Source organism: Pipra filicauda, unplaced genomic scaffold, assembly GCF_003945595.2.
Source record: "Pipra filicauda isolate LSUMZ 115617 unplaced genomic scaffold, ASM394559v2 scaffold2_size9829703_pilon, whole genome shotgun sequence".
NCBI classification, from domain to species: Eukaryota; Metazoa; Chordata; class Aves; order Passeriformes; family Pipridae; genus Pipra; species Pipra filicauda.
In genome coordinates this window covers 6054173-6126261 of record NW_024104421.1, presented here as the reverse complement: position 1 = coordinate 6126261, position 72089 = coordinate 6054173, and the positions used below count along the sequence as shown (strand labels likewise).

General features: G+C 38.5%; 1 protein-coding gene across 1 annotated transcript; it reads left to right on the top strand.

Annotated features, from left to right (window-relative positions):
- Positions 1–17051: 17051 nt before the first annotated feature.
- MTPN (myotrophin) lies at positions 17052–53500 on the top strand. Its single transcript, XM_027711587.2, has 4 exons — positions 17052–17191; positions 41225–41338; positions 42473–42556; positions 50237–53500. Exons 1-4 carry the CDS (start codon positions 17120–17122, stop codon positions 50321–50323), a joined length of 357 nt encoding a protein of 118 aa, XP_027567388.1. The 5' UTR covers positions 17052–17119; the 3' UTR covers positions 50324–53500.
- Positions 53501–72089: the final 18589 nt, after the last annotated feature.

The following is a 72089-nucleotide window of genomic DNA, read 5'->3' as shown; positions in this document are numbered from 1 at the left end:
GGTCATGCAGTTGGGAAAAACCACAGCTCTGGGCTTTGGGTGCAGATTGTGCCACTCAGCAGGACAATGTTACATGTCAGGTCTGACTAGTAACCAGCTCCTTTGCAGCAACACGGTGCCTCTATTTCTTCTCCATTTTATGATCTCAGCCCATGACCTCACAGGTGGTCTCCTTCACAGCTGCCCTTGATAAGGAGATCAGGAGAAAATGTCAAAGACAAGTCCTGTCAATATGGGAGGCAAGCCCTTGCTGCGGGGAGCAGTGAAGGAAAGTCAGATGGACGAGGATCATGCTGAGTGGCCAAGACTTGACAGATGTGTAGATGTAGCCAACACTGCTGCTCTTGGGACAAAATAAATGCTGCTGGTGATAACCCTTCACATTCAGCCTGTGTGTCAATCCTTTGCAATTCACAAGAAGCGACAGTGACAAGCAAGGTTGTTATTTTCATCTTCCCCAGCTAGTTTTAGCCAATCTCTCCCTTCATGCACTACAGTTTTCTCTTTGAACCTGACAGAAAATATGGATTTTCTAGAGAGTTGAAGCCTGCCTTTTAACAAAAATTTGCTCATTATTGCAGATTTCATAATGGACCTTGTCACTGCTGGCTATTTGATCCCTTCCATTCCTACAGTACAAATTGAAATATCACCTTGAAACTGTGGAAACTGAAGGAGGAATGCTGCATCCCCTAATACCTTGGGGATGTTAGACTGTCAAATTTGCACACAGTTTATTTGCTAACCTATCATTATTTTAATAGACTTTAAAATGTCAAATGTCACCTGTTCACTTAATTTTTCAGAATAATTCACTTCTTGAACATGAGTATATTACAGAGAAAATTCAAAAGCTTATGCCTGAAGTTTTGTTAGTTTGTTTTTAATGCACGGAGTGAAAACCTAGCTTCTGTTCTGGAAACAACAAATATGAAAACTGCATGGAAATTCTATAGCTTGTCAGATCTAAATGCAAATGCATCATTTCTACAGATCCTGGCACTTTCTCCTGCATTTGAAAGTTCAATAAGGAAAATATGTTTTAGACACAGTTCACATAGAAAATAGTAATAAAACAAAGCAAGGAAACAGGAGAAAATATGCATGTATTTGTGAAGCAAATGACACTTTACTTCCTGGAATGCCATGAGGAAAACAGAGAAAGAAATCATAATCCTTTGGGGTTAGTGACTCAGTTCTTGTGCTAGCAAAACACTGCATAAAGTCATGCTGATTTGTCTGTGATCTCTGCAGAGATTTGCAAGTTTGAAGAGAAGGTATGGCACTGAGAGATTAAACCTTCTTTTATTCCCCTCTTCTGTATCATTCCTGAACAAGAAACCACTGCATGTTTGGGAGTCAGTGATCCACACGATAGCTAACCTGCATAGGAACAAGTCTGTGCTGTGCTGTCCTTCACATCCAGAATGGCCTCTGGCCTGTGTGGTACTGTACAGCATCCTTGGCCACAGGATAATCACCAGATCATAGAATCAAACAATGGTTTGGAAAGGACCTTATAGATCATTTAATTGCCCTCCTGCCATGGGCAGGGACACCTTCCACTAGCTCAGGCTGCTAAGAGTCCCATCTAGCCTGGCCTTGAATACTTCCAGGGATGGGGTATCCATGAGCTCTCTGGGCAACCTGTGCCAGTGCCTCAGCACTCTCCTGGTGATGAATTTCTAGCTAATATCTAATCTAAACCAGTTTAAAGTCAGTGCATGCCCTTATAAAAGTCCCTCTCCAGCTCTCTTGCAGCCCTCTTTAGGTACTGGAAGGTGCTCTAAGGTCTCCCTGGAGCCTTCTCTTCTCCAGGCTGAACAACCCCAACTCTCTCAGCCTGTCTTCATGGGAGAGGAGCTCCAGCCCCCTGACCATCTCTGTTGCCCTACTTTCATTGCAACTGAGGAGGCTGCAGACAGATCCCACACGGTGCCAGCACTGGCACCACCTGCCTTCCTGGCCTTGCCTTTATCTAAAAGTGCAGCAAGAAGCTCTCATGAGATCATCCTGTAGGAACAGAGGGTTTTGTTCTTATAAGGAAATTATATATTAGTTTAAATGACCAAAAGGGAGAGCTCTCTCTTCTGTTCTGCCCTGTGGCAGTGCTGTGGGAAAATCTATCCAGGCTCCATCAGATGAACTTCCTGTGTCCAGAATCTGAGGGGACATAAGATTTACTGGCCATCTATGTTCTTTTTATTATTTTATCTTATTAAAGCAGTTCTCTTATTAAGCAATTTGTTTTTCTTATTGAGGTTCAGACAGGATCCTGCACCATCCCTCTCTTCTTTCACCTCCCTACCCCCATGCAGAACAGCTTCCAGATGAATTCAGTTTAATACCATCTCATTTAAAAAGGTAAAAAATCACTATGCCACTCCCCAAAAATATCTCCAAGCATTTCTCCCGGTGATGACTCCTCCAAAATTAACACCCTAACATTGCATTAAGGACAGGAGCATGAGCTAACTGCCTCCTCCATCCACTCTGACAGGAAGGTAATGCTGAATCTGTCTACTTGAAGAAGGCACAGGCAGTTTACTGACAGGATAACAGAGCAAAGCTTCCATTTGCATCCCATTACAGGTGCTGTGCTGACATCTATAAATGAACTCTTTCTGTTTCCTCCAATTGGAATCGCTCCGTTAAGGACAGCAGTAAAAAATATATGACTCTGAAATAAAGTGCCCCAAATTATTTTAGATACATAATGAATCAGGGAACAATATGTTTTATATGATGTTCACTAGTAAAATAAGCAAACATTTCAAAACACCAGTGCAGATCAAATCCAGTTCTTAGCGTCTTAGAAAGTGGATCTCAGTAACACCAAACCCAACTGCTGGGATACCTATGACAGATAGCAAGGCTAAAGCTGAGTTTAACCTTTACCTGTATCTAATTCTTTTTCTCAGAGTAGGTGGGAATGGTGATTTTAATTAAGGCTGCCTGTTCATTATCCCAATTCTTCTTAATTTTGCTAAATTTTAGTTCCTGGCTAATAATTGCGAAGAGGACAATAATTATTCTGGTACATCCTGATTTAGAAACGCTTGACCTTGCATTTTTAATTTACTTTCATTAACAATGGTCTTGAGCAGGTAAAGCCTACTTATGATGGTCAAAACTCCACACAGACACTGTATACTTCAATTACATAATTGCCTGATTCAGAAAGCCTTGACAGAATATGTTTGATATTATTAGCCCAAGGTTAAAAAAGTAGATAATATCAAAATTGCCAACAGATTATAGAAGTTTCTTGCCTCCTATCTCATGATTCATCTACTAGTATTTTTTACTAAATACAGTTTTAATTCAGATTCTATTATTTTGATATTCTATAGTATTGAATTGAAACACTAGTTACTATTTTGATGTCAGGTGATTACAGAGTAAAATTCCCCTAACTCTAAGCAAATGGACCAGTTACTTGCTGATGATAGTGTAGAATATTACACAGAACTTTCAGTTCAACTCTAAAACTGCAGTTTACTGAGGTAATACTTCAAATACTATGGCTGATTCATCAATCACATAAGGTGCAACAACAGAAAATTAAATTTAAAATTTAATATTTTAAAGCAGTACTTAGGTACGACAGTGACAGGCTCCAGAGAAAAGGAAAAAAAAATTGTTTACTGTTATTCAGAGTACATTCCCACACTTTCTCCTATTTTCTCTCGCTGTTTGCACAGAAAACCTTATTTCCTTCTCAGATGTTCAGACTATGATGCACTGAGATTTTATATCATTACCCAGTCTGGTGGATCTATTTACCAGAAATCCCTTCCAAATACAGGAAGGCTTCTCCTACCAATTTTAGCATCTGCAATACAGACAGGAAAGCATCCTGCTAACATCCTGCTAACATCAAGCTAAAAAAAAATCAGTAATGTCAATGTGTTGAAGCAGAACTGCTTACATTAAAATCATTACAAAGAGAAAATGGTGTATGCACTGACATTAAACATTCTAATGCCACATCCGTTCTTCTAGGAGAAAAAGCTACATATAGTGATCATTTTTCAGAAGTAGGTGCACACTTTACAGCAAGACTGTTTTTCTATTAGCGCAGTAAATGTAGCTAAAAAGATTCTAAATGGAAAGGTGCAGCAGCGTCTGGGAATTTGGTGGAGCTGCTCTGTTGAGATACAAGTCATGCCCATTCATTTCTCAGGTAATGTGGTTATTTACATGTCTGTTCTGGTGATTATGAATTATTTATGCTTCATCCATAGTTTCATATAGCAATTGTTAAGTAAGCAGACAGTCATGAAATGTTCAAATACACAGAATAGGAACATGACTAACGCTGAAAGGAAAAACAGGTTTGAGGACATCAGATTGATTTTGTACCCACTGAAATAGGATTACACCATATAGAAATCTGTATGCAGATTCAACATGCAGAAATATGTACAAACACATATCAGCATAATCTACATGTACATGCATGCGGGCATGCTTCATAATTACCTGCAAGGAGATAAGACAGGCATCCTTCATAATTACCTACAAAGGGATAAGACATATAATTACTGTGATGTCTTAATTTGATCTTAAAAGCAACAGAGATAACCTTTGAGTATGCAGGCACTGGTGTATGATGAATACATACACAAAAATGAGAATACACACATGCTTACATGGATCTAAAAGATCATTCCTCCTTTATAACATTAGGTCAGGATAGCTTCTGTTTTGTGACCAGCACTCGTAGATCAAGATGACCTAAATTCATGAAAAACTTATCCATAGATCTCAAAGCACCATATAAAGATGGCTAGGTATTTTATTTCAGCTCGAAGGTGTGTACAGGATATGCCTAAACTCATGCAGGGATCTTCAGGTCTTTAACCACACACAACTAATCATGCAATCCTTCATGCAACAACCCTAACTGAGAAAACAATCATAGAATCATAAAATTATTTATGTTGAAAAAGACATCTAAGATCATCAAGTCCAACCATTAACCTAACACTGCAAAGTCCTACTAATTACCCATTTTTTTTAAGTGCCATATCTACAAGTCTTTTACACACCTCCAGGGATGGTGATTCCACCACTTCCCTGGGCAGCCTGTTTCAGTGCTTGTCAACCCTTTCAGTGAAGAAATTTTTCCTAAAATCCAATCTAATCCCCTCCTGGCACAACTTGAGCCCATTTCCTCTTCTCCTATTGATTGTTTACTTAGGAGAAGAGACTGACATCCACCTGGCTGCAACCTCCTTTTGGGCAGTTGTAGGGAGTGATAAGGTCTCCCTGAGCCTCCTTTTCTCCAAGCTAAATGACCTCAGGTCCCTCAGCTGCTCCTCATCAGACTTGTGCTCCAGACCCTTCATCATCTTTGTTGCCCTCCTCTGGACATGCTCCAGCATCTCAATGTCTTTCTTGTAGTGAGGCCCCAAAACTGGACACAGAATTTGAGGTGTGGCCTCACTAGAGCTGAGTATAGGGAGATAATCACTGCCCTGGTCCTGCTGGACACACTGTTCCTGATACAGGTCGGGATGCTGTTGGCATGGTCCCGGGATCCGATTTAGTTTCTCTTTGTGCTGCACTCTCTTAAACCGGAGGTAGTCTTAAATCTGTGCTCATCTCTTTCCCGACTGCCAAACCTAAGTGAACTCTGTACGCAGGAGACTCAGTTCATGAAGAAACCACTAGAGGTCAGGCGGGATATAATCATGGCCACAAAGAGAAGGCAGATTTTTCTGAGCATGCCATTAGCAAGAGAAATGAGTAGCCAGAGTGACACTTAAATTAAAAGATTTAAATATTGGCTACTTTTCCTGTCAGAAAGCAAAAATGCGCTCTTGAAAACTGATATATTCAAGACAGATCACATGTACTAGTATGAAGGCATCAGTGAGTAAATAGCTTTATAGTTGTATAGAAAAGAGGTGTGCAGCTAAATATAGGCATTCTATATAAGTAGAAGTTGGTCACAGTAAACACAGTTGATCATTAAATACCCACCAAATCTTCAAATCTACCTGAAGTTTACTTTTTTGCTGGATCTTCAAATTACCACCTGAAACAGGTTTTCCACATTGCTTTCTTTACACAAAGGTATGCCTGGGAAAGATAAGATGCAGAAAAATACTATAATGCTTTCTTCTTCTTTTTCTTCTCTGACTGAGAAATGCAGTTCCAATCTTAGAATACATGCAGAATATCATACTGAAATGTGCAAAATCGCTCAGCAACTACTTCCTTGAATCTCCCACTCAGTTGTCATTGTTCTGGTGAGCTCCTCAGGGATATCTATTCCTTCAGTGGAACATCACAAGTTAAGCTCAGTAGGTGCACTGTTGACCACCTCTTGTCACAAAACCAGTAGCACCATTCAGTGGGAGAGCCAACCCACACTGCCAGGGCCTGCTTTGCCTCACAGGTTTTCCTGGCCACAAAAGTGGTACTTCTGATCAAAATACCCCTCCAATACACATGCTCATATTCCCCTTCATCCCATATTGGGTTGTAAGCTCAAAGGCTGGGTAGTATTTTGTACTTCAGAGTATGTCTCAGAGAACTTCCTCAAACAATTATGTCTCTTTTTCCCATGTGCCACTTCACCACCTGGTGCACTCATCATCCTGCCTGATGTGCAGCTGAGTGCTACGACAGCAGTTCTGTATCTCTTGGAAGCATTTAAAATAATTCCACCAACACTGAAACTGAAGTAGCCTCGATTATCCAAAAGAAGGCTGCAGTGGCTTTGGTTTGCTTACTCAGTTGCAAATAGCTATATTTTATCAGATACCATACCCAGAGCGAATAGAAGAAATAACTGAAAATTCAGTAACATGTACTGAACTTCACATCTAGCTGTATCTCCTACATTCCTAATTCAGTATAGACCTGTAAATCTATATTTAGAGATACTTGTCTCTGATACCTCTTTCAAAATCTGCACATCCAGCAGAAATATCACTTTATTCAAGTTAGCCAAAATCTGTATAGGTACTTGCCATCTACTGGACTGTGAGACAGTTGTGTTAAGTATGTAAGTCCTTAGTGGTATTAGGTAAAAAAGAAACACAAAAAAATTTACACCTACTTGCCACAATATGATAGGAAATTAAAAAAAAGGAAACCATGCATAACATATATTACTCATTAAAAGAGAATCTGCTAATGTTTTAATAATTGTTGATTTCTGATAAACCTTTTCCTCCTACAATAGCTCATGTCATCTTTTACAGATATTAAGAAATAAGTCCTTCATCTTCTATGCAGCTGCTTCAATGTCAGAACTGGCATGACACAAAGTGGGAAAAACTGGGAACCCTTCTGTTCTAAATTGGGTGGTATCTATCTGAATAGGTACACAAAAATGAATGTCTGATTGCTACCTGTAATGGTGTAGACTTGTTTCTGCAACTGTGGCTCATACTCACTTGCTTATTTTTCATAGGAGTGATCTACCTCTTATCACTATGAACAGGGACTACAGAGGAAAATTGAAAAGTGTTAATAAAGTCTTCTGTGGTTTGTATGTCCCTGTACATTTTATATATGTGACACCGTTGTTTTAGTAAGTCTAAACCATGTGCACAGACAAATACCCATGTATCCTTCAGTTTCCCTTGATTAAAAAAAAAATCCCCCACAAAACAAACAAACAAACAATGAAAACCCCCAAAAAACCCACAAGAGAGGTCTAAGTGCTCATCAGTTTCCATGGAGAGGAAAAAGGAATTATACAGACATAAGAAAATTCAGTTTATCTCTTGTTTGTATTTCCACCTCCACTGCTAGGCCCTGAATTTCACATTGCACACAGCACCCGGAAATTGGAGAGTAATACCTGGTGGATGGATAGAGAAATAAATGTCACATCTCTGAGCATAGCACAGTACAGGCTTTATTATTACCACGTACACAATATAATCTGCAATTGCCTTTAAAGAGGAATTGTGAGAAAACACTCCAAATACTCGGTAGGGTACTGTTAGTGATTTTTCAAGGTAACAAAGATCATACCAGAAACAGAGAAGAGATATGGGATAAGGCATACACATTGCATGTTGATTTATCCACACAGGCTGTGTCGACACACTGCTCCTATATTCCATCCCCTTCGGCAGAAACCAAGAAACCTCATAGTGACAGAGCTCCTGAGCATACTGACTGCATGGAGCAAAGCATGGGTAATAAGTCGCTCTGCCAAATCATGGTGGATGAGCACAAAGCTTCAGGAACAGCTATAGCTGCAGAAATATTCTGGGCATAGGACTTTCCCTCTCTTTTTCTGTGTTGAGACTTTATAATCTCATGAATCTGATAAGGAATTAATCAGAAGTGTCCCTTAGCACATACGTGGTTGATTAAAAGTACCAATAAACTCTAAGTGGCAGAATCAGGAGGGACTACGGTGCACAGTCTTTTCCATTATCAAGGGTAGTGCAGACACGCTGGGAGGCACCGGATAGCACAGCACAGAGGCACCTGAGCTGGTCCCACTGCTCCAGCAAAGCATCTCCAGGGATGAGAAAGAGCAATGCAGATGTTTATGTGTAAAGGGCACATACCTGACGGAGAGTTACAGCCTGTTAACAATACTGATGGCTGGGTACTATGTCACTGTACCTATCACCACAAACATTAGCAGCCGTGTTTCTGGTGTGACACACACAGAACATAAGCAGTCTGACAGAATATACTGAGCATGACCTAGCTATTGTCTTGAGATTACTAAGGCTCCTGCAGTATTCCCGCAGACGGTGTTGAAACAATGAATGTTACAAGTTTGCCAGGGCCCTCGGTAACTGCACTGTTAAGGTCAAAGACAAACTTTAGGCCATTTAAATTTAGCGTGTCATTTAGTCCTTCCAATGCCTGCTAAGACCGTGGAAAATGCAGCAAAACATACCTTGGGAGGATGGAATGGGCAGCATTGCAACACAACACTGCTCCAGACTGCACTATACTGGAGATCTGCACCAGATTGAGAGCAAAATGTTTCATAATCCATGCAGCCAATGTAGCAAGGAGAAATATATATTCGCTCAAGGAAGCTATTCCCCTTTGCTAAAAAGGAGAACGTAGCCCAAACTGTTACATAAATAGATTATGGTAAGAGCATTACCACAGTTCTGGCTCTGTTAACATGAAGGGATAGTCCATGTATTAAACAGGAAATGGACAAGAGAAAGAGAAAATATGGAAAAAGAAAGAAAGAAAGAAGGAAAGAAAGAGAGAAAGAAAGAAAGAGAAAGAAAGAAAGAAAGAAAAGATCAAGAATTAAAAGGACAAAGCTAAAAAAAACCCAGTTGTTGCTTCACATAAGGAAAGGTTGCTGATTAAAACTGGACATCAAGTCAGCAGGGTATCTGAAAAACACTGAAGAGATCTCAAGGACAGCATTTTTAGTTGATGTAACCTGTCTGTATTTTCACAAGAAAGACACAGTTGGAGACACGATTGAAATATAAATGATGTAAGAAGAACATTTTTATTAATGTAAAAACCCAAATTTTTTCAGTGCTGTACCAGGAACGAGAATTTGTAGAGAGGTTAAGGCCTTTCTTGCAACTGTTTCCAAACATATTCATTTTTTGACACAAAGAGTCTGAAAAAACCAGTATGTGTTCCATTCTTGTGAAGAAATCTACTTTTCAACAAAGTATCCTAGCTTGTGGCTTTTTTTAAAAATTCTTCTCCAAACACAAGCAATAACAATTGTAATTGATTCCTTATGCTTATCTATCCTTCATCATAGCATATGATTGTCAGGAATAACCCCATTAACCATACGTTTGTAATATTTTTCACTGATATAGAATCCTTCATCTGAGATTCTCAAGGCTCTTAACAATTTTAGAAAAGTATTGCATTACAGATGGGAAAATGAAGGAACAGGAAATAATGGTTTGGACAATAGTGTCTCCCTGTGGCACCATGACTGATGCTGTTATTCCTTGTTGCTTGTTTAACTGAACTAGTGAATAATGCAAACCCCAAGAAAATAAGGAAGCTATTGTCCTTGCCCTTATATTTGTAAGCAGACACTTGGTTTATCATTAGTATATTCAAAATATTTCTCAAAGTATTAGACTATTAGACTATTTACATCAGCACAACTATTTACATCAGAACAAACATAATTGAATGAGTTTTGCTATATAATTTTTTTTTTAGCCTCTGATGCTCACAGGACAACCATTATACCTGTGACCAGCTACACAAAGCCAGGATCATACTGGACTGAAATGGTACATCTCAGGGTGGAAACAGTGGTCCCTATTTTATTACAGTAGTGAATGGAATATGAGCATGCATTTTTCATCAGTGTTTTTAAATGCTCAAACATTACATTCCCTATATACAATCTGTATGATTAACTTGGACATTCTAAACTTGAAAACTGTGGGTTTGATTAAAGAAAATTTACTGCATACCTCTTAATCAAAACCTCTTTACTTTCTAGAACAATGATAGTTTACAGTAAAGACACAGACTATATACCCTGTAAAATCTGTGTCCAACACTCAGGCAGCTGCATTTTCTTCTACTGCTTACAGCTAGACCCATAAATACTGATCCATAAAACATTCAAAGACCAGAAATACAGCATATTTCAGGGGGTTTTTTATGTGGGTTATATAAATGCTTGTCTCTCATTTTGTAGCTTGGGATGCTGTACTAAGATTGTTCATTTCGTGATTTGGGTTGAAAATGTAGGGTTTCAGACAGTGCTTAAAGCACTAAAAAAATTATGAGACTGTTTCAAAAATTACAAGATTTCGAAGCCAGCAGTCAATGCCTCTCCTGATTGCAAAATCTTGCCACCATGAAAAAAGGGGCTCTCAGGAAATTCTCAGCTTAGGAGGGTAAGAAAACCGTAACACATCCTGAAGTACATAGTCCATGACTGGAAAATTGCAGATCTAACAAGCAGAAGATTCAGAGGCAGCTTTCTTGAACCTTTTAGACATTTGTTGTTTGTTTGTTCTACTTCTAGTATTATGCAACCTCTCCAATCCTTCGTTAATCCAACATATAAATTACACCAATTTACACTCACTTTCCAAACGCAATTTTCGCACAGAAACATTTTCTGAATCAGGGTAAAAATGCATCCATAGATGTTTTGGGGTTTTTTTCCTCAATGACTCTCATTTCTACAAAAGGCAGAATTTTGCTATCTGCAATTCTTCCCTAAAGAGTCAGGCAATTTCACATTTCTAACTCTTCGTAAAATCCTAGAAATTCGCCTGTGGTATTATAATTCAGAATTACCTCTATGCAGCTGAGAAAGTGCAATAACAATTTATTTTCATTTAGCTAAAAAATCACATTGGTATCATTTTTAGTAGTCAGTTGTTTATTGCCTTAACAATGAGTACTGTGAGGGAAATGATGTTGCTTATGCTTCCTCTTTGTCAGTATCAGTCCCTAATGCACCCAACTGTCGTTTGCTTACTAGCAAAAGATTTCACCTTTGTCAGCAGTGCAAAGCCCATACAGTTGTGAAAAAAACCCAAACTGCCACCTATTCAGCCTCTGCACCATCAGCAAAACTTTGGGCTAAGTTCTCCTGCTTGTGATGCTCAACTACACAGAACAGCCCCTTGCTTTGGAAATGAGACAGTTGACACTCACTGGCAGCATGACATGGTTAAATGCTCTGATGTTTAACCCTTCATTGCAAAGTTTTCTTCAATGCAATTTCAGCCTTCAAAGGAAAATCAGTAACAAGGGATTGATCTGTTTTAGTCATCCCTTGTGAGGCTGCAGATGAAATACTGCTTCCAGTTTTTCGCTTCCCAGGGTAAAAAAGACACTGGCATACTGGATTTAGTGCATTGGAAGATGACCAAAATACACGTGATAAGATGCCCTAAACATATGACGTATGACAAAATGCTCAAAGAAATTGGCTTGTTCAGACCTGAGATGACAAGGTTAAGGTAGGGAGATCTTAAGATCTTACTGCTGTCTTCAACTATCTCCTGAGAATCCAGAGAGAAGATAGAGCCAGATTCTTCTTGAAGAGGTAGGTATAGGATAATAGGTAACAAATATAAAGTTACAGCAGTGAAATTTTGATTAGGTAGAAGGATTTTTTTGTTTGTTTTGTTTAACTATCAGAACAAGTTGCCAGAAGAAGTTGTGGTTTCATCACACTTTGAGATATTCAGAACTTGACTGGTTGCTCTAAGCAACTTCATTTAAATTAGCCCTGATTGAGCAGGGAATTAGATCAAGTGATCTGCAGAGGTTCCTTCCAACCTAAATTATTCTGTGTTTCTAGAACTTTATGATTTTGATTAAGAGAAATACCTGAGATTATCAAAAGATAATTTCTTGAACTTACATTTCCTATGAACTGCTCCTGAAAAGAGAAATAAGGTTATAAAAATAAAAGGTATCTTCTCTTGTGCGAAGGCACAATGATATTAATTTAGTTTAGTCATGGAGAATGTATGAATGACTTATACCCACACGCTTGTAAATAAAAGAAGGTGAAGTACTTAAACATAAAATAAACAAAGAAAGCTATAAGAACCTCCAGGCATCCACAAATAATACTGAAAGAAAGACAGCCTACAGCCAAAAGGAGATTTGTACTCTGTGTTAATAAATAAGCCCAGCCTGATTATTTATTATGGGTCAAATTTCCAAACTATTATTCACCTTCTGATTCTGCTGCAAGTATTTGTCAGCACTGAACCACTCCTTGCTTCACTTTTCAGAGCCAGCCCCTTGTTTAGCAATTGCTAATTGTGTTTACTGAACAGTGTCCAAGGAAAAGGCATTTCCAGTCCATGGGAAGACGCATTTCCACAGTATGACATCCTTCCTCACTACCAAAGGCTGGCCCCCAAGTTACTGCATTACTTTCCAAGGTCCAGGCTCATTGGGATTCATGAACAAGGACCAAAGAACTGGAGCTGTATGTCCAACATCAAATGAAGTCAATAACTGTTGAGTTTCCCTGCCTGCAAGCCTTGCTTGACTTTGGGAGAGAAAAAATAACTCTTATTTCCTTTTCCTTTACACTCCCTTTTCCTTCAGTATAAACACAACCAACTAATAAAAAGAAAGAAAATCAATTGTCCAATTTTCACCTGTCATTCCTAGATCTCTCGTGTGAGTTCCATAACTTTATCTAGGCTGCTATCTATTTATTATTTTCTCCTCAATAGACTGAGTTCTATATGATGATATTTTATATTATTGCTTGGTTATTGTTGCTGAACTAACAGCTGTAGTATATGGATTGTTCAGCATCACACAAAGGGAATATAATGAGATCAAACATGTTTTTAAATAAAAATAGCAATGGTACCAGTACATATTCAAGTCTCTTTTTCATTTTTTTATGTTTTGTTTGCACTTCAGTTTTCAGTTTTGTTTTTTATTTTTTTATTTGGATAGCTAAATTAATTAGGTTGTCGTGTATTCTAGACTGTTTGTGTACTGCATTCATGATTTATACAAGCATATGCATTATAGAATAATAACACTCTATAACCAAATGTAACAACGAATTAAAATTTATTTATTGAAACAGACTGGGACACTTTAGCAATTACATAGAACTTCAAAGCAGGGCTTAACCAGCAAGCAGAGAGTTGAATTTTATCTCAAAGGGAATAACTGGGCTAGAAAAGACACAGTTCATTGGTCTAGCAATCTTCCTACACTTTAACTCATTATCATAGATTCACAGTTTGTGTTAGAAGGGACTAGTTCCAAGCTCCGTGCCATGGACATGGATACCTTTCACTACACCAGGTCGGTCAGAGCCCCATTCAATGTGTCCTTGACACTTGCAGTGATGGGGGATCCATAACTTCTCTGGGCAACCTCTGCCAGTGCCTCACCATGCTCACAGTAAAGAATTTTTTCCTAATATCTAATCTAAACCCACCCGCTTTCAGTTTAAAATCATTCCCCCTTGTCCTGTCACTACAAGCTCCTGTAAATAGTCTCTCTCCATTTTTCTTGTAGGCTCCTTTCCAGTACTGGAAGGCCACAATTAGGTCACCCCCAAGCCTTCTCTTTTCTAGGCTGAACAATCCCGACTCTCTCAGCCTTTCCTCACAGGGGAGATGCTCCATCCATCTGATAATCTTGGTGGCCCTTCTCTGCACTTGCTCCAATAGTTCCACGTCCTTCCTGTGCTGGGGTGCTCATTATCTCTCCCTGTCTCCTTCAGCCATTTGAATGATGGGGCAATGCACCTCCTGTCCCTTCACAAATTTTCTAGAATATACAGAATAGTAAGAACCGCTTTTTAATCAGAAAATGAAGGTTCATAGAGAACATGAGAAATTATGCTATGCTGACCAGCATAATGTTTCTTCTTGCCAGCCTCTACTCAAATACAAACAGCACTTTGTTCAAGGGTCTCCTTCACACCGTAACTCTCGTGGAGCACGACTTACATATTGTGCTGAGACTTTTGTTGATAGACTAAAATAGTCCTTTGAAACAGGGAATGTCATCAGGTGTGTATATCCAAGAAGCCAGTGTACTCCATGGCTAACAATTAGGATTCCCCCTCAACAATGAATTAACTCTCCAGTCAATGAAACTGCAGCTGGCCCAGTGCTTTGGTTAGTGTGGTTAAAGACAGCACAAAGAGGAGACCCTCTGCACAAACGGAAAGTGGTTCTACTGCTGTTTACAAGGCACAAGGCAAGCAGAGGGATGGGTGAAAGAAGTTCCTAGTTTAAAAATTATAATCAAACCCAGCTCCCACAGACTTCGTATATTTATTACTGCATTTCTTTTTCAAATATCTGTAACTTGATAGTGCTTTGAGAAAAAAAAATCTATTTAAGAAACTACTTTGCTAACTGTTTATTCACTGAATCTCTTTCACATTTTTTTCTGATTAATATGCCAAAGAACCACAGTCCTTACATGTAAACAGACTTCCAGGAGAGAGACCTAAGCTCAAAAAAGAGTACAAGAGGGCTAAGGTGGTGCATGAAGATTTTATGGCATGTGTGACAGCATCCCACAGTTAAAAAATGGTATCAGGCATGGGTTTTTATTTCTGGATGCCTGCCTGAGAGACCCGGTGTTGGTCACCAAGCTGACAAAAGCCATTTAGAATTTGGGCTTGAATCTAAGTGATGAGGTACTTCTAGAAAAGGCAGGTATCAGGTAGAAAGGGAGAAATGTCCAGCTAAACCAAGTACTTTGGGCAACAGAACTTGTAAGGAAAGTGGAAAGCATGAAGTGCTTCAGTGATGAGATAGGAGTAAGGATAACATAGGCAGGTTGCTGGCAAAATTGAAAGACTGGATTCACAGGCTGGTGAGTGCAAATAGGCCAACAGAAGTGTCCAGCAACGTTTTGAAATATATGGTCACAACTTGACTCCCTGGTGTATATACAGTATATAAGTCAGTATGTTAGTCAGTATACAGAACTTACAGTATGTAAGTCAGTATACAGAACTTTAAATATGTTTTCACCAGACTTATTAACTCAGGATTATTTAGTCTTCCCAAAAAAAAAAAAAAAAAAAAAAAAGGCAGAAGTTGGATTTCAGTTATTAAAAAAATTCAAACTTGTATATTCTTTCTGCAGACTGAAAAGTAAACAGCGAAAAATTCATACTATGTGTGAACTGGGAGCATTTACAAAACCATGGAAGGGCATTTGACAGTTTGTCTTTCTCACTTTTTTGGTCTTCTTTTTCAGTAGTGACATTAAGAAATGGAACAAGAATGAAAGCGTGTGTTTCAAAACTTCTCTGTTTATAAGTGCAATCAGTAATCAATCCTATTTGAACCTTTATAGATTTTTATTTCTTTGCAAGTAACATTCCAGCTATTTCAATTAAACACCTTTCCAGCCCTGACAAAAACAAACCTGCAAAGCCCTACACATTTAACATTTCTGCAGTTTAGAAAGACAAAGAAAGCATGGAAAAATCACAAGCTGTGTGGCACCACCACTCCACCTAACAAATTTTTTTTCTGGCTGTATGACGGTGTGCCATCTCCATCGCATTAAGAAGAGATGTGTGAAAATGTACAGTGTCTGTACAGTGCCTGAACATTTTCATAATGTCTCCAGTCACCGCCCCTGGAGGTGTTTAAGGAAAGCCTGGACGTGGCACTCGGTGCCATGGTCTAGTTGACATGGTGGTGTTCAAAGGTTGGTCTTGCTGATCTCAGAGATGTTTTCCAACCAAACTGATTGCGTGGTTGTGTGGTTCAGACGGGGTGCAGTCCCCCCAGAGCAGCTCCAGCTCCAGGGATGCTGGGGATGCTCTTTGCCGGGGGGGGTGGTCAGAGTTGTGCAGACAAGCACAACTCACACAACAGGCCGCCTGTTCCATACGCAAAACATGCGGCTTCAGGTGCAACCGCCGAGCCCCAACATATTAATTAACGACCGCATCTCAACTTTCATGTCTCCCCAGCTCATGTTTTGGCAGCATTACGGTAATTACCCACGGCGCGCTCAGCGCCTCGGGGCTTGCAGAACAGCTATTTAGCTGTTCGCTCAGCGGGCACAGATACTTAAACACGGGGCTCCTCAGCCGGTTTGGCGGCACGAGCCAGCGGCCCCTGAGGGCCCGGCCGAGCCCCGCAGGACCGAGATAGCGGCGGTGCCCGGCCAGGCCGCGTCTCCATGGCAACTCCGCACCGGGGCGCGACTGCCGGGGCGGGGCGGCGGGAGCTAAGAGCGCATGCGCATCCCTCTCACACACACCACCCCCCCCGCGGTATCTCGGGGAACGAGGGGACGCTCACGCTGCGCATGCGCCCTGCGCCGCGCGCGCCGCGCTCCCGCGTGGGTGTCGGGGCCGGAGCGGAGCGGCCGGGACGAGAACCGGAAGCGGAAGCGCCGTGCGCGCGAGCGAGCGAAGCAGCTGTTCGCCCCGGCGGCACCTTTTCCCGCGCTATCCTCGCGCGCGCCCGGCCCAGCCCCGCCCCGTCCCGCGCGCCCTTTTTCCCGCGCGCCTCTCCTGCGCGCCTCTCCCGCGCCGCCCGCGCGCCCCGGCCCCGCCCCGCCCCGCCCCGCCCGGCCGCCGGGGAGGGGCTCGCGCCGCCGCCCGCGCGCCGTCCCCGCGAGCTGCCGCCGGCCCCGCGCGCGCCCCGCCCGCCCCAGAGCCCGCACGGCCGCGATGTCCGACAAGGAGTTCATGTGGGCCCTCAAGAACGGCGACCTGGACGAGGTGAAGGACTACGTGGCCAAGGTAGACGGAGGCGGCGGGTCCGGGGTGGGCGAGGCGGCGCTGCCTCGGGGGATGCGGGGGGAGGGATGTGCGCGCAGCCCCCCCGGCGGTGGGGGCCGGGGCGGCGGAGCCTTGGCCCGCCCGGGCTCGGTGAGCTCTGTGCGGGGACGGGGGTCCCCTCCCCCTCCCTGGGGCCTCTCGCTTCCTGGGCTTCCTCCTTCCTGGGTTTCTCCCGCTGCCCCCGGCCGGCCCTCCCGCGTCCTGCTGGAGTTGTTCTGTGTCACTACGTGGAACTTAAATGGATTGACAGGCAATATCCTGGTCCTGTCCCGCTGATCTCGTGTGTATTTGTGGCCTCGGTTTGGTTATCCTTCCTCCCTGTGCCTCAGGGCTCATCCTTAATAGGGTGATGTTAAGCTACCGGGTGTGTTGGGGCTTAATTCATTAACCTTCTGCGAATTGTTTTGATATCTAGTTAGGGTGAGTGCTGCGGGAGCAGTGGACACCTGGGCGATGGGTGAAAAGCCTTCAGGTACACAGCAGTGTTTGGAGGCTGGCTTCTGTCCTCGTTTGCCTCATGGTTGTCCATGAGGTTTGTAGGAAAAGTATGTGTGTGTAAGGGCAAGATTCTGCTTCGGTGGATCCTTACTGTTCAGGAATATTGTCTGGGAACTGTTACATCAGAGCAGAGGTTCACATGTAATTTAACTGTAATTACTTAGATCTCTGAACAAGTTAATGATTGTCTTTGGGAGCTTGACACATGCTGACACAACTTGCTGGGATGATTTAAGTTCTTTCTACTCCAGTTGTCAACTTTAAAACTTGAAGGGCTCCTGGCAAAGAGAAATGTGTGCAAGTACTTCCAGCTGCTTTGGTACAAAGTCCAGCAGCTTAGCTTGAATAGTCTTCTCTGACAGTTTCAGCTAAGCTACTGGACTTTGCATCAAAGTGGCTGTGCACTCACATGCTGTCTATAAAGGGCTGGAGGTAATAACTGGGAGTAATGAAATTATCCCACTTCAGCTGCTTGTTAAAAGTTGTGTACAATGTCTTCTCTACTAACGTTGGATAACACATTGATGTGTCTAATTTCTTCTCAGATTTGGGGACTTGGAGAGTCTGTCAGCAGCAGATTTGAATTCTTCCTACAGCTTTTAGAGGAATTCTTTGCGTATCTAGAAAATTCACTGCACACTAGTAATTACTGGATCCTTTTGTATCTGTTGCTGAGGCAAAAGGTTTGGCAGTAACCATCTTGATTCAGTTTATATCTACAATATCACTGCAGTACTAATTAGAAAGCTTTTTTTTTTATATATTCCCACTCTTCCTGAGTGGCACTGCAACTCTTAGCAAATGGATTTATGTGATCACTCTTCATCTGCTTCAGTGCAAAGTCAAATACTTGGTTCCATCTGCTACTGAAAGAGGCTTGAGCCAGCCTGGATGGTGCTGTAGTAAAGAGGCTGAAGGGCATCATCTAACTGCACTAATGAGGCAGAAAGAGAGATACTGATGGTGGTTAGATTTTTAGAGTAAAGGAAACCTGCGATTCTTGAACAATCTTACATTTTGGATCTGCTTCTAATGTAGAAGGTGAATAAACTATGGGAACTTTTTTTGTTTGTGATCTATCTTATTCACACTTTTCTCCCACATGCAAATGTGTTTTCTGTTGTCAGTTGTTAAACATCCTACTTGACAATAACACAAGAAGTCAAATGTTCTCAGTCCTTTCTGTTTTCTTGACAGATTGTGGGCTAGTAAACTCTGAGGCTGGTTTCCTGTGGAAACAAAGCTTATTTGAGCAAGTTTTGACTCTTCCGTCCTAATGGTTTGTTAATTTTTTTGGCTAATTTTTTGTAAAAGGGGTGCAGGTAGGTGGGTTTTGTGAAACTAAATGAGATAAAGAGAGGTACCATCAGGGAAGAGAAGAACACAAGAATGAGCTTAGGTTTTTACTGCACAAGAGGAAATGTACGTTATGGAGAGGCAAGAGCACTCTATAAATCCTCCAAATGTAGGAGAAACCTCAGTTGGAACTTCACATTCTTGGTTCCAAAATTAATGAAGTATGTGAGGGCAAATCATGCTTTGGTAGTTACAGTTCTCAGAAAAGTATCTGTTCTGTGCTGCATGTTCTTCTTTGACTTTATTCCTTATCAGTTACATGGCTTCTGCTCCCTGCTGCTTTCCTGTTCTAAGTATGATTTAGTGTTCAGGAATTTTACTTATATAAACTTTGCAGTAGCAGAAATTTCCTCTCCCTGTAATGGGGGAGGCAGTCATATATCTTACAGTCTGCATCTTCATAAAAATTTTTCTTGTCTATCTTCCTGAAACTTTTGTTTCCCATCTTCTTGTTTGTTTTGTTTCTTGTTCTAGCCTTGTTTCCTCATTATGTGATTAGAAACAATACAGCTTTTAACTATAATCTTGCAGCTTTGCTGCCAATTACCACATGAAAGGTTTGACCTCTGAATTTGTTTCATATCTGAATGGCAAGGCTTGAAATACTAAGCTGAACCTGAGCACTTTAAAAATAATAGTATAAATGGGACTGTAAGAGTTGAACTCTGTTAATCAGTCATGACTTTTCTTCACTTGTGCATAATAAGCTGTGGAGGTTCTGTCTTTGGAGTCATTAGTATCTCTTTTTTTTTTTTCATATGATGTTTGGTTCCTAGGTACCAAGAGGAAAGTATCTTACTGGTTCTCAGACTTTAATTCAAACAGCAGGTGAAACTTAAAGTATAATATGAAAACCTTTCTTTTCAATGACATGGCTTATCCTCTTCAAGTAAAGAATGTTTCTGCCACTTCAACAGTTCCTGGACAAAGAAAGGATGCAGTAACAGAAGCAAGAGTCTCTGTTTGCTTTTTATATATTTCTATGTAAAGAGATCTTACATTCTCCTGAAGATACTTCAGAAAAAAATGTTTCACAGAAACAGTAGTTCTGAGGGGTGGCAGTGAACAGACAAGTGCCAAATGATACTGCTTTGTTGCTTAGCAAAAGAGATATTAGTGCTGCCAGTCTGTGCATTCGGAAGACATTTTTGGCTTCTACTTGATAAAAATATGAAAGATTATTTTTATAGTTTGAATAATCTTCTTTTGAATAATCTTCTAAGATAATCTTCTTTTTTGTAAGAAACATCTCATTAGCATCTACATTTCTCAACTTGTAGCAGTGTCAACTTTTTCTTTATGGTAAATGTTAATTTCTCCAGAAGTATTGTTGCTAGTGTGTTCTGCCAGCAAAGTACGGTGTCAGCTATTTTTATGATGACTAGATGAAAAAGTAGTTTTTACTGTTTGCTCTCTTTGGTGTCCTCCTGAATATAGCCAGCATATGTTGGCTTCAGAGGTGTCTTCGCAGGAATCTAAGGGATTGAAGGAATTCCGCACCCTTCCCACGTACATCCACTCAAATTTTTAAAATTCCTCAAGAAAGCAGAAGCTTTCATCGGAACAGGTTAATCAAATATGCAGTTTCATAGGCGAGGAAGACCCACGCAGAATAGAGAGATTTCTTTCTCTCAAGGTAGGGAAGGGGTTAAAAAGTATTAGTTAAAAGAAGAGCAGGTTATGTTAAACCTATGGAATTTCTTAACATGAATGGTGTTTGCTCTTTCCTTTTCTTTAGCCTTTTCCCCACTGGAATTAGGTAAACTGTACAGTTGCTCAAAAAGACTTCTCTATGAGCATGTGCATGTAGCATTTCCAGTCAGCAGCAGATTGTTCGGGCTGAGTACAATTTCTGTTCATTCACCAGGCACAAAGTTTTTGGCAAGATAAACTTAGATTTGTAGCAAAGAGTCTTCGATAAATGTTTGTTCTAAAGTAATTTCATCTCCCGTAGCTTAACTGAGAACTCCTTCACTTCATGAGCTGCTTAATCCCCTACCACTGCTTACAGTTATGTTTGGTAAATCAACTAACCTAATACCATAAGAAGATAGGACAGCCAACCAAACTGGAAGCACCAGGCTTTTACTGCTGAGGGGACTGGGATGTTGAAGTGGTGGTAGCCTGTGAAATGGATGTTTTTAATAAGGATGTATATGCTGTACTACTGGTCTAGTAGGCATTTCTGTTGTAGAGTCTTGTTTTTTAAATAACAAAACAAACCAACCCAAATGCCTAGAGGACCTCCAAGAACTCCACTTGAAAACAGCAACCACCTATGCATTCATGACAAAACTGTGCTACTGCAAACAGTCTTGCAGTTCTTTGGGATGTAATGAAGTTTGAATACATCTTGAGAAGTGCAGAAACCTTTACTGCAAAACTAACTAGAGAGACTAAAGTAGAAACATTGTTTAGAAATACCTTTTTGAAACAGAAGTAGAAGTCAGGGGTATACTTAAGCTGTAACTGTTGTGAAAAAGAGAAGAGACTTAAATTTGTCTGAGAGAAGAGAGATTAACATGGAGAAATAAATATCTTTTAACTTTTGTGGGGCAACCTCTGTTCTTTTGAGTGTCCATTCAAACGACTTTTCCACCTTCAGTTACAAACTAAATGAAAACAAACACTTCCATGGTTAGTATGTATGGGTGGGTTACTTGAGTTACAGAGTAAGCATGCCATGGATACACTGAAATTCACCTTGTCTCATGTTGAATGCTGAAGTGCACTTTATTATTATTGCTACATTGATACCTGAGTTGCTTCTGGTTGGGCAACAGATTTCTTGCTCTTAAGTGACAGCCTGAAAGCCTGTCTGGATTACAGTGCAGGGTATCTATGCCTCAGTAGTTTGTCCAGGGGCATATCAGGGACCTGACCTGGGAACTGCTGACTGAGTTTATTCCCTGTGGAGCCTCTTGGATGTCTGTGTTGTAACTCCGCAGTGTTATGCCAATACTTGTACTGTGTGGGTTTGTCTTTATCTGGAGATTCTAGGCCTTCTGTTATTTTCTGCTTTCCAGACTCTTGCTGTTGAATCTGCTGGAGTGTGATTGCTAAAGATACAGGTTTTTTTACTGCTTAGTTCTAATTAAACTTGGTGTTCAATTTACATTTTGTAAATTTGAACATGATGACCTAAATCTTTCTTTTATGGGACAAGACACTTGTTTGCTACTGTAACCTGCTGTTAGCAGGTTCTATATTCATGGTAGATTAATTCGTAACTAGAACCCCACAAATGTACTAGAAAAACACAGCACAGCCACTGCTTTTTAGTGGCTTTTTAGTGCTTTTTAGTACAATAAATTTAATGAGGTTGTTAAAAAACACCTTTTCAGGATGGCTTATTAATTTCCCCAGTCTGATCTGAAAGAGTCTGAGGACATGGCAAAGAATTGCTCACAAATATTAACAGTTTGTGCATCAGTTCTTCAAGTAGTTAATAGGAACAGCATGGAGTAACAAACTTGCCTGCAAACCTGGCATTGTGGCGGAATGTGTGACTCACTGGCTGAATGAACAACCCAGGATTCTCAAATCTGTCCATTTTGTGAAGGTAAAGATATAACTAATTCTTAAGCCATTTTAGTCTGCAGTGTATGTGGAGCTCACCTCAGCTGTGATCACTGAATTGATGATGAATCTGTAACTGCTAAATGTAGTATTTTCTTTCTGAGATGTTGTTGTCAGGGCTATGATGATTTTGTTCATCGAGTTGGTTTCTATGCTCTGAAACTCTTGGTGGCTTTAACATGTTGTCTAAGTGACTCACGTGTGACTTTTTTATGTTTAAAAATACCAAGTCAAGTACTTCCTTATTTGTTTCTGTTTGGGCTGTTCTTATTATGCTGACTTGTCCTGTGTCTAGTTGGTGTTTGCTGCAAAAATTAGAGAGAGTTATTAAAATCAGATTTTAATAAAACATGGAGTTTCAATTTTATTTTTTTTGGTTGATGTGCTAATATATTTCGTTCCCTAAATTGAAAGCAAATTTTATCTCTATAGCGAATATGTTTTGTCTAGTTTGTAATATGCAGCATATGCATTTGTAAGTATGACAGTCAAAGTTAGGAATAGGTTCTGAGTAATAAGCAGAGAATGCAAGAGTGCGAGGAAAATATTTACTTCTAATACTGCTTTTCTTCCTGCCCTCCCTTATTCTAACCACAGTTTTCCTTCTTGCATCAGTTTTATCTTTAATAAATTCTTGCTTTTCAAGCCTAACTCTTTTCTTCCAATTCAGTTAGTTAATTTTGACTTCAACAGGAGGGCCTCCAGATGATGAGCTAGGCTTTCTAAAAGTCCAAGAGAACAGTTCTGCAGTGGTTTGTATCTGTATTCACTTGGAATACGAAAAGTTGTGTTGGTTGTGAAGATTGTGCATTGAATGTTGACTTGGGTACTGTGGGATTGGTGAGTCATGCAGGACACGTAAGTGAATTCATAGTGAATGAATGAATCTTGAAGCAATGTCAAAATGCATAAATAAGGATTCCTTTGGATAGTTAAAATAGACCAAACAACTTCCATATGCTTACTCTGAAGGACTGTATGGTTAGTTGTTAAGATATCAGGACTTGAAAGTCAAATATTGTACTCAAGTTCAGCGAGAACATAGTGGACTCAGAATTGAGGGTTCTCATGTTCAAGACTTTCTAAGGCCAGTCAAAGGTCAGAAGAGAAAATTTAGGAAAGATACAGAAAACCAGGGATGTATACAGTTGTATTGCTTAAGTCACATACACATTTTTATGTGCATCCTCGGCTGAGTTTAGCAGATTTTTTTATGGCTTTGGGTTTATGCTTGTTTGGACTTCCGAATATGCATCCAGACAAAAATGTGAGCAAAATTACTTCTTTGTACCTAATTTGCACACTTCCCAAGTTAAAGGTTTGTGTTAATTTTTTATCCCCCATAGCAAAATGAATGTTGAATTTACCAGCCAGTACAATTCTGTGGAAAGAGGCAGTTATCATATGTGTAGACAGATCTTACTAGGACAAAAGCATTAGCTGGAATTAATGAGTGCCAATAACTGACCAGTTGGTTATACAACAACTGTTTTTCTTAAAAGTTGCACTTTCAGCAGTTTTAAACAATTAGATGTTTCTCTGCTTTAGCTCGTTATAAGGAGGGGTAGGTACAAATCAGCACAGCTGATATTAAAATGAATTTGAAACCTTATTTGGATGCTGGATATGATACTGGATTCTTTTTACAGCAGACTGATGTTAAATCCTATGTTGATTGTGACCAGTGATGGCAAATTCAACAATCTCAGGCCAGAGATGGGGAGGGAAATAATAGTTTCCTTTAAATGTTTAAGGGACTAGTATCTATAGTGTTGCTCTCTTGACTTGGAAGGCAATCAGTATTTAATAAGTCCTGCTGAACAAGCTACATTTCTTGTCTTAATTCCCTCTTTGACTGGAGAGTACTTGTGTGTGTTTTGTGGCGGGGTTTTTTTCTCTCTTTTTAATAAAGACAAGAAGAGCAAATAACTTGATGTTATCCTGAAAGCAGTTGAAATCCTGATGAGGGAGAGCAGGAAGGGAAAATAAAATATGGTCTTGAAAACTCGTAATGCACACAACTGTGGCTTTGAAGTAGCCTGGGGGACTTGGGTTTTGGTGCTTTTAGCACTTTGCCCGTTTTTACAGTCTTTATTACTATTTTGTATGCAGTGTAAATCTGTAGCTCAGTACAGATACATAATGTACCAAGGGTTATTGCCTTTCTCCAAAGAAAGAATTTTTGTGTCTTTCTTGCTGCACCAAGAATTGAAGGATGGTCTGCAGTTTTGTCTTTTCTTCTATATATTACTGCCTTCCTCCCTGGTTTCAGCCCAGAAGGGAAATAGTGAAATCATTTGAGTTAGCCTTCAGCTACACTTTGAAAATCAAATGGAGTAATTGCATGCAGTGGCTAATAAGCTGAACAGACCAAAACACCACTAGAAAGGTATTCTGGAGATTTCCCTGTCATACTTCCAGCCAAAGTTCAGAGAATGTTCTAAAGCATATCTAATTATGGAGTCAGTTTTTAAAACAAAATTGTGTGCTCCAAGTTTCTTATGAGCCAAGATCAAGTCTTGCTAATTATTATTGAAAGACTGACACTTTCACTTCCCAAACTCCAGTAATTTATGAACTTGTTTTTGAACACACTTGTGACCTATAAATTAGTGATAAACTTCAAGCAGGAAAGATGAGCTGGAAGGCCATTTGAGACAATAGAGAGAGCTGTCCATAGAGCAATTACCATCAGCATCTCTCTTTTAAACTGATTTGTTAATTATGCTATGAATGCAAATGCCTTAGGCAATAAATGTTTAAAAAGTATTTTTATGCTTGTTCAAAAATACTTCCAGTACTTGATTCATGTAATGCAATCGGAAGGAGAAGGTTTAGAGTCCTTAAACAAAAAAGACAGGTCAGGAAAGTTCCTGTGAGGTGAGCTCTGCATTTCTCTGTATACCCTGTATAAAAAAAAAAACCAAATAATAACAAAAAAATCACAGAATCCTTTGTATTCAAGTGAGGCATTTTGGATAATTTTTATGTTTTGGATTGCTGACTTCTTAATAACTTCAATAATACTATTGAGTCTTCCTTGGCTAAAATGGTGAATATTTAGCATCATTTAAAAAACTCGATTTTGGCTTGTGACAAAGCAGGAATTGTCTGTTATTTAAATTTATCTTGGACATAGCGACAGTAAATATATTTAATTTCAGAGTATGTTCCTCTAATTAGATTGTAACATAAAAGTCTGTAGTTCAATTCCTATGATAAGTTAGTAGACTGTATTTACCAAAATCATTTTCAGCAGTGATTCCTGGTGAAATCTGGAGACCATCGCTTAACTTCTGTAGGTGGATTATTTAAAATTTAAAAGTGCAATATGAATATTTGTAAGTTTTAATGAAAATATTACAGTGAAGCTGAATATTTCAAGTGTATATAATTGGTTTAGGGAGCCATTCTGTCAATGCTAATGCATCCTTTTAAAATATGTATTGCTTAGAAAGCAGCATTTATTTTATGGATATAAAAATAGCTTTTCTGATCAAAGTTTTTGCTTCTTTGTCTTGTTTTTGCATGATTCCAGTCATCAACTACTTCAGCATGTCAACAAAACTTAAGGCACAAATCTTCTAGAACTCATTAGTGCTACTTTTCATATTTCATATCTTTTTATGCATTGCTGCATGAAGAAAATGTAAACAATGTGCACAGGAAAATAATGCCTGTTATAGGAAAACGTATTTAGAAGCGAAGCTTCATTGCTTTGGATTTGACAGAACACTTGATTTTGCCTTGGACATATCCTTTGTTCAGATTCTAGAGAAATAATTTCTGCCTATGATTCTAAGCCCCAATTAAAGCATTTAAATTCAGTATTTTTGTAACTAAAGCAGTAATCTTTGGGAGATACACTCATCTTCCTGTTTATTCTCTCATATCTCCCTGAGAGAGTACAACCTTAACTTTGAGAACTCATATTTATTATTGTTGTGGGGGGTTTTTTAATTACTATGTCTTTAGATCGTGCTGAGAATTCAAAATATCAACCTGGCATCTATTGAAACTGAAACCCAGTAGCTGGCTCCGACTGTTTGCCTTGAAGGAAAACACCCACTTCCTCTGCATTCTTTGGACAAACCTGTGCTGAGGAGTTTAATACTGATGTTGATGCGGAGCTCTTAGAGAAAGTGTTTGAATTTAGCAGCTCGGTGCAGATTTCATGGTAAGGGCTGTTGTTCTTTGCTCAGCTGGTTAAATTTTGGGGCAATGTCTGACATGTTAAACTTGACTTTATGTGAAACTGTAGGAACAGGTGTTTTGCAGATTTTTCGATAGTGTCATCTGTTGTCAGTCTGCTGATGGTATAGTACTGGATTGCTGAGACCTCCTCTGATTTCTGGTTTAAGTATGGTTGATGTCTCCTCTTTAGCCATCATCCGGCGCCCATGTGAGCTGGAATATTTTCTGCTCAGTATACCCTTAGAGCAGGTATTATCCAAATCAGGTCACCCAAAATGCAGCAGTGGTAAAACATGGTGTCTGGCCAATTACTTCTGGAGAAAAAAGACAAAACTGTTTTAGGCCAGCTCAGTGTTGCTTGTGAAAATGGACACTGCACTACGTTCAATAGTTACAGTACTTCCACATCTCTTCAGAGTGAACATTACATTAGATTGATCTGCAATTCCTTCAGAATTAATGGTTAAAGGCTTTCATTTATGTTTGTGCCCCTGGATCATGTCAAGCTATATCTAAAGCATTTTAACTTTAATTCCAAATTCTAACAGTCTTTCTAAGTGGAGATAGCTTGGAAACTGTCTGACCATTGGGTGCTTCAGTTCGTGATCTAGAATATCTAGTGCAGTAACATTTATCAATTAAAGTGGTAATTGGGACAGAGAGTCTCTTGTTAGAAGTAATAATACCTTTGCCTGCATCAGCTTATTCTGTCAGAACTAGATGCTTACATTACTCTGAGCTGTTGCCAAACTGAGAGACAAGTGCTTTTGGACCAGATTTTTAAATGAGAATTCATAGGAGCTGACCACGTACAACTGATCCCTTCATTTCTGTTTCATCACTTGCTAATGCATATAGTGACACTATTTGTCACTCAAGTCTTGCACTGATTAAGTATTTGGGGAGGGGAGAACAACTGTATTCAATAACTCATGGATTTGGCACATCTTTGAAGCTGTGATTGTAGGACAAGTTTCTAGAAGCTGTAGCTAGGAAGCAGTTGGTTCATTACTCTTCTACAGAACAACTCATGTATCAGGTTTGTTTGTCTCCCAAAATGCTGATACAACAACTGAAGCACAGATGGCTCAGTAGTTCAATTTATTTAGCAGTTGTTTCTGGAATTGTATTCTTTTGACTGAGACAAAGGACTTCAGATTGCATTTGATTATGGTGGATAAGCTAGATACTTGTTTACCACTAACAAAACCTGAAAAGTATGCTTGTTAAGCACCTTTTTGTTGGCTTAAGCCAGAATAAGTGTAGCAGTGCCTCTAAAAGCTTTTCAGAGTACTTTAAATACCATATCAAACCAGGTAAAATTCATCAACAGGTTCATAAATCATTTTCTTAACTTGTGTAGACCAAGTGTCAGTGTTGTTATTAGCAGTTAAGGCTTCTAGTAAAGTTGAAAATTGCCAAGTAGGTATCCATTTTAAGCATACAAAGGAGGGCAATGAACATGGTGAAGGGCCTTGAGGGGAAGCCGTAGGAGGAGGGGCTGAGGTCACTTGGTCTGTTCAGCCTGGAGAAGAGGAGAGTGAGGGGAGACCTCACTGCAGTTACAACTTCCTTGTGAGGGGGAGAGGAGGGGCAGGTGCTGATCTCTGTGGTGATCAGTGACAGGACCCGAGGGAACGGCCTGAAGTTGTGTCAGGGGAGGTTTAGGTTGGATATTGCAAAAAAGTTCTTCATGGATGATTGGGCACTGGAACAGGCTCCCCGGGGAAGTGGTCACAGCACCAAGACTGACAGAGTTCAAAAAGCGTTTGGATGATACGCTCAGGCACATGGTGTGGTTCTTGGGGATGGTCCTGTGCAGGGCTAAGGGTTGGACTGGATAATCCTTGTGGGTCCCTTCCAACTCAGCATATTCTGTGATTCTTTGATCTATATCTCTCTTCTCTGGTTGTAGAACTTGCTACAAAATGCCAACTAGAGAGACACACAGCATCATCAGAGCAGATATCCCTTTTTGATAAACTAATGAGGGTTGTTTAGTGGGAATGTTATACTGAAATTCTTTGAGTAGCCTTTTTCCAGCTTTTTAAATACTGAAGCTCAGATGGATGTGGCAGGCAAAGCTAATAGAAAATACTAGATACGAATCCAGAAAAATGATAAAAACTTGATACTGATGTCTGCAGCTTCTTCCACAGAGTTCTGACTTTGTGCGTTCAAGTTCCCTTCTCAACATCTGTTAACTTGAATTTGCTTTTTGATCACTATCTACAGGATTTCTTGAGGATGTTTTTGCTATTTCTGTTTCAGTAAGATGTGGTAAGGGGGAGGTGTAAAGACAGCTTGTCCCATATATTTCCCAAAGCATACAGGGTAGAAAGAAGACAGCTTTAGGTAATAAAATTTAGAGGACAGGGAATAAAACATCCAGCAGTGTTGAAAAGGTGTTATTAAATATCTCTTTGGATGAACGTAAAAATAATCAGTAGAAAGACTTGGCTAATGGAATTGGTCTCAGCTGTTAAACAAACACCAAAAAAACTTCTAGGTTTTCTGAAATTCTCCAAGTAGAAAGTAGTTATCCCATACAATAAATCTAGGTCATTTGCTTCGGTTCAGTTGTCCACAGAAAAATGTAGTCCACTCAGGCTGCAGTTGGAAAAGTACTGGAATGGTCAGAATTTGCTGAACCACAGAGCAACAGCAGCAGTAGTCTCTCTGTGGCAGGCTGAAAGAAGCCAGGTTATGTTAAATTTTTTTTAGTGGACTGAAAGTAAGTAATTTTTTGAAAGTATAGGGGATTCAAATGAAAACTTGGATCCTGCACAAAATTTTTGCAGTTGCCATGGGAAACTGCCTACTTACAATTACAATGAGTTGATTTCTCGGCTTTGGCAGGATCTTCCTGCAAGTTTTTAACTGAAGAAATCTGCTTCAAAATCATAAACAATTCACAAGTTACAACATTAATTTTTTTACTTCCCTTTCTGCTCTTTGGACTTCACCCAACCTTTGAGTTATTAGTTATTGCACCAGGTTCCACTCTTGCTCTTGGATTGAATATTATTGACCATGTGAAACAGGGTAATTTTTCTTATGAATCAGAAGGTAGAGATAAGAAAATTGAGATTCAAACTTGCTGAACAGAAGCCATAGGAAATTGTTCCTTCTTCTTTGGCTTTCTGTATTTTTTCAGTAGTTTTTTCAATGCACCGGGCTGAGTGGAAATGTGAAATTTATTATTTTCAACTGCTCTACCCGATTCTTAGGTCTGCAATCTCTGAAGCATCATATGTCAAGAGATTTTTAACTCTTACAGCAAAAAAAAAATGTACAGAGATTTAAATAATATGCTTCACTGACTTGTGTTAGGAGCTGGTCATTTGAATTATTCTTGCTTCTAGTTAATAAAACCAGATGGGAGTGTGATAACAGCATGTTAAGCTCAGGTTATGATGAAATACCCAAAAGCTTACAAAAAAGGTTTTCTTGTCTAAAGTACTGGACTAGTGGTTCAGTTACCTTTGGATTTGTAATAAGGTAGATGATGTGAGGGTCTGTCTACTGTATCAGTTTCAAACTGTGACAGTTTCAGTAATAAATGTAGATATTTAACCTCTCCCAGCAGAAACTGCTTCAGGCTAGTGCTCCATTTCAGTTACCATGAGAAAATATTTAGAGAAAATGGTATAGCAGCTTGGAAGAAGAAATTAATTTATTCCTCCTGCTGTTAAAGGTGTTTCAAGTAGTGTTAATTTTAACACCTAAAAACAATGAATAAGTTTTTTAGAAACACTCTTAAAATTAATTCAGTAATTCAGACGTAATGTCTTTTCCTACTAGTAATCTCCAAGGACCTGTGAAAGGGCTAGTGTGGATTTTGGTTGGCTAAATCAGTTTGTCTTGACAAGAATGAAAGCTGCTTCATCAGAGTCAATGCTGCTTTTTATACCCTGAAACTATTCTTTGAGTGGGGGCAGAAGTCAATTGAACTGCAACACTGCTTCAAAAGATTGGATGGAATGTTGTGAGATCGTTGAACTGAAGGCCTAAAGGGCAAATCAGGTGAATACTTTCCTGTAGCGAGCTGTGTTGTTAAGAACTGGTATTCTATAATGTTGTCAGATTTCTTCAACATATTTTACATAAATACATATGTTGGGTTTGTAGCTGTCTTTGTTCCTACTTCGAGTCAAGGTTAGCAGTATGTGAATCAGCATGTTAGCAGTCATAAGGGGAGAATTGGGGTTACAGAATGAAATAGGTATGGAACCACTCCAGAGGCAGACCGAGGAGTACGAAAGCACTCTATTTCAGGTCTCATGAGAAATCTGGGCTCTCTGCACACAAGTCCAAGGAATGTTTCAATAGTGATAAAAATCCAGTAGTAAGAAAACTGAGGTAGTAGGAGTTGAGTTTTTCATTCATAAAACTCAGCTTTTTATTGTGGCATTTAGTGCCATGGTCTAGTAACCATGGAAGTGGTGGGTTGGACTTGATGATCTCAGAGGTCCCTTCCAACATGGCTGATTCTATGATTCTATTTTGTGTTGGCTTTTTGTGTTTGAACTCATAATATTCAATTTAGGTCTTCTGAAGTCTTCCAAATTAGTTGACAAACAGTGTATTCGAGGCTCCAGTTCTGTGCTTAAGCAGCTGATTAGTGGAAGAAGAATTCAGGGGTGCAAAACTATAAAAATCTGTTTCTATAATGGAAGATCAGATTCCCTTTTTCTGTGTTATTTCGTAGAATTATATAATGGTTTGGGTTGGAAGGAACCTTAAAGATCATATAGTTTCAAGCCCCCTGCCATGGGCAGGGACACCTTCCACTAGATCAGGTTGCCCAACCTGACCTTGAACACACTTCCAGGGTTGGGGCATCCACATCCTCTCTGGAAAACCTCTTCCGTGTCTCACCACCCTCACAGTGAAGAATTTCTTCCTAATATCTAATTTAAACCCACTATCTGTCAGTTTAAAGCCATTGCCCCTTTTCCCGTCACTGCATGCCCTTGTACCCTTGTAAAAAGTCCTTCTCCAGTTGCCTTATAGCCCCCTTCAGGTACTGGAAGGTACCCTAAGTTCTCCCCAGAGCCTTCTCTTCTCTGGGCAGAACAGTCCTAAATTCTCAGTCTGTCATCATAGGAGAGGAGCTCCAGCCTTCTGATCATCTTTGTGGCTCCTCTCTGGACTTGCTCCAGTGGGTCTGTGTTCTTATGTTGTGGGCACAGTGCTTCAGGTGGGGTCTCAGGAGATTGGAGTAGAGGGGGACAGTTGCTTCTCTTGACCTGCTGGCCATACTGCTTTTGATACAGCCCAGGATACAGTTGGCTTTCTGGGCTGCAAGCACACACTGCTGGGACATGTCAAGCTTCCTACTCACCAGCACCCCCAAGGACACCAACACCCCTTCTTCCCAGGGCAGCTCTCCATCCATTCTCTGACCAGATTGTACTTGTGCCATTTGAATACAGAAGAGATGATACTGCAGCCTTTCTGAAGTAAAGAAGCTTAAGGTCCTTTAGGGGCATGAGAGATGTTGAGTGTTTTTCAATGCTGCAACTTATGTCCCAGGTCACATATTTTAAGGAATCTGTAACCAATACACCGAGTTTTTCAGAAGGTAAAAGCAAAGTAGTCCCCTGGAAGGAAAGTAGAAACATTGCTCAAATGTGCAGAGGTGGAGGTGTGACAGCTGAAGTTCAGTTAAATTAGCAAGGGGTCTGGAAGGCAAAGGAAGATCTGTATCTACTGCTTTATGGAGCAGAGGCCATACTGATAAAATATGTAAAAACTTTTTGCCTCGGTTTTTATTGGCAGGTGAAGGACTTTTTGGGGTTTGGTGGTGGTGGATTTGTTTTGGTGGTTTTGATTTTTTTTTTTCCCCTGAAGAAGATAAAGGGGAGATTTTACAATTATCTTTCTGTACGAAGGGCAGGATATAGAGAAGTTTGCTTAGTTGTGCACAGTGAAAGTGTAAGAGACAACAGATCCGGTTGAAATGTGAGAAATTCTAATCAGGTGTAAGACAAAAAAATACTTGAATGTGAGGATGATCAAACCCTGGGAAGGGCTTATGCCCAGAGAACTTGTGTGATCCTCTGTCCTCGAAGGTGTATGGAACTCAGCTGGGCAATGTCCTGAAGCAGCCTGATCTGATTGGACCCACTTTGAGCAAGTGTTGGACTACATAACCTCCAGAGTTCCCTTTCAGCCTTAAATAGTCTGTGATTCTGAGTCACTACACTGACAAGCTTGTAGTGTTAAACTGTCCTTGTATTTTTGGATTATTAGTCAGATTTCAGGAAGCGTGGTATTTGAGTTTTCCCTCACTACCACCAGTGTTTATGACCCATGGATTAGATATATAAAAACCATCATCTTGTTTTTACTGTTAGAATAAGGGCTGAAGTTTTTCTTTGGCTTACAGTATCTTTAAGCTCACAGTTATTTTAGAGATCGTAGAATGATTGACCTTGTCTGTAGAAAATGGGTGGTTTTTTCAGTTGTTTCTGCTGTATTGTTTTTAAGGATTCTCAGTCAAGGTGTTTACATCTTCAGTGCTAGAAAGGTAACTTTTGGGTTAGATGACATGGCAGGGCTGACATGTGGCAGCAGGAAACACTTGAAAAGTCTATGAACATACAACTGAAACAAACACAGGTTAAGCAGTAAACTTTGGCTTAAATACTTAAAATACAAGCAATTAGTTTGATCTAAAAACTAAAAATTAGATTGGAGGAAAAGATTTCATTCAGTGGATACCTATATAATTTCTGTTATGTCAAAATATGTCTTGAGATTGTATCCAAAAGCATAAATTACAATTTATTTCTGCCAGTTCCATTTTACAAAGTTAGAATTAGAATGGGACACCTTACCATGGTATTTTCAATCAGAGGGGATCTCTATTCTGAATATCACAATGTAAAAGAAGATTTTACATTTCAGTTATACCTTCATCATTGCTATTGTGTGTATCAAAGCTTACCTAGTTTTTTTTTTCTAAAAGATATCTTGTGGTAGCATAGAAAGCAAATGCTACACTGAATTTCACCTGTTTGTTTCCAAGTGTTTCTTCTGGCATAAGATCCCAGGAGTATTCTTTTTTGGTGTTACACCATGCACTTTAAAGTGAAAAATGTCAATAATGTTGCATAAAGGAACATTACTCATGTGGTCCTTCTGATGTAAAGGCCATGCAATGTGATGTGACGAAGAAACAATAAGGTACAACACCTAAATTTTGCTTTTCTCCTTCATCTGGACATATTTGCTTATTGTTCCACCACCTGAGGAATATAAATGCTCAAATCCTGAGACACTCCTGCTTTCTGCAAGTTGAATGTTTAATGCCTTTTGCTATAGATCCGTACAGTGAGATTGGTTGGAAATATTTCTGATGAACTATCTCACTCAATCTCTTTGAATTTTTAAAAACAAGTAGTACAACCAGCATGATCAAAGGCCTGTGGGGAAGAGAGTAAAATATGAAGTATTTGGAAGTAGTATTCCAAATATGCAGCAAGATATTCAAAATATCCATAGGACTTAAGTTTTTCTTTATAGAAAGAGAATTTTTCATTCTTCCTCTTTCCCACTCAGACAATAACAATAAAATTGTTGATTTATTTAAAATGTCAGAGTTATCTAAAAGCCGTGTAAGAATGGCCATCCTGGCCATGCAAAGAGATGGAAGCAACGCAACAGACTGAGTTATTTTTTTCCCAGAATAATGAAGACAGAAATTACACAGTAGTGTAGCTCCTGTAAGATGCTTTCCTGTGCTCTAGGGACATCTGACTGCATGGAATCTGATTTCCTTCATTAAACCTGAAATGAAAGGAATGCATGAAATGGGGAGATGAAGTTATTTTTGCATGGCAGGATAAGTACAGATGGGGCTGTGGGGCTGATTCTAAATCTGAAAGAGCATTTTAATGCCACCAGTATTACAGACACTGCTCTACTAATACAGTTAACCTATGCAATAGGATTTAATGAGGCCACAATTTTCGATTTCTCTTCCTATGGTAGAACTGCAGTGTAAATCCCAGCTACTAATTTTTGCTGTGTTGAGATGCCAAGTTGTGGAACAGATGAAGGAACAGATTCGTCTGGGAAGAAGAAAATGATCGAATTAATTCTTAGACTGGATTCATTGTTCAGCCACTAATTCTGGTGCAGGGATGGGAAGGATCGAACTGTGGCTGGGAGTAGTGAAGCTGTAGCTGCCACACAGGAGAAAATCAGTGCTAGACTGATGGGTGAGTTGTGACATGAGTAGCATGGCAGTAATGTTCTGGAGCAACACTCCTGACTGACAAACCACAGTGCCCACATGAAGAGCTGGCTCAGGTTTGCCTTCAGTGGGTGTGCCACTGCAAAACAGGCCTGTGATTGAAGCACAGGGAGTGTTGAGTTTAGCTCATTTGGCTTTAAGTGTTGATGCTTTTGAAACTGGCAGGAACCAGGAAAAGAGGGAGTTAGCAGATAAAGCTAAGCCAAGGAAGGCATGGAAGAGTCTTGTGTAATAAGGGCTACAGAAAGCTGGGGGCTGTTCAAGGACAGTGTCAGTTTGGTGTGGCTAAATAATCCGCCTGGAAAATAATGAGCTTTAGAACTTGTACTTTATGACTAAACTTGTTCGTTCAACATTTTCAATGAGCTGATGTCATAATGTGCATTAGGGACAAAGTCAGTGAACTCTGATTCATTCCTTTAAGCAGGGCTGCAAAAGAATAAGGAATTAAATTTGGCAGAATTTATTCGGGGCAGCTGTTAAGGTGCTGGTCCTTCCAGATTACTCTGGGACATCCAGCAGGTGTGACAGGAGGGCAGCTTGGCTTTCAGGGAACGTCTCTTTGAGCTCAGATAGAAAGAGGGGGAGCATGAAAAGTGGAATTGGGGGTGGATACCCAAGAAGAATGTAGATGCACTCCCAGGGTTTGCAGGGCTAGAACTAAAAAAGTCAAAGCCTTGACTAAACTGGAAAAGGACATGAGATATAACCAGGGGTTTTGTGTAGGTATATTGGCAAGAAAAGGTAAAGCAAGGAAAATGTGTGAGATAGAGGGTAATGGAAGAATTAAGTTCAAGAGTAACTAATTTTGACAGTACTCACTTAAGAAATTAGTTAGAACAGATCTTTTTATGGATTAAATTGCTCCATTACAGAAAGTGGGTGAAAGTCGCATTTGGAGGATGCTATAATGAATCCTACTATTAGTTATTTAAAAAGCAGATGAAGTTCTTAAAAGTATTTGGAAGCGAGCTTCATGTTTTTATTTTCCTTTCCTTCAGTGAAAAGTTGATAGCCGGCTTTCAACTGACAGTGATGCTTAAAAGTCCTTCTAATTGAATATTCTTCTGTTATCCATGTATGTGACTTTTTGAAATAGGGCATAAAAATCTTTCATTCTCTTGTTTAGTAATTGGTGATTCACAGAGGCTTTTCTTTACCCTTAATCAGATTTTAATGGAGGGGATTAAAGCAGATACCCGTGATCTGTTTCTGATGTTTCATGTGTTGAACCGGTTTTTAATGTTATTGCATAGCTGGTGCCCGAGGTCTTTGATCTGCAGTGAAAAACATTACTGATGTGCTTTGTGCCAGACTTTACCTTAAATATCTGACTAAGTAAACTCAGTGTATTCTGGAAGGTCGTTAAAGATGTGATCATGGCTTTCCTTTTGCATGGGGAAAACTTTCTGAGGCTTTGCACTAATATCTGCGCAATTGTTACTGAATTTGTAGCTCTGCTCTAGAAAGTGAAAATAAATAACCTTTTTTCGGGAGAAGCGTGACCTTTGATTGAAGGTATGTTTTATTTTGAGGTTGATATGATTCCTTGATGCTGACTTAATTATATCTCCTTTGGACGACTCGTGTAACTATTAACCTTGTTACTGCTCTGTTAGACTCTAGGAGTTGACTGAAGTCCCATAAAACTTCCCTGGAGAATCATTCTGTCATTTTTTGTCTAGTGTGCAAGATTTTGTTCCTGGAGGCGTAAAGGAAAAATTGTGCTCCTTTTTGACAGTTCATATGGATTCTGACCATATACCTGTGCAGAGTCTGGTCTTTTTTTAAAGTAAACCTTTAGCAGCTATTTAATACAGTTTTAGTTTCAGTCTACCAGTATATTGGTTACTTTGCCGTCTCAAAGTCCAGTATTGAGAATCATCACCTGTGATAAGACTGCTGATACCCAATTTAATGACATTCAGTATGATGTGTTTTGCCAATAGTTATTAAAAAACAGTAATTTCAGAAAACTTGCACAGGGATAACTCTTTACGTCCTTACTTCCTGTGCTGTTTCCTGCTGCAACGCATTACAGGGCTTGTGAGACCACTTTGCCTCATTCTGTTGACATAATTAACTACACCTTCACCAGAGCTGCCCTATTTATGAAAGGGGCTTAAATCTTTATCTGATGCTTAGACTTTCTTTCAGCATATGAAGATGTGAATCAGCATTTGGAGCTTGCTGCTAAAACTCCAACATATAATTTCTTCACTAAGGTGAATCCTTAAATTCTCTAGTGTGTAGTCAATCATGTATAGCTGTCACCATATAGAGAAGATCTGTTCCCTGTATAAAATGCCTGTTATGGCTGGCTGGTCTGTCAAAGCTGAGAACCCAACTGCCCACGTAAGTCAACATCTTCCCCTCACTTAGCTGAACAGAAAACTTCTCATGGAATAGTGAGCAAATCCAACTTGGAGTTCTCATCCAGTGAAGGCAAAAATCATCGCCCACGGGACTGTACACTCAAAGCTTAAAGGAAAACAGCAGCTTATTCAGATAACCTTTGACAACCTTATCTAGGATGTTAGCTGTGTTTCACATCTCTGTCTACAAGTAAAAGGGTTGTTATTGCAGCTATGGTAACCAGTGTACTACCAGTTTGGATCACAAAGGTTCAAGCAGTTCTCTGACTTTGCCATTTCACAGCTGATTTTATGTGCAACTTTTATCTTGGACACTTTACATAAGCACATAAATGGCAGCTGGTATAGATAAGTATTAAAACTTAAAATACAGTTTAATTAAATATATAAAGTCAATATTTTCACATGTAAAGGCACTTTGTCTTTACAAAAGTGGAACTATTCTGGTGAGTTTTATAACAGTTGGTCTTTAATCTGAATAATTTTTGTGTAGGGGTAAGGTTTAGGGTTTTTTTAAATTGACCTATAGAATTACCATTGAAACTGCTTAGTCTTCCAACGTGAAACACCCTCTGAAAAATAATTAACTTGTTTCCATGGATACTGATAGAGCTCTTGACCAAATATTTTGCTCATGCACCCCATCAGTAAAAAAAAAATTAATTGAGCATGCACCACCAGTATCTACATATTTTTAAATACGGAGTCATAGAATGGTTTGGGTTGGAAGTGACCTTAAGGATTGAGTTACAACCAACCTGCCATGGGCAGGGACACCTTCCACTTCTGGGTTACTCAAAGCCCCATCCAATCTGGCCCTGGGCAGGGCAGTTGGAACTTAATGATTTTTAAGGCAGCTGTAACATGTACTATTGTACTCTGTAAGATGCAGTTATAAAACACACCCAAAAAAGAGATGAGATAAAGATTAAATAAATACTATTTTTACACTTTTTTAATAGCGCAAAAAGATTTTCTTTTTACACCCTAGTGGATTGTCTTGCACACCTCTCTGGGTTTTCACACCTCACTTTGGAGACCACTGCTTTTGTTATGGAGAGATGCCCTAGGCAATATAAATAGGAGATCTAAAGGACAGAAAGAAATTACCTATGAAGAGTCCTGCAAATTTTCTGATGTACATGTGTTAGAGACTGTGTTTGAAACAGGTGTTTTTGCCAGGGTTTGATTCCTGCATATTAAATAGCTTGGTTTATCTTCCCTTCCTACTTTTATGTCTTGGACTGGCAGTAGAAAAGGCCAAATAAAGCTTTAGAACGTTTAGTGGTCTGTTTTACAGTGACTTCTCACACCCATAAAACAACTGGATATTTCACTTGGTTTATTGCAGAATCTGGAAGTACTTGCTTTGAATGCTTCTGTGTTCTCAGTCCTAGTATTCAAATCCATGTAATCTGTGTTTGGGACATGCTTGTTTGCAGACTTTTTGCTAAGTACTCCCCTATAAACAAGCTTTCATCATCTTTTAGAGAACTAGGTGTTTGGGTGCTGTTTTTTCCTTCTGAAAGCTCATTGTCCAGCAGGAATTTATTCACAGCCAGCTTAGGCGAGAACAGAGGGATCTGTGTTTCTTTCTTTAAAAAGAAAGAAAAAATCCTATAGTGCAAGCCAGTGAACCAAATAATATTTATAAGCTTAAGGAAGTGGGAGCTTTGCTGGACTGTCCTAATCTTAAATCGTGATGCTTCTAACTTTCCTTTTGAATGTGAACTTGTGGCTTTACTGTGTGCAGTCCCAAGAGTTAGCTTGCTTGTCCTTCTTCCAGGCTCCTTTACTTACCATGGCTTGGCATATGTCAGACTTCACAGGAGTTTTTAGAGCCTATTTTGGTTTAGGGATTGTGTGGCTTTCATATGGTTGGCTCCTTAAACTTATGCACTCAATCCTTAATGTATCTGCAAACATGATGGCTTATTTAAATGCCAGCTGTTTTAAAATTCATGGGAAGGGTCAAGGTGCAAATAAGAATATGGGTAGAGCTTAACTTTCTGCATGAGTCTATGATGCTTCCTTGTATGCTTTTCAGACTGATGTGGCTATTTGTGTGCTTTTAGTGTACTTTGATCTGGATGACTTTTTTTATTGAGACACAGTTGTTAACATATCCCCACTAATGTTCTTTACTGAAATTCAGCAAAAGAGAAGTTACATCACAATGTTATCTACGACAACTTTACTGGTAAAAAAAGAATTAGACCTTGAAGTCTCATCGGAATATTGTGTTACGAGCTATTGTACAGTCTTGATAGTCCACATAGCTTAAGTTGTAGTAGGCTTTGTTTAGAAGTACAGTTTGTTGCTGTTCTGAAAATCATAGATAAAGCTTCCTTTTTCCTGATGTACAACATGCTTCAGAAGCCAGAGCTGAATATGTTTCAGGGTCAGTAACAGCAGTTGCAGAGATTTTTTTTCATTGTGCTACTTTGGAGCCAGAATTTCCAATAGTGTGAGAACCAGGGCCTGACCTCTGAGACCACAGAATGTGTGCAGTGCTTCTGTTACATAAACACCTGTTAAACAACTGTTTTGTTGTTTTTACTTGCAGCAGGGTATATTATGAGAATATCCTGTTGAGGAAGAGAGGAGAATTCTGAGGTCGTCTTATTTAACTAGTAGTGTAAAACTCTCATAATATAGAACATCAAAAGCAGAGTAAGATTTCCTTCTGACAATTGTCTCTTCCATTCTTAAAAGGAAAGTGGTATTTGGAAGATTTATGTCAGTCCCTCTATATTGTGCACTTCCTGGAAATTTGGGGCAGGACTGATGAAAGTGCAGGAGCTCTATAGAGAAGTTATGAATTGGTACTGCACTTGAAATTCTTTTGGTCCCTTTTCTGTGGAGATGCAGGGCTCAAGGTATGATGCTAAATTTAGCCATTTCCTAAAATACTAAGATTGCTTGCACCTACGTACAAGAAGCCACTTACCACATAGCTTGCTCGTAGTTGGTTTCCAGTAACTTCTTGTCATTACTGAAGGCCAGCAAATCAGTTTATCCTCAGTTGCACAACCCAAGGTGAAGAAACAAAGCTGATTAGGCACTCAGTAAATTAAATTTTGTTTACGCCTTAAGAGATGTCTCAATCCACTAGTTTGAGTGGCATTAGAATACAACTTCCTGTGTCCTGATTTGGTTTACTGTCTTCAGAGTTGTTTGTATCACGTAGAATTGGAAAGTACCACTTATAAAACAGGGTGGACAGTTTCAAAATTGAGTTTTAAATTGTGGATGGCCTGTACTCACTTGCTAGTAGTTGTGATGCTGACTTACTTCTATGCAGCTTTCTCAATATGCAAAACTTCAAATTCATTGAGACAGATAAAGTAACTTGACCAGGTCACTAGGATCTCCATTGTGGGGAGGGAGAAATGAAATGAACCAATGTGAGCATTGTTTACAAGCTCAAATGATTTTCATATTAATTTCTTTTTTTTTTTTTCAATCATGAGTTTCATAGTGCATGTGGCTACTCACTACACTTGACATGCAGTATGGAAGGAGGGATCAAGGTGGTCTTACAGTCTTAAATGCATGGGTGAGGAAAAAGAAATTGAGCCATTTAATTTTCATTTTTCTTGGGCAATGACCGAAATACTTTGATGGAACTTTCTTCAGCATACTTGAAGGTGTTGGATTTCTTTCAAGCTCTTCATGACGTGTTAGTTCTAAAATTTTGCTTATTAGATTATTTTTACATTGAAGGGTGAAGATGTCAACCGGACACTTGAAGGTGGGAGGAAGCCTCTTCACTATGCAGCAGACTGTGGACAGCTTGAGATTCTGGAATTTCTTCTATTGAAAGGAGCTGACATTAATGTATGTACATCAGTTTGCAAACAGGTGTTAGGATCTTCCCACACATGCTCATATAAGGGATTGGTATAAGTACCTAAATGGTTACTGAAAAACTAAACAATTTGATGCATTTAAAAATATTTGAGAGGTGGTCTCCTAGAGGTTAGAAGCTTAAAATTTTGTTTATTAAATGTTTTAATTCTTTTGAGACACACTAGAAAAAGTTGTGTGTAGCTATAAAAAGTTTAAATTTAATTTCACCACAATTAGAAAAATAAATCCAGTAATCCCATCAATATAACATTTGCATGAAATGTGTATTACATTTGTTGAAAGGGATTTCAGAAGACATCCTTGGCCAAGCCAGGGTCAACTGTTTAAATTAGTGTGCTTTTTTTCTGCTTTGGAGACCTTCTTTCTTTTACAAACTTAGTCATTTCGCTGTAGCTTGACATGAATGGGTTTTTGTTGTGAAGATACTTGACTAAGCTATATTGGCACTTCAAAATAGTGAATTTCTCCCTGAAGTTAAGTTCCTAAATACTTTAACCATACATTTCAAATACAGTGCCTTAGAATGCTTGTCTACAAGTTAGCATATTAATCTTAACATTTTAGCTTTAGTTCATAACAGAAAGGTTTGATTTTTTTTTTTTCTTTTTTCCCTTGATGTCTTGAGAGATTATGTTCACCTTGGGAGTTCTTCATTGGAGAAGAGTTAAAAATAACATTTCTGTTCTTCCATTTCTTATTCTTTCCAGGACTATAGTTTAGAGAGAAGACAGCCAAAACAATGTTTCAGCCAAAACTGTTTTCTGAAGTGAGACTGACTGTGAAATCAGAGAATTAGGAGTAATGTTTTTAAACTGGGCAAAATTTGTCAGCTGAAACCTCACCATTTCCATCATTGGTATAAAATAATAGACAAGCTCTGAGATGCCTAGAAGTCTTATGGAAGAATCTTGCTATTACCTGTTTTTTAAATGATGACTTTTCTCAAAAAAGGAAGAAAAAATTCTAAGGGAATGCATTTCTGGATAATATTCTTAAGTTTTTACTTCTTTCTACTGTTGATGAAAAAAAATTAAAAAGTTAAGTGAAACCTTATAATGCTGTGTGAAATTGTCCTTCAGATAACTCTGTCTCAATTTACAGGCTCCAGACAAACATAATATCACACCACTCCTATCAGCAGTCTATGAGGGCCACGTTTCCTGTGTGAAATTGCTTCTGTCAAAGGTAAGATACAAATATGTAGAATAAGTTATCCATTAGCAAAGCATATAATACTCTGATTCTTTTCAATAATATTGTGATGCTCTGGATTATAGAGCATCAAACCAATGCTGTTTGTGTTCCTAAACCAAAGAGGGTACTCTGATTATGGTGAGAGAGAGCTGAAGGAGAAAGTTCCAGGACTTTTGTGGTGTAGCAAAAGTAAGAGTGACCACTAAGTATTCTGAGCTCTAACTAGAGAGTATAACAGCAAATCAGTCAAAAAAAGAAAATGCATTCCTTCAGCAGACAGGGAGGAGTGGGATTTAGCTTTGGCAGCTGTTTAAGTGTTTCATGTGATGGAATCTCTACTGTGAAGTTGCTCGGAGGTGTGGTTTCCCTCTGCTTTTGCCAGATGACTGAAAACCCTTCTGTGTTGGCAGAGGGAGGGGAAGTAAAAGTAGGAAGCCAAGATTTCTCTGTCATGGAGCTTCTAAATTTTGTCTTTGGGAGAATAAGCTTAATCTGTCTCAGTTTTCATATTATTTCATAATATTGATTCGTATTACAAAGGTGATTGGTTTTAAAAACCAGTAGTTAATTCAAGCAATGTTTTGTCCCCATTCATATGTGCTCCTTCTTCTTACACCTCACTTTGAAAAGAGAAAGTTAACAGTGCATTTTCATTACGTAAACCCACCGAAATAATTTGGCCAAAGGATATCATGCTGTGTAATATTTTCATATGCCACTTCCAGGGTAAAGTTTTCCTGAACTGCCTTAATGCTGCATGAATTTCACTTTTCTTAACTTCCTTGATCTTGTCTGATGTTAGTTATGCCTTTCTGTGAAGAAACACTGTGACTGTTAATTTAAGATTCAAATGGTGCATCCAACTTATTTAAATTTATTGTGAGGATTGATCCTTCATTTAGGATGATAAAAAAAAGGTATCCTTTATCCCATGTTGATTTATTTCCATTTCTGTTTTGAAGGGTTCTCCATTCTAGAAAAGTTGTTCAGATAATAAATAAGATGCCTCAAAACTTGCGTTCACACACAAATGGTTTGGCAGCTACAAAGGGTTGTGCATTCATTGTAGTCTCTGTCAGTGAGGGCACTGAGGTCCATCCTGAACCAGCTGTTTTTCACACAGCATGTGAGAAAGTATAGATCTCTTTAACTGGTGCAGTTTGAAGAGCATTGGTTAAGTTCAACAGTCCTAAAGATGAGGCAATTTTACAAAGATGTGCAGAATGTTGAAAGAAACTGAACTTGAACTAGTTGAGGTTTTAAAAATGTTACTGCAATCGGATAGTTTGGCAAAGCTGGTTTATTTTCAAATAATAGAGTTAAATGTTGTACCACAAGTGATTGCTTCCATTCACATGGGCTAGCTGATGAAATATTATAAACTAGAACTTTGCTCATCAGCTGAGTCTGTTTGAGGCAGGGCTTATATGTAGAGGCTGTTCTGTCTCTTAATGCAGTTATCTTATGACCCTTGTGTAAACATTTGTTTAAACATGTCACAGTTTGTTTGTAACCTAGTCATATGTTCTTTGACAGCAGATACCTGGGAGATCAGGTAGTTCAACCCTTACTGAAACACCTAAAAATTATTGACTGCTTAATGTTCTACACTTTTGGAGTGGGGTGTATTTTATCATTGCTGCAAATGCAGGGCAAATATCGAATGTCTTATGTTAGTGTATGTAAGTAGTGGAACTAAATTGTAAATGATGGAGCAATATTTTTAAGAGTTTTTTCTTCTTCAAAGCTGTTCTTTGTTACTTTTGTAAACACTAAATTTCTACTTACTGCTAAGAAGCTGCATTGTTACACATACCTACTTCCAGCTGTCTTCAGTTACCCTGTTAGTGGATCTCTTACATACATGGCCCATGTCATACAGTATCTCTTAAGCCATTGGACTAGAATTCAACTATCTCATCAACTCATTTTTAAAAAGGAAGCACAAATAATGAATATTTGTACTTTCACAAGTTTTGAGAACCGGTGAACAATGATGCTTATCTCCTTAGTCTGTTCGCATACCACAAATATCAAAAAGTTAGCAGCTTGATCAAGTTAAAATTATATAAGAAATAAGAGACTGTTCTTCTAAGATTAGATTTAATATAAATAATTCCATGTTGAAAACAGTTGTTAATTTGGAAATGGAATTGTTTTAATATAACATTCTCCATTGCCTTATGTAGTGTATGAATCATGGGGACATTTGTAAATCTTTCATGTGAGACTCTTGAACTATTGAAGGGAGGAGGAGTGTTTCAAAAAATGTTTCAAACATTGATCAGACGTAAAATTAAAAAAAATATTCTTTAATGAAAGTACCAAATATGAAAAAGGATAGTCAAGGTGACATCTAGGATTTTTGTAAATATTCTGTTACTGTAGAAGATTCACTCATCTGATGAAAGTAAGCTGTTTACTCTTTCATGTAGTGTGACCACAGAGTGTTCTTTAAGCAATCATAGAATCAAAGAATCAGTAAGGTTGGAAAAGAAAAAACCTCTAAGATTGTTGGGTTCAACCATTAACCCAGCACCACCACTGTGTTCACCACTAAACAACGTACTCAGGTGCCATATCCACATGTTTTTTGAATACTTTAGGGATTGGTGATTCCACGTCTTCCCTGGGCATCCTATTCCAATGCTTGACAGCTCTTTCCATGAAGAAACTTTTCCTGACCTCTAATCTAAACCTTCCCTAGTGCGGCTCGAGGCCTTTTCCTCTCATCCTGTCACTTGTTACCTGGGAGAAGATACTGATACCCACCTCACTACAACCACCTTGCAGGTAGTTGTAGAGAGCAATAAGGTCTCCCCTGAACCTCCTTTCATTCAGATTAAACACCCCCAGCTCCCTCAGCTGCTCCTCATCAGACTTGTGCTCCAGACTCTTCACCAGCATGTCCCTTCTCTGGACACGCTCCAGCACCTCAATGTCTTTCCTGTGGTGAAGGACTCAAAACTGAACACAGGATTTGAGGTGCAGCCTCACCAGTAGCAAGGACAAGGGGATAATCACTGCCCTGGTCCTGCTGGCCACACTATTTCTGATAACAGGCCAGGATGCCACTGGCCCACTCCTGAGATCCCATTTAGTTTCACTTTGTGTTGCACTCTCTTAAATCTGTTGTAGACACTGGTGGTCATGCAGTTGCACTAAACACGCTTCTGAGGCTCATATTAGAATGTTTGCACTCATAAGAGTATGACCTGAAAAGTACTGCAGGACCCACATTGTTTTTTAGCAGTTCAGTCTCTACAGAAGTTTTTAATGTACATGCCACGTGAGTAACAGAATTTGCTGTAGATGATATTAATAGCTGAAGCCATTACACCAACTGTAAAAACTGCTGTCCCTTAAAAAGCAAGAATTTCAACTAACTTTCAATGAGGAGTTCCTAAGCTAAAGCACAATTTGTTAGTTTGCTCCTCAGAAAGGACTATTTTGAGGTTTTTAGCTAATGCTTATAACACGTGGAACGAATGCTATGATGACACTGTCTAAAATACAGATGTAGCCTAGATAGAGTCTTAGAAATTCTTAGTATATCTTTCACCATAATGAAAACGCATAAAATATTATACTGTAGACATTCCACAGAGCGGAAGTTTGGGACTGACACCTAAAACTGCTCTATCAGCATCTGAGCTTCAGTTGAAAAATGTTCCTTTACTCTGATTTACTGTCATACATGAAAGTAATTTAGCTTTTAGTTCAAAGGTAGGGCTGCTTGTCTTACTACTACACTACAGTAGATAAACCTTCTTATTAATATTTAAATATTTTTTAGGAATTTTAAGCATATTAAAATGTCCTTTGTAATTTTAAAGAATAGAGTTGTTTCAAGAATATTGTGACTTCAAAGTGAAACAGAAGTGTTATATGTTCATTTTTTTCAATTCAGCATTTTCATTACTATTAATAATGTTAAATTATTAATTTAATAATTATAATATTATTGGAAGGTTTTTTACTTTTAGTGAGGAAAAGAATTTTTAGTAGCTTTTGACAAAGTTGGAACTGAATTGTTTTTATTTTACTCATGCTAAGTACCAGCCTTCTACAAAGCAAAATAACAAATAAAGTAGTGAGTACAAAGAACTAGACTGAAGTAATATCAGTCACTGTATTTTGATTTAGCTTTTAGCTTTTTCAGGGACATTGGATTTAAGGGATATCTATCTGAAAAGGAGATAGGTAGATAGATAGATAGATAAAAATTCAAGTTGTTCAATGTTTTTCTTTAAGAATCTGATGTTTGATTTGTAATGTAAGAAGTTATGGGTTTTTTAATGTAGAAGAAACCAATATGTTAAAATAGACAATGGCTTTGAAAGCTTCTAATGGAAGCTTGTAATTTTTTCAACTTTCAAAATAGTTGTGCTTTTTGTAAGATATCTAAGGCAATTTGATCTCTGTTTGCTACTAAAAATGTGTTATAAGAAATATCCTGTTGAGTTGAGCAATTTAGCACCTTTTTTCTCCTCTGACAGTGGTAGAAAGAAGGCCATTTGGGAAGAGTTGTGAGTATGACCACTTCTGCTCGCTCATTCCCCTCATTCCTAGTTGTTGTATTGGGGATTTTAGAGGTGCACACATCTATCACTTATTAAGAAGTGTTTCTAGATTTGTTGTCCATGAATTTATCTATATGCTTTTTGAACAAGAAGACATCAGCCTCCATTGTGTCATCTGGCAACTCCTTCTAGAAGTTTGCTGCTTGCTCTGTAAATCAGTCTTCTCCCAGCTTCATTAAGTGCCCCTAGTGCTGGTTTCACATGATTTGGTGACAGCTCTGCATTGCCTTTATCAGCTGCTGTAATGGTTTTGTGTTTGTTTATTTGGGTTTTTTTCTGGAACGACAATTGCAGCCCAGTAACTCTTGTGCGGCCTTCAGAGCGTGTTTAGCATTTGTGCTTTGCCTGGTGGCTTAAGAGGGCAAACATTGTTTCCTATTACCCTGCCAAAGAAAGAGGGTTTATATTTATTTGTATATGTGTATTTTAAGAATAGAACATAACACAAATATAAAACGTTAATAACTTTTTACTTTGAGGAAGTAGAGAATACTGTGAAATCATTGTACTTTTATGAGGTTTTTATTAAACTTGCTTCCAGGCAGTGTTGTACTTCTGAAAATTAAATTCCTCTTGACCTGAACTTTATTATTTCCTTCTCTTTCTATTGAATTTAGGCAGGAATCTTTCTGTCTAGCTAATGGGCCATTCTCTTAATTTATTAACACGGAGTGTAATAAACGATGTCCTCCTTAGATAGTCATGACCCTCTTATCCTACATTCAGTAAAGCTGTTTTAGAAACTCAGGTCTTGCTTGTCTGTAACTTTCCTGAAGTACAAAGGTGCACAAGGGAGGAAAGCAGTCCTGTATTGAAATTAAAGCTCTCTTTAAAGTTACTTCAGTTAACAGTTTTATCTTTTGTACCCTAAATGCTGATACATTACTGGAGAGTTTTATAAATTAAAGTTCTTTAAACTCTGGCAGGTCAGTTACTACATAGTTCCACTTTTCTTCAAGTTGAAGTTCCTTCAGGTTTTCTGAGCTTAACATCAAAGCACAGCTTTGAAGCCCTCTTGATTTCCACATGGATTCTAATCTGACTGCTATCTAAAGCAGCAGGATTAATCAACACCTGCCAAAGAAGGCATTACTACTCTCATGGTTGGCTTTCTTCTCCCTGGACAACTAAGATAAGTGTTGAATACCTGTTAAATCTCTCAGGGTGTTTTTTCAGGGAAAAATGAATGTTTCATAAGCAATAGCTTTCAGTGGTTTCAGCCTAAGTGTGTGTGTGCAATGACTAACGTCACTATTTGGGAATAGGCAGATTCAGCTCCTGTTCATACCCCACAGGACAGTGATGTTGCAGCATGTTGGGAGTTGTTTGGGTCAAGGATGTTACTTAATGTTAGGAGAGAGATAAATATTCAATTGCTCCTGTCACTGCAGTGAATCCATTGCATATATGCAAAATCTATGTCTGTATCCCACTACCTGAAAGGTACTGGGGGAAATAAGCTGCATGGAAGATGTTGCTACATTTATGAATATCCCTCTCTGATTTTTTATTTTTTTTTTAACTAGAGTTCTTGAGGCATTTTTGTTTTTCCCAAGCTTTTTCCCTGGTAGCAGTTACCCACAGGTAACTGCCACCAAATAAAGCAGTCTGCTCAAGCTCGTATCTTGCACTGAGTGTCTCTAGGGGATATAAAGAAGATGAACAGCTCCAACAGGATCGGTTTGGCCAGCGGCAAAGATGGGCAATGCTGCCTTAAAAGCCACTGCAAAACCACCTTTTTAGAATGACAGGTTCAATACTTGCAGGTAAAGGCAACAGAAGTTTCAGAGAGGGAAATATCCTATACTGTGAAAAGTAGTATTGACAGCAAATCATAATAGTATCAGATCCAGCTTATTAGACTGTTAGGAACAGTTACAGTGGAAAGTTCAGTGAAGTGAAAGTTGTCTTGGGAACAGACATGATATTATGTATGGAGGTTTAGTGGGGTTTTGTGTGCATAACCAGTAAAGAAGCTCTGGAAATTCTACGTCCATTATGTTCTTAAACTATAGAGTGTCTTTAAAAGTAACATTCTGTGCTCTTTCTTCCTTGTAATCTAATTGAGAAGGGATTTGTACTTACTCTATGGAGAATTTATGCATAAACTGAAGACAACCCTGTGCTGTACACACTTTTGACAAAGTGTGTTTGTACCCACAATGTTTTTTCTGTCATTGAGCACATACACACATTTTAAAGCAAGATTTGGATGTTGTCTTTGAGAAGAGTTGTTCTGAAATCAGTCCTATAGTCTCTAGTAACTTTTGTCCCTTTATTTAATTACCCTGTTTACAGTTTAGTCTGTGTTTTCCCTTCTGTGAATATGACTGCACAGTGCTCAAAGCAGACATGACTAGTTAATCACTCTGTTTCTCTTCTTTTGTTCTCATCCCATAATTCTGGCACTGTGCTTGTGCTTACTATTGTGCAATTTAGCTACCTGATGCATACTCCCAATGCCTCCCTGCTCTGTTTTGTTGCCTTTTAGGTGTGTACATAACTCATCCAGAACAAACTTGAGCAGTTTAGGACTTGGAATGATTTTGTGGTGCTGTTTTTCCGATGTAGCAATAGGGACTTTCTTCAAAATGGAAGAGAAGCACAATCTTAGATGAGTGTAGTCTTTTATTATATAGAAAGAATATAGTATGATTTGTTAGTAAGTAAGCTCTTCCAGATGTTATCTATCTAATTTAGCATGTGAGAGCTTGTTGCACCATATATTTCATAGAAGTGTGTAACACTGATTTTCTGCATTTGTAAGAGTAGTTGCTGGAACCAAAATTCTTCTGTTTCTGCCCAAGATTAACTGATAATATTTTGGACTTTCAACTTGCTGTGTAACAAAAGTTATGTGACTTTTCTCCTGATTCTAAATGATAAAGTTGGAAACTTAGACTAGTTGTTTGATGAATACTTTTGTACATAAATCTTGTCTGTTTGGTCTCTGAATGAAAACAATGCACTACTCTAAAAAGCTGTATCTAATCAATATAATTATGCAAGGTAGGTAACTGTTTTGACACACTTCATACTGATACAGCCTGGCTTTCTGAATTGACAGCCCTTCTCAATGTCTTTACAGGGTGCTGATAAGACTGTGAAAGGCCCAGATGGACTAACTGCCTTTGAAGCCACTGACAACCAGGCAATCAAGACTCTGCTTCAGTGACGGATGGACTGATATCTTAAATGTCTCTCCTGTGGCCTCACACTGCTGCCTGTCTGTCACTCTTTGCATCTTCCAGCTTCTTCAGCTAAATACTTTGGGGGGAGGGAAATTCTTTATGAATCAGACTAGTTAGGGGCTTGTATCGAAGATAATCTGGTTGGAAAGGGTTGAAAACTATTATGAACAGTGTCCCTCCAGGACTTCTTTTCAGTGTACAATCCCTTCCCATTTCTAGTGAAAATGGAAGAAGGAAGACAGACCATGCTCTTATAAGCCTCCTAGGTTAGAACTAAGATTTTTTAGATGGATGGAAGTACTTCCTTTAGATGGAAGTACTGTGCTATGTACCTGAAACTAATTGTGAAGGAGACAATAGTCCCATGCTCTTAAGTGTCTGCCATAATCTGAAGTCTAGTAATGTAGGTGACTGGGTTGCTTTTCTCCCTTCTCTCTCAGTGGGTAGCTTTATTCTTCTGCCTAAAGCTTACGTTGCAGTTTTGAGGACTTTTGATACTAGTTATTTGAGCTGTTCTTTATATTGACTAATTGGATGTCACACTAATGTTTTTCTGACTCTTGAGTAAACCAGGAAAGACCAGTTGAGGCATGGTGGTGTTACACTCCATAATATCTGCCATCTGCATCAAGGTACTTTTGGATGCTTGAATTTGAAGTTTTTCTGTCCAATATTTGTTCTAGTCCAGGACAGACATTTTAAGCAACTGCTTTGAGACACTTCAAAATTTCACTGTAATTATTTCCAAAAGGATTACAAGATAGAATTTCTTTACTCACCATGTCAACATAAAATTTCTGGACACATGTGAAAGCTTATAGGCTGTTTGGTACACAAGGATAATCAAGTCAAATGTGGAAAATGAACAGTAATTATTTAGACATTCATATCAGATGAATATTGTTGCTGAAATTTTCTAGAAAACACGTAAGCTTTCCAAGTTCAGATGTAGAAAAAGGAAGATGTATAAGTAGAAGTCTTAACTTGCTCTAACTACTGTAGAAAAAAACCTCTTAATTGTGCATATCTTCAAATCAATGTTTCCATGTTGAATTAATGAACCTCTTAAATTTCATTAAGGCATGAGCTTGTTCTGAAAGATCCCAGTGCAAACAGACCACATTAACCATTGACTTTTAGATAAGATTTACTATGCCAGTAAGTGTGACAGTACTGTGACAGGCTTGATAATTGCTGGGAAGGTATTTAATGACGTTGTAGGGATTGTCATCACATCTTATGGTCCTCAGCAACGTCTGAGCTTCTGGCTTTCATCCTGAAAATTTTCACTAGACTGCAGTTTCACCCAAAACTGAGTAACAGATTCTATAACAAAAAGTTGTATACCACAAACTATACATCTTCCTATTTTTTGGAATACAGATTTCAAACTTTGTGGTAACGAACACAATACAGAAAACAAATGTATATATGTCTCATGCTGAATTCTTAAACAAATGTAGCCGGTATTATTTTGGTATTACTGTTGAAATTGAGAGAGTATGTAGAAGTAGACTGGTGACTACCAGTCATATTTAATGGAGACTTAGTTTTACTTGAATCATGTTGCATATTACGATTGAATGTGTCAGCTATGAAAAGCATTGCATTTAGACTGTAAAATGAGAGCAGAAACTGATTTACATCTACACATACCATAAGAAAAGCAATGGAGAAAACAATCAACTCTGGCCATATACTGTACAGTGCAATTACTCTTTCTTTCTTGGAGATGGGTGGCAAGGAAGAGCAGAAGGGTTGGAAATCAGTGATAAATCAATTGGTGAGCTGCTGTTAAAAGAACGAGAATATTTGGTGAACAATGCTTTTAATAACTATTTATAAGAGAACTCTTAAATCTTATCTCTGATCAGTGCTGGATTGTCATGTCATTGTAATAGTGTGAACACAGACTATAGGTTTAACTCTTTATTCAGCTATGAAAGTAACAATCTTTGGCATCAATTTGCCTCCATATTATGCTATTAAATACTTAGCTATTAAAATACTAGTCTAGAAAACTGCAATCTGTTTTTATGTGGAGAACTTGATTATTCAAGTTTTTTATGTTGATTAGTGTCAAGTTGTCTGGCCCTAGTGGTTTTGGTTTTTCGTTGGGTTATTTTTCCTCTGTATTCTTTCCTGCCCTTCCTTTCAACTCTCATTTAAATGAGCAAAGAAACATTATCTTTGTACTAACTCTTCTGGTGATTCACTGAGGCAATTTTGCCTCCCTTTTTCTACAATTATGGGAACACCTTATTTTTTCTTACTTCACCCTAGGGGGGAAAAAAAGCAAACAGACTTCAGTGAGACAAGTGTTAATTTGGCTGTAATATATACCCAAGCTGCCTTTCAAGATAGTGAAAAGATGGCATTTTAAGCTTGGCTTATAAAGAAGAAATACTTTTTTGCTTTTTGCACTACATAACAGGTGATTAATCATTTTGCCCAGGATTTAAAAAAAAAAAAAAAAAATAAAAGCTTATGCTTTTGTAATTGTCTGGAGACTGGGCTTGTTTGTTTGTTCCTTTCTTGTCAACTATTTTGTGGAAAAAATAATGGGTGGCTTCCTCTATCTTTGAGTAGGTCCTAACTAGATGAAAATACCAAACTGTAAATTATTTTTCATTCTATAAACAGAACTTAAATAACTTTATCAGACTGGAATTGCATATGCTTGGAAATCCACTCTGTTCTTAAATCTTTTCCTTTGAAATTTGTGCTGAATAAGTTATAACCTTAAGTATATTTTGGATTTTGTACCCTCCGCTCCTTTTTCGTAATGGGGAGCAAATGAGAAAAGGAGTACAATAGTTCAATGGAACTGAACATAACATTGATTATTTGTAGAAGAGGCTGGTAAGAATTGAGTGTCCTAGGTCAAGCAATTGCAGTGTTGCATGCAAAATTTCAAAATGAACTTGTCTTAACTATATTTTGTAAATGGATAAACAATCATCTTTCTACGCAGTGACAGAAGAAAATTAGTGCTCTGTGCATTTTGATATTTGACTTTCTCTTTTCACCATTGTTAACTGTTTTGACACAGTTAGGTTCATCATTATCATGGTTCATAGACATCAGAATGCTAAATGATACTGTATTTTTAAGTTTGTGTTGCAAGAATGAATGGAATAAACTTGAATTGTGCGATATGAGACTGTAGAGTTTTATTTCCCTTCCTGCTCCTGTGTTTTATTGGCCTTGGGCTGCAACTTTTTGTTTGCCTGGAAGGGATCCAAGTTCCGGCTCACATGTGCAGTGATTCAACAGTTTGGGTGCTTATAAGACTAAAATGTGGAATGGAAGCTGCTTTGAAAACTAAATATATAATGTTATTTGTGGTTGTTTATTTTGTGGGTTATTCTTTTTTTTTTTTTTAATTACATCCATTTAAAAGAGGTTTTGATTATTTGCTGTGGTCTTGTCTGCATTTCCTGCTTAAGTGGTAATGCATGTTGAGGATCTTCTATTCATATTAAATTCTAAGAGATAGTCTGTAGATAGTGGAATGTTTCTCCCATTACCTGTGAAGACTAAAGCAATTTGTTGTCTCCTTCATCAAAGTAAGTGAAATAGTTGTTTACCTTAAACACAGCTGAAGTATAAATAAAATTGTATAGAAATGTTTATCCATTATTCTTGTGGCATCTCTACAGTGACTTTGTCAGAACTTCCTTTTATAACTTTGTTTCTCAGTAGAAATTTAGATCCAATTGCTTGAAGTGTTTGATATGATTTATTTTAAAAATATACACTTATAAAGAAGAAGTACAGGAAGATGTGTCAAAGTAAAAAAACCTATAAATATAAAAAAAATTTCAAAATAATTTGTTATGGTTTTCTATGCTAAACTTTGAAAACAAGAACTTCTAATGCTGTATGTGTTGGAGAAAACAAATATGTGTTCACTATAAATACCAAAGCAGTTGAAATAGTGTAACAGTGGCAACTGATGTGTGTGCTTCAGTTCCTCTGTTCATATTACTGTTTATTTTTTTTTATGCGTTTTGTTTCTGGGAGTTTTGTTTGGTTGGTTTTTTGCTTTGTTTTGGACTTGTTTGTTTGTTTTAAAGGACAGTTTTTCTGTAGGAGGAAATATAAGGTTCAGAATGCAGGTTTCTGTCACTCACAGTTCTCAGTGACTGGTGATCAAATTCGTCTATGCCTATAAAGACTTTCTAATATTTGTCTATGGCTGATCTTTTGAAAGAAATTGGTTTCTCAGCTCCCTTCCAAAAGGATGCTGGCTCAAGAAAAGAATTTTTTCAATTGCATCACTTGATTTTTTTTCTCTCTTTGGAGAAAACTGTATTCTCAGAGCTCTACTCAAAATATTTTTGTTTTACTCATAATCTGACATCTTGGAAGAGTTTTCAACTAACTTATGCCTTAAACTTACCAGATGAGTTGTTTGGGAAGCGAATAAGCATTTTTTTTCCTTGGAGCAGCACTCTTCTCTCCCCACTTTAGCAGTCAAAACAGCGTTTCTAATAATTTTAAACTAGGAAATGTTGCCTTTACATACCATTGCTTGCTATTTTGATCTAATGTTAATTTGGAGAGCCTTCTTTCTAATAGAAATATGGGAATCTCTTGAGTCTTTGCTCTTCAAATGGCATTTGGAAAGCACTTGAGTGCACATCTCCATTCTCCTATGTCCCAAATGTCTCTGTTTTTGGTACACTGCAGGCTGCTACAGAATACAGGATTCTTCTGTACTTTTCAGTCACTTCTTATTTACTACATGATTTTGCAACATTTCAAAATTAAGAATAGAGGCTTTCATGCACTGATGTTAATCTCGTGGCCATTGAAGTTAAGAGGCAGGACAGTGTGCCAAAACCACAACAGAGTGCATGTCTCAATCCATCTATCAAACTTGCAATTCATTAAAGGAAAATTTCTTTCAGTTGTCTCAAGCTGAGCATAAATTTGAAGGATCCAAAACTCAGTCTCAAAAGTAAACTCAGGTTTGGTGCATATATTAAATAATTTACCTTTGAAATATTTCTTTTTATTTGTTTCTTATTATTTTCCTCTAAATGAAAGTAATTCCTCATTACATTTGGAAAAACATTCAGTTTGTTCAACTAAAGCTTTTGTTTCAAAGTAAAATAAACAAGATTATTTTGGATCAATGTTTTAACTATTTTGCCTCAAAAGTATCTGGAGGTGGGAAGTCTTGAAAACTATCTAACTTCAGGGAAGTAAAGTTTTATTTCCTCTTTAGTTTTTGAATACACTGTTAATTAAGAATTGTAGCCTTGTATGTAAAGAGTGACAGCACATTGTCACAAAGTCCAACCACCTTGTTTTGTTCCGTATTATTTACTTCAGTGGAAAACCAACAGATCTGTTCCAGATTGACAGAAAACATCTTTTTCTTTGTTTTTTGCCGGCTTCTCTCTGCCACCAAACCAGATCAGTATTTGAATGTCCCTATGGAATGATTCAACTTGGCTTGAATCACTCACATCTGTGGGTGATGACATCCCTGAGAGAGCTGCATGATGCCTTAGACCACTGTAGCATCTTTTATTTGAGCTTTGTCCTACGGTCCACAGTAGAACAAGGCAGATGTAGTGGTTTAATTAGGACTAATCTAAAGACAGATGATGGATGGGGTTGTTATTACCTAGCTCAGTTTCTGTAATGCAGAAGACTGTTGTTAAAGCTTGTTAAACAGTAATTTGTCATCATGCTGGAGAGCTATGGCCTTTATAACACAATAGTGTTCTAGAAAGAGCCAATAAATCCTGATGTTAAGTTCCAGAAGTCTTTCCCTAAGTTTGTTCTTGTTACATGCATATATTTTCGTGGGCTTTGTCTTGCATGTGCTTTAGGAAGCTTCCTCAAGCAACATTACTCTTAAGGGTTTTTTTAATTGCTCTTTTGCATAAAGTGAGGTGGTAATTTTACCTTTTACAACAGAAGTTTAACTTTTATTTTGAAATAAAAAAATACAGGCTCTGTTTGTGTGTTCTTATCTATTATACAACAACTTTTGTGCTGAAAGATACCCCACATCTATACTTTTGACAAATTGTTATGAAAAGCTAGTCCTGCACCTGATACCTATATCTACATGTAGATAAATCCGGAACAGGTTTTGAGATACCATTAGAACTGGAGTCCAGTGCAACAGCAGCAGATTTTTGTTCTGTGTCTATTCACAAACTTCTCTTATCCGTAGGAAAACTTCTTTCCTTCTCTTTTGTTCACTTAACCTGTGAGCTGATGGGAGAATTAGCTGTCAGGTCTTGACACACCTTAAAGTGTGCTTTGCAATCAATGTCAGTATTCTCAAAAGCACAGAAGAGCTTGTTTAAAGAGAGAGATGAAACAGAGGGGGGAAGCACACACCAGTTCCTAGTGTCAGGGGCTTAAAACATAAGAACAAGACCCAAGCTTATAAATGAATGAAATTTCTAAAGATACCTATAAATTTAAATATTTACAAAGCCATATTAAACAGTAGCTTTTACGAGATGCAGCCTAGAGCAATGAAGCTGCACAACCTGTATACTTAACAAGGAGGTGCTCCTAGGGCTGTGTTCTCACTATAAGCAGCTGAATATATATTGGCCATTTTTTCTTTTGGCTTTTAAAAAAAAATGAGAAAGTAACCAGCACTTACTTAGCAGATAGTTGCTTTGGGGAAAAAAAAAGAATTCCCTTGTTCCCAATTTGCAAAGCTCAGAGGTTGAGACTTACAGAGAGGCACAGAGATTGAAATGTGCTATAAATTAACGTCAAAACTTCCCGGAGTGGTTTCTAAAGATCACATTTTGTCAAAAGAATTTGTTCCCCGCATGCCAGAGCTGACCTGTGACACGTGCTCCCATTCTATCTATCATCTTTACCTGCCCCTCCTGAATGCACAGCTTTCAAAAGCTCTGCTTTACCCTGTCACAGTTTCCCTTTTTAATAGCTGCCTAGAAAGTAGGCAGAGAACTCGTTAGTAGATGTTACTAGAAAAAAACTCGATCTAAGGCTGTCATCTATAACAAGAAAGGAAGAATTAAAATCACAAGAGGAAAGACAAGGGAGAAATTAAGTAAATGAAAGGGTTTTTTTCCTTCTTATCTCCTTGCTACTACAGGCATATTCTTCGCTTTAAATATTATAGTAGTTTGTACGTTTTTTAAAAAATTTGGATACTTCATGTCCTTTCTGCTTTTCTTCACAGTGGGTGCAGATTGAGTAGTTGTAGGGTTGGAATAAAATAATTTACTTCTTTTTTTTTTTTCCCTGAAAGTTATTAGGAGACAAAATGATTGCAAAAATCCAGTAATATCAGTAGTGGCACTGAGATCCTTGGTGCTAACCTGAAGTATGGTGGATGTAACAGAAGTAGTGCATATTGTTTGAATTGTTGATGTCCTTTTGACTGCTTCTGTCATAATTTCTAGTGAAAGGTGTCCCTGCCCATGGCAGAGGAGTTGGCACTAGATGATCTTTAAGGTCCCTTCCAACCCAGGCCATTCTACAATTCTGTGATAACGCTACAGGTTGGTAGGAAGCATGTAAGTGACTTTTTTGTTCTGACCTCTGCAACAAGATAATTATCTCAAACCTACAAGATACTGAATTAAGCGTACTGAACTGTTGATGGTTAATCCATCATACTGCTGGCAGAAATAGAAGGCATCACATGTTGTTGTCCTACTGCTTTTTACGGTGTAACTGGCCTTGCAATTCCTAATTTTCACATTAGTTGTGATACAGTGTAATTCAAAATATACCTGTGCAAATGCACCTGTCCAAGATTAGACATTTTGATAGAAGGATGACTCAGAAACAGATATTTTTCATTCAAGATCGGGATTTAAAAGACCAACCATAATGCAGGAGAGTAAAATGACAGACATAGAAGCCCAAGAGGAGCTAGAGTTAGAATATTAAGGCAGGCAAGCGAAGGATAAAAAAATAGGATCCCATAGTGACTGAGTAGTTTTTCACAGACTTTTCTATTTCAGGCTGATTTCTTCACAATTTCTATTGGAGAAAAAACACTTTTCAATAACTATTATAAGCCAAGTTCATAAACACCTAAGCTTCATACTAGGGGGTGGAGGGCAATACTAGTTGAAGTAAGGCACAGAAAGGTGTATTACATTCAGTTTTTGTGTTCTACAAATCAGCCTGTTTCCCTGAGTCCTTGGTAATGTAATGAATAAGATTTCTGTGTGCAATTGTGAGATATAATCCAATGAATGAAACTTGTTGGCTTTTCTTATTAATATTTTGACTTACAGTGTTTGGTAATACTTTTGTGCATTCATGCCGAACATGTTGTTCGTTGCCTTCCTGCTCCAAAATGATTGATGAAACATATTCTCTGAATTTGTTTGTTTGTTTGTTTCTGGTGGTTTTGGTTTTCTGTTTGTTTTTTGTTTTTTTTCCAGAAGAGCTTAGGTGTCATTTGCTCCTCAGCCATTTAGACTGAAAAATGCTGCTTTATTGCACTGGAGTTTTGCTGTGAAGCAGAGGCCCGTGTCAGTGCAGAGCTGCCTGCTGCACCCAAAAGCGTTTTCACTGTGAAGAGCAGCTGCCACACAATGTGGACTTCCAAATGCACTTTCCCCACTGGTGGCTGTGAAAACCCATCAATAATTTCATGGCCACCTAGGCAGAAAGCTGTCGCATTTTAAAAAAAAAAGGTTTCAGCCAAGTTGTTCTTTTTGTGTAGTGGCAATGTACCAAAGTGAGGAAATGATGATTTGAACCTGTCTAGTATAACCTTCCTTCAGAAAAAAAAAGCGCATTCTACTGGATCCTCTCCCAAGGAAATTTTCAAACCATTGCCAGGTTGTAGGTTTATGTGCTAGGATGCACCTACAGATGGGTCATGTTGTCGCTTACTGAGGATTTAGCAAGTTTCTTTTGGTTTGTGTAAGTGCAGCAGTGATAAAGGCTAATACCTAGTAAGGGATTCCACTTCATAAGGTATTTGACTAATAGGAAATATAAAGCTTGCCTTACAGAGGCCTTGAAATTAGACCAAATTTATCTTTTGACAGGTTAATAGTAAGAAATGTCACTTTTTAACATGTTATCTGCAGTTGGGATTTTTTCAGGGTTTCTTTTGTCACAATGAGAAATTTTGTCAGCTTTTTCTCTTGTGTTCATGAATTCATGTACCTATAATGGTAGATGAATTCATTATTCTGTGTCTCAGTTCTCTGTTTTAAAGCTGGGATATGTGCTTTGTATGCTCTTTGATTAAAATAGAATAATCCCTTGCAGCCTGGGGGAAACTTCTGTACATGTAAACAGGCAAACTAATATCTGGCATAGAAGTTGACTTTTTTTTTTTTTTTTTTTTTTTTTTTTTTTATTCTTTCATTTTAGAGAGGAAGTGAGAAGGTAATTTATCTTACTCAGGGACCATTGATCACCAGGTAGGAATTTCTCTGATCCCTGGACTTTGATAAAATTTTGTCATTAAAAATTGATGCCTTCATCAGTATACTTTGGCAGGGTTAGTATAAGAATAAGAACTGGTGAAATTTTTCTACTGATTGAATGGTACATAAATGGATCACACCAGACATCATTGTTATCACAATTGATACCTAATATATAAGAATTTCCTCTTGAAAACTGAAGAATTTAGAGCTATTTAATGCAAACTCTTTCACTGTAATGAGGATTTAAATGACTGTACTTTGTTTTAGGCAGCTGGTAAGCAGGTATGGAAATAACCATGGTAATCTTCCACTTCCTTTTCAAATGCAAAACAAACAAACAACCTCCCTCACAAAAAACCCAAACAAACAAAAAACTCCAAGCAAAACAACAACAACAAAAACAAAACAAAAAAAGGACAAAACCAACAGCAAAAATAACTCTTGTGGTCCTGCCTGAGACAGTTGGGAGATTAATGTCTTGTCCACCAAACTGAGAATTACAACTCAGCTTCTTATCTGTGTTTTGATACTAAAGCCTATAGAGGGACTTGTCTCTATACCTGTGTCAGTACTCGTAGTCTCTTAAACCTGATTTCCCCAAAGTTATGTGACTGATCAGAGAAACATGAGATACTAGGCCTCAAAGGCTGTGTATTAGCCATCTGCTCTCTTTTTTCCACCATGTCTTCAGGCAAATGTTTCCACTTGGCATTGTTTTAATTGATATCCAGGCCAAGTGATCTTTTCTATTTCTGTGCTTCCCTTTCTTGAGAAATACTAGAGGAAAATATTAGAGATAGTGTTAAATAGTTTCACAGTTTTCATCTGCAGTGTTTAGCTTTTGTAAAGCTAAATTTGAACTTTGAGTGTTGTTCCTGCAACAAGTTATTTTTGCAATAAAGGAATTCGGACTCATACAAGAAGTATGTAGAGGAGTGAGGAAAAAAGAATTTTTTTTTATTTTTGGTTCTCCAACATATAAATAAGCTAAGTCCCCAGAAAATCTTTGCACCCCTCAGTTTCATGGTTATTTAGCAAATCCCTCCTTGAAAAGATTGGGTTTGACCTTGCCAGTTATGATTTCCCTCTGGAAAGAGATGATGAAAAGGAGGAAATACTCATGAGTTTCAGCACTGTTAACCTGTGCAGTGCAGGTGCCCAGGATGTTACTGCCAAGTTGAAGAACTCTGAATTTGCCCTGCTTGCATATCAAGAATTTACATTTGGCTGGAAAAGAAAATATGGTTAAGCAGCGGAGCCAATGGCAGGGAGGACTTTTCAGCAAACAAAAGACAAAAAGCTAAAGGACATTATTAGTGTTATTAGGGAACACAGAAAATTATCAGGCAGCATGATAAAGAAAGAGGGAAATAATGCAAAGTATGCATCACAACAACAACTTGGGAAAAAAATAAAGAATGGTGAAATATGGCCAGCATTCATATCCATGATTCTTGGAGGAAAGGTGCCTTCGTGGCCAGGGCAACAGAAAGAGTTTTTACTCTATAGGAAAGGAAAGAAATGAGTGTTGCAATACGTTCACTAATTAACTTCAGGTTTACTCCAATAGTTTCTGCTTCAGAGGGCTTTGACTCAGTATAGTAATACAAGAGTTGAAAAAGGTTTGTGGGGTTTTTTATGCTGTAATTTGGGAGAGAGCAAAAGAAATAAGTCCAAACTTGAGATAGTAATTATATTTTCAAATTAATTAATTGCGCTTTTTCATTTAGTTTTCTTTTTCTTTTATTACAATTTTAAATACTTGAATAAGTGCGGGTTGCAGCTTTGAAGGTATATTTGCTTTCTAACTGGTACTACTATTTGATCTTGAACTGTAAAACCACTAAATTCTGCTGGGTTGAAATAGCATTGTGAAATATAGTGTTGCAAAATGCACAGGAAAGCAGTTGTAATATTTTTTCCTGAAATAGGCAAGCACAGCAGCCCTTCTAAAATGCAAAAGTGTATTTAAAATTGGCAGTGTATAAGCGAACAATAATTACCAAAGGCTGCTTTCCACAGGCTTTCTACACTTTCATACTCTGTCTTTTCACTGGGAATGGCCAAGTTCTGTTTATTTATTTATAACTGGCTTGTAGTTGAGAAATTTTCTTCTACTTTGATGTAGCCTCCTTATACAGAAAAGTCTGGGAATCAGTCACCCAGCCCAGTAATCCTTAATACAGAAATAACACAGATAAATGTACATTTCACTGAAATAAACAAGCACTAAACTCTTTTCATTTTGGAATAAGCAATCCCAGTAGAGGTTGGGAAGTATGAATCTATTTGGCTGAAGGGTAGCTAATCCACTGTGACAAAGCTTCAGGTTCTCCTGCTAAAGTCCTGTCCTTGAGGAGGCTCCCCATCTCCTAGCTGGCAGTGGCAGGAGTGCCTGGGCAGGTTGGCTGTAAATGACTTCATTTTTCACAGCTGTCACCTCTAGGCTTGCTTTAAGCACTGTTAAACACCTTTTTAGTTTATAATGTTGCAGGCCTTGCTTGATGAGCTTCCGTGAGCCAGAGAGGAGGAAGAAGAAAAATCTATTTAAAGGGTAGCATATTGGGGTCTGATGTAAAGCATCCTTATGCAACTGGTGTGAGGTACAGTGATGTGAGCTCTCATGGCTTCTACAAATGTGTTGCTGTCGCTGCAGCGGTAGTCAGAGAATTACAGATACCCCCCAGTACAGAAAGACAGAGTGGACAGCCAGTAGAATATTGCTGTTCAGTCCTTTCCCCTGCTGAGAAGAACGATGTACCAAATGATTAACTGGCTGTCTCCAGAGCCAGGAGAGCTGATTTCCTCATGTGACAGATTTTGTTTGATCTTTGGACAAATCATTTATGCTGCAGTTTGATGAAACAGTTAAATTAACAAATGCTTTAAAAGGCAGGTTTTTTCCCCCCTGTCTTGGGCTGAGCCCTAGCCTCTTTTGCTGTGTTAGCACTAATGCTCACCTGATCCTAAAGAAAGCTGAAAAAGCAGAAAATGGCCTAACAGAAATAACAAAACTGTGATAACCCTGAGACAATAGTTTACCTGATGTTAGGGAGAAGAAGCAAATTTTTCTTTCTTAATTTACAGCAGTAACAAAAATTGTACATAGCTATTGGTGAACTCATCACATCTGGCACATTCCCCAGGTCTTTGCTAGGTCTTTCCAAAGTTTCTTGTAATCCTTACTGGCCACAAGCATCTAGAATAATCAAGGGGACATAGTCACCTTGCTGTTCACCTTCCCTTTCAATTCATTAATATGTGGGTTGAATGTCCTCAGTCCAATCCTAAGGCTGGTCCCTAGGTCACTCCAGTATTAACCTCTGTCAACAGTGAGAAATAGCTACTGATGTCTAATTCCCTCTGTCTCCAGTTTTAAACTGTACCATGGCTTTTCCTCGTGCTGATTGCCAGGTTTCTTCAATAGCTTCTTGTGAAGGAGGTTGTAAAAAGTCTTTGGAAAGTTTTTCTATCTAGAAGTTTCTCTATTTAAAATCAATTGGCTATTGGGTGGGGAAGAAATAGGAAAAAAACCAATATGGACAATTATTTTACAAAGCATAGTTCCTTAACAATCAGTAATTATCCTGCAACTTTAAAGTCCTTTGGGGCTCTGGACTCTAACTTCAAAGGAAACAAAAGAATGTGGGCATCACAAACATGTAAATGGTCAGGCAATTAAAAGTTTTGATTTTCCCCAAAGTCCTTGTGAAACATCCTACTCTATAAACTGCTCTTTACAAGGGTAAACATATGCTTAGGGGAGTAATCGATTCCTTTTCTGAATGAATTAATTGATTCCTTGCCCCTGCCTCTTGTAGCAAACAACAAATTACCAGTGGCTGTTAAGGCAACTTCAATGCACGACTTCATCTCCATCTAAACTAAGTTTGGACAGATCATTAATAATGCAGGCCCTGGAATGGAGTGAACTTGTGTCTCTGCCACATGTTCCAGAAACTGGTTGCAATTGAAAATCCAAGGTTTCCAGCAGCCTGACAGTTCAAAGAGCCTGTGACAAGCCATCAGACTGTCTTGTATTTCAATTACTTATCATCGTCCTGTGAATACAGTAGACAGTCCTTTAGAATTTGAACTAACACTTTGAATGTAAATGTATAAACTTTGCTAGAGTTCCCCTCTACAATGATAGCGTGGCCAAACAGCTGAAAAAGATAATTAGTAATGCCTGGTTCTTACACACCATTTGCATGTGGGAGGTTTACAGAGGAAGCAGACACTTGGAGATAAAAGCACCATGGTCAAGGATGGAAACAGAAGGAAAATTCACATCTCCAGATTCTCAGTCTGAAGTTCCACTGGGGCTTGCTGCTACCAAATCTATTCAGTGCCTTATAGTGGAGTCCCAAAATCCTGGCCAAATACTGGCCTCTCTCTTCTGTGATGCAATGGAAACAGGTAAAAAGCTTATAGCAAGCTAATGTTTTACATCTGCTGCCACTCCAAATAGTTCTGAGAGATCAAAAGTCCTCAATTTCAGTAGGATAAACTCTGAACATTCTTCACGCAGAGGAAAGCAGTGAGAATGACCAAAGGTCCAGAAAACACACAAAACCAGAACTTCTGATATGTAAAACACTCTTGCAAAGAGGAAGAGAGGCTCTCTTTCTCCCTGACTGTGGCAGATGAGATAAAATGGCTGTAAAATATAGTGAGGAATCTGATATTGAGAAATAGTGAAGTTCTGAAACTGATTTTTGATAAAGTCTATGGAGTTTCCATCACTAAATGCTTTTAAAAACAGGTATGATGGATTTTTTTTTTTTAAGTTTTAGTTTGCAAGAAATTACTCATGTAAACCTCTGGGACAACGTGCAATCTAGATCACTTTTTCCAAGCTCCTCCTAGGCCTGCAATTTTGTGAAGTGTCATCCTCTTGGGGGGTATATGTGTCTAATACAGATAAGTGTGGTTTTTAAAATGCCTTAAAATACATGTCTGACAAAAAATGCATGCAAGGAATACATATTTATGCAATTTATAGATGACTTTGGATGTGGTGTCCTCTGAAACTGAGTCATTCAGTGAATTTCATAGGTGTTTTCATCAGATATTTTGCTCGTTGAAGGCTACCTTTCTGTACACATTATGGAAAAAGAATGGACTTTAGTAAGAAAAGTAACAAAGGCTTGAAATTCTAAAAAGAAAGTTATCAATCTTGAGGGTCACCTATTTTTCTTTTTTTTTTCCCAAGGATACATCACCTACAGCTGTTTGTATTGATCATGATGCTGACTACTCTGCAGAATCCTACTGAGTCTCTGTGGCAGCTCAGTCTATGAAAAAGAGATTGCAAACCACCTGAAAAATATTTGAAAAATGGCTCTGAGAGCTATGTTGGATGTGGAACAGTTTTAAAATCACAAAGCTGTTCAATTGATCAAAGTCCAGTTCTGCCTTACATAGACACGGGCTACATCTGGTGTAATAAATTCAGTCAAAAGTTTAATATTTATTATTCATTTTTTGCATGTTCACACTAGCTGTATTAGTACTCAAGTGAGAAAACAGCTTCTAGCAGTACAATTTTTTCCATTCCCACTTAGATATGATGTCTGCCATCACTAGTACCTCTCCACTAGTGTCATGTTTAGCTGCATCCACAGTGCTAAGGTGGTGCTTCTATAATTGTACAGGTCTAAAGGTACCTACAGGTACATATTTAGGTATTTTTTTTTTTTACAAAAGGAAATAGGATTTTTTTTTTAAGTAGATTTTAGTTTCCTTCATGATGTAGCACTGCTGATTAATGGATCTTCACTCCCAGGAAAATGGGATTCATACAAAACAAGTTTGCCAACTTCCTTTAGAAATTTCCCTCATTCATTTTACTTAATTGAAATAATGAAAACTCTGCAGCTTCTTCAGCAGAGATTTACCACTTCTGACCATGCTTCACAGCTGTATATTACTTCAGCAGATAAAAATAAGATATATCAAGAAAAGTGTGTTTACAGGCCCCATTACTGTAAAATAACATGGCCTGGGGTATTGTTTTACTCCTTAATAAACACATTTGGGTTTGTAATAGATGTTTTCTTCTCTGCTATGAGGCTATTATTCCTTGACTTTCAAAAATATTTCAGGATATTTTATCTTCTATTATTCATTTGTGCTTAAGGTACAAATCATTATTATTATTGTCTTTTTGCTCATCATTTGCTACAAAAAAATAAAGTGAAAGCATCATGATCTGCATGTAAACTTTGCACTTTTCAAATGTGAAACCAGATGATTTTAGCTGCAGAACATGTCTACATTACCAGGACTAGTAGTGTGCTATGTTAGAAAGATTTTGCATGAGTGAACACAGCTACAGTAGGAAAACTGTCCTTTGCATCAGTATAGCCAACACCCTGATCAAAAAAACCAAACAGCACACAAACCCAAAAGATCTGATATGGCAAGATTTTCTTCGTCAGCTTCGACGGCCAAATATGTCCACAGACATCACATCCCTCCTGGCTGCAAAGCTGCATCTACATGAGCTTGTAGTTTGAAGTTTCTCATGGAGGCTGGACTAGATCTCCCGAGGTTCCTTAGAACCACACAATAATTCAGATTACACGTGGTGTTTTGCATAAGCGCTAGCATTTCATCCAGTTATGGTCTGAATTCATACACACGGAAAAGAAACAATTCCTAAGATTCTTTCCCATTACCCTTGTTTTTCTTCGTGTGTTTTAGGATGATATGCTTTCAGGTTTTCAAGTCAAATGCAGGCTATAATCAGATAGCTGGAGAACAATCCTACTGCTAGAGCTGAAAAGCAATAACTTGTAAAAGGGCTGCCATGTTGCAAGTCGTGCTCGGTGAGTCAATCAAATATATACTTCCAGTTTTAATCTAGGTTGTCCATTATACAGGTGAAACAATCCTAACAATTACTTTAAATGGCACTTTGCAAGTGGCAGGGCCCCTCCTCTACTCTGTTTTTATAGCTCAGCCATTGAACAGGGCTTTGGCAAACCACAGTGTATTGACTGGCAGCAGTCACCCCCCTAATTCTTTAGTTAGACCAGTGGTTTGTCTAAGGGGTTATACAGTATCTTTTCAAAGGTCATGTTCCAGACACACATAGAAATGCAAAAGGAAACAAAAAGACAAAGACAGAAGAAGCTTGCAAAGGCAACTATTTCATAGAATCATTAAGACTGGAAAAGATCTCCGAGAACATTAAGCTCAACCCTTTCTTGACAGAACACCTCTTTGTCACCTAAACCACAGCACTAAGTGCCACTTCCAGTGATGGTGACTCCACTGCTTCCCTAGGCAGTCCATTCCAATGCCTGGCAACCTTTTCAGTGAAGAAATTCTTTCTGATGTCCAACTTGGAAAAAAAACAAAACTCTGGAAAACAGTTCAGTTGGAACAGGTATGCAACTGTAATTTCTGTAACTGCAACCATTCTGTAACCACTGCACTGGTGCATGGAAAGGTGCATTGGGCACATTCCTGTGACCCCTCACTGGGGTCACAGGAATGTGCTGCAATGGATGGGTACTGGCTTTTTAGGAAGGACAGACCAGCATGGTGAGTTGAGGAGTGGCCTTTTAGGTGAGAGAGCAGCAGGAATGGACACAGCTTGCTACAGGGGATGATGAGCCAGTCAAGAGCTTATGGGTCAGCATCAGAGATCAGCACAAGCAGTGTTGTGGTGTGTGTTTGCTGCAGCCCATCTGATCAGGAAGAAGTAGGTGAGGCCTTCTTCAGGTAACTGGAAGAAGCCTCATGACTGAGACCTTGGTCCTCATGGCAGATTTCAACCACCCCACTATCTGCTGGTGACATAAGACAATGGGGTACAAGCAGTCCAGGAGGCCTCTGGATAATTTTTTTCCTTAAATAATGAGACAATTTAAAAAGAAGAGCAACCATGCTTACAAATAAATATCATAACCTCAAGGGACTCCAACATGTGTAAACACATCAACCATAAAAGTGGCTTCCTTGAGCTATTCCTACATTATTCGGGAGAAAAAGATGAGCTGTGAATAATCAGAAAGGTCATTTCTCCTGTACTTGCAACAAAATATCAGCTACTTCTAAACTTTATTGTGCTGCAAGCAAATCCACACCTTTTCTTCTATATTTACTAGATTTTTTATTAAGTTTAAAAAAAGAAAAACAAATAATTACAGCTCTAGGAATGCCTAGAAACAGGATAAAGCTTTGACTCTGCAGGACTTTCAACTGTACTTAATTTAAGCATCTTCTCACCTTGCTTGTCAATTGATAACACATAAAACACTTGTTTCAACACCTAACATCATCATTGCTATCAGATTTCTTTCTAGAAAAATGATCTTCTATGCTGTACTTACCTATGACAACTGTAATCTCTTGATGTGATAAAAGCAGGTTTTTAGTGTACAAGTTCCATGCCACCCATAGTATGATCTGAATAATCAGTGAATAATCTCAATCATCTAGCACTTGGTGTCATTTTTACTACAGATTTTTTCATACTGAGACTGACAAAGAAGATGAGGATCAGTGGAGAGATAGGAGGAAAAAAGGAAAGGAAAAGGGATAAGTGGGAAACCCATTTCGCAGAACCTGGGAAAAATGGTTATGAGACCCTAGATATACACATACAGCATTCAGTGAGGTAAGAGTATTTTGGCCTTCAGCAGCAAATTTGCAAGTCTGTAGTTCATCTGTGTAAGAGAATGTTTCCTTCTAGTATTCTTGGTTTGGTATCTTGAGAATTTGTTTCATCATTTATTGAACTGATCCATAAATCCTCCAAATAAATAGTTAATGCTGAGATGTTAAATATCTTATGGCTCTGAAGTGAAAGTTTTCTGTTTCAGCTACTATGAGATTTGCCTTTTTCAGTTTTAGAGAGCTCTTTTTAAAAAAACACACAGAAAAGTTCAAAGGTACCACAGGCACCTTGTTTATCCCAAGTTTTTTGCTTCCCATTGTCTTGGACAGATTTAGTTTGCCTTTGCAGAAGGCCTCTGTGGGGGTACTAAAAGACATCAAATAATACTAAAATTGAAGAAGGGACTTCCTATACCTCAAGGATAAAAGGCTTACTTGGTTAACAGGCTTTAGGGAAAGGTAAACTGTCCTGCCTGATGAAATGGATATTTTTGACACAGCTAAGATTAAAAGAAACAAGTGGAGAGGGGAGAAAGGCTAGAGAAAACCTTAGAATACCTCACAGCTTTAGGATTTCTTGCTTTTAGAAAGATGCAGTATTGAAAAAGATGTTGTTATCGTTGTTATTTGTTTATCTCCCTAATTATTAGAGAATTAATTATTAAATATTTTTTTTATTTCTGTAGGTGAAAGAAGTCTTGATTACTTCCCAAAGTGTCTGAGTGATCTCATACCCAACAGTAGCAAAATAAGGAAAACAAAACTTGACTTCAAGATTTTACTTTATTTCTATGAGTCTGTTACATGAGTGAAAAAATTATGTGGACTCCGTTAATGACTTACAGAATCACAGAATACCCCGAGGTGGAAGAGATCCACTAGGATCATCAAAGTCCAGTTCCTGGCCCTGCACAGGACAGCCCCAAGAATCAAACCATGTGAAGTCACTTACTTTTAAAGCAAGTCATGTTTTGATCTGGAGAGGAATTTGTATATTTGCAGTGCTATGTATTATTCTATGCAAGGTGAACCCTGGCTTATCTTTTCATTAATGTTCACCACTGACATGGTTTGAGTAGAGTATCTGACAACGAGTAAACCTTGATAAGTTTAGAAATTTCATTTTACTAGGGTTCCCAAAAGCTGAATCTGCTTTTAATCTTCATCCAAACTTACTGAGAACAGTGTTGCATGGTAAACTTTGGTTTCCAAGTACTTTTGATGTGGCTAGAAATAGTGTAGCTTATTTTGTATGTATTTCAGTACTCCTTATTTCAGCCAGGGCTATCAACAAGCAGCACTGAAGTGAGAAAACCGCTATGGCAAAAAAAAAATTAAAAATTAACCCTTTTAATTCTGCTGTCTCCTTGCTTTGCTAGGTAACTGGCAGTCCTTGTCTGTGAGTCACACCAAGAAGCTTCAGGGTATACCGGGAAAGACTGAAATGTAAAGAGGCAGAGCTTTGTTTGGTGAAACCTTAAAATGGTCTTCTTTAGGGCTCAAATAATTCTGCTCCTTTTCCTGCCCCAAGTTGTCAGGTCCTACTCCCTTCTTTGGTCAGACATTGGTGCTTGTGTGACAGATTGAGGAGACTATAAATCTGCTCAGCATCTGAGCCGGTGAAAACTCCTGACATTTTGAGGAGGATGCTAAGCAACACTGTTGGCTCCTGATGGCCAACACTGGGGCTGTTGCAAAGGCTGAACTGTGTGACTCTGGGTGACATCTCCAAAATAGATCATGTGAAGCATTCGTGCAGGTGTGCAATGAATTACTTAAGTGCTATTATTAAAGTGGCTGCAGGCTAAATATGGGTTAGAAACAGAACCTGTATTCATCAAACAGGCATGACATTTGGATACTCAATCAGAGGCCCTAAACACAGCATTAAGGAACACTGTTTAATCGCTCAAAAATTAGGAAACATAAGGTACAATTTGAATTCAGCTTCTTGTTGCATTAATTTGTAGTTTTGCCTAAAATTCTCTGTCTGGAGCACTAGAAAAACTAGCAGTTCTCTAACACAAAGTCCTATACTAGGTCATACAACCACAGACAAATGATCTAGCTCAGGGTTGGGATTTTTTACCTTTTTTTTTTTTTTTATTCATTTCATTTTGCAACAAACTCTTCCTTGCAAAGAGGGCCTTTGTCTCAGGAAAGGCCTTCCCTTGGACAGTATTTTGAGTAGGACCATTTATTTCTCTAGCGAAGGTTTCAGGCAAACAAAGCACTTTTCAAAGACTCAGACCCTCTGACAGCATCCTGGCTCTGCAGCAGCTCTTTTTGGCCACACACAGCAGTTTCACCCTTTTCATGGCTCTGTGGGTGACAGTAGGTGCTATATCCCGAGTGAATATGTGATGATAAGGAAAAGCAAGAGGGTGCTTTGCTGGACATTTTGTTTGGAAGGTCCGTGGCTGGGGAGCTAATATACTGGCTGCTGGAGAGCTCTAGTCACTTCATTGTGACTTATAGGCCAGCAAAGGGAATCTCATTAAAGATCTAACCTGCAGATGAATACAAATCTTGTCTTTCATTATAGATGACGTCTGTGAAATGCAGCTTTGCTTCCTAACAGAAGGAACACTCCAGCTCAATACTAATTCAGCAGCTCTATCCTGTCCTGTGACACACAGTGATCAATTGCTTGTTCTTCCTCTGCTGTGGATGTAACACGTCTTCCTTGAGCAGGGAAGCACTTTAGTCTAATGTGTGGATTTAATTTTCCCATCATTCTTCCCGCTCTGTAGAACGTGTGTCTGAGCTATGGGAAAGAAATGTAAATTTTTCCAGGAGGCTTTGGCTGGGAGGAGTGATTGAGAAGTAGACAGCTTTAAAATGCTCGTAGCATCGTTTGCTTCATGCTATTCTTTATTATGTTCTCTGACATGCAAGAATTATTTCCATGGTATGAAGTCAGGGGCTGGGGGCAACATGAAAATCCCTTTTCCTCCTGATTCAGAATCTACCTCTGGTGGTGCTGGAAGATTTTAGGCACTGTCTGGAATTAGTGGGGATTGGATCAAACTACTACTGCTCCTTTTCCTGCAGGGCAGCTGGTTTCTCCCTAACACAGATTTGGTAAATTATGAATCACATCCCCTTGTTACTTTTTCTGGAGAAAAATTTTACATTTTTTAGGAAATGCCAGACAATAATTTCTTTTCCACGTAAATTAAAAACTCCGTGATTTTACTAGATATGACCATTTAAAGGAAAGAGGAAAAATATAATTTAAAAAGAATAGAAAAGCACAGTTCTACGGGTCATCTTTTGGAAAGACCAGTGAAAGCTAGCTTCTAAACTTAAGTTTCAGTATTACTCAACAGAGAGTTTGCACAGGCTTGCAGAGGGCAGCTTGACTTTCTAAAGCCTGTCAAAATTGCCTTACACAGGGGAGTGATGCCCTTTAAGATAGAAAAAAAAAAAGCGTCCTCAGCCCCAGAATCGAAGCGTGCAGGTGGGGTTTCCTTTGTGGCCACATATCTCATTTTCGTGATCTAAAAATACCAAGTGACAGCAGATTTTGTTGTAGTTGCCAGCTTATTCTCAAGCTCAGGTAATTTGCTTCTGCTTCAGAAGTGATGAGACACCTTGAACTGGATCATCTGGCATCTGTCTTGCAAACACATTCTCCCTTAGGACTGGAAAGCTAGGCAGAAACTGAAAACAAGGGTTAATTAGGAAAGAAAGAAAA

What these genes read in the sequence shown, in the direction of transcription:
- MTPN (XM_027711587.2), top strand. Translation starts at nt 17,120, where the DNA reads ATGTCCGACAAGGAGTTCATGTGGGCCCTCAAGAACGGCGACCTGGAC. An exon ending in TGAAGGACTACGTGGCCAAG is followed by an intron (nt 17,192 to 41,224) that starts GTAGACGGAGGC and finishes TTTACATTGAAG; the next exon opens with GGTGAAGATGTCAACCGGAC. An exon ending in TGAAATTGCTTCTGTCAAAG is followed by an intron (nt 42,557 to 50,236) that starts GTAAGATACAAA and finishes ATGTCTTTACAG; the next exon opens with GGTGCTGATAAGACTGTGAA.